Below are 72,089 nucleotides of genomic sequence, written 5' to 3' on the forward strand. Positions count from 1 at the left end.
ACCAAAGGCTTATTATTCACTAAAACATAAAGAGAGGCTACTAAATCGAAAAGAAGCTACTAATTCAAAAAAGAAGTTACTAAATAGAAAAGAAGCTACTAAATTAAACACTAACTAGTTAGAGGACCAAACATAAAGAGGCTATAAATAAGGACATCGAAAGCAATACGAATATACATAATGAGAGAAGAGAAGAGAGAATATATACAAAATAAGGTAAAGAAAAAAAATATTGTCAGTTATTACAAACCAATTGTCTTAGAATCATCAAATCAGATCAAATAAACTCCACCCCCGAAATAAAAATAAGCATTGTCCCCAATATTTAACAAAATAAGAGTAAAGGAAGGGTAAGAGTAAAGAGAACTCCCTATGGCTCCTTGGCCATCTCTGTGTCCACAACATCACCACCTCCCTCAGTCTCCTCCAACTGGATCTCATCGTCCTCAACTCTGGGAGTGATTGGGTTGGTGAACATCTGACGCACTGCCTCAGCAGTGTCAGCAGCAGAGTCTGGCTCCTCAGACTGGCCAACTGGTGCTATAGGTGCTGTGGGATCTGGGCCTGGATGGTGTGGGTCAATCAACATATCAAATGGAGTATTTACGGCTGCCGCAAGCTTGGTAACCTGTCTCCAGAGCTTGTCCACTGACTTCTTGGATGCCTCAGACTTTCTCATCTTTTTCACTTCCTTGCCCAGTTCTTCTATCACTGACCCATGATGTACTAGTGTAGCCATGATAGTGTTCTGGTTGTCCAGGAGCTTCTTCAAAATTTCTTCCACTATTGGGGGCATCTGAGGTACCGGAATAGAGGACTCTGCTGCAACAGTACTGGATATGTCAAACAGCTTTGCAGTGGCTGTCTGCATCCAGTTGTTGAGGCTCACCAATGTCTGGGAGACTTGCAGCGCAGAGAGTGAAGCACTAGGCATCGACACCAGCTTCAAAATCGAGGTGGTACATGTGACATGGACTTTTGTAGGCACTAAGGTTGGAGGTGGAGGCATAGCTGCTGCACTAGCTAAAGGCTCGGCTGAGGTAGATGGCATGTCAATTGCCTCTGCAGCTACCACTGATGGCTCATCAGACTGGCCTGTGGTGGTAGGCGATTGACCCTTTTTCTTAGGGTTTTGTGCATCTATCAGCGAGTACCACGAGAAGGGCTTCTTCGCCCGGACCTTCGTATCAAAATATCTCGGCTCCACCCTTGCATCCGTAAGATACTCAGTAATGGTGTTGGGATATGGATAGGATATGTCATCTTGCCTGGCGACCACAGAGATGTTGGCCGACATCACAGCACCCACATTGATTGGGTACCCGGCCATGATGGAGGCGACTAGAACTGCCCGCAACATCAGAAGATTTATCTCATTCTGACACGGGTCTCGTCGGCTGCATACAAAGGTCTGCCACCCCTTTGCCTCAAAATGCAAAGTGTTGCTGTGAATAGCCACCCCTACTATGATCCATGGTGGGGGTGGCCCAGGAGCTGCTAGAATTTCAGCTAGCCATGGGCAAGCTGCATCCCCAAGTGCCAACTTCTCCAAATACTCCGTGGACTCAACATCATCAAAACCTAAGTAGGTGTTCAATGTGCGCTGGTCAAAATGCACCTTGAGGTTCCTAACTTTAGTTACCTTTGTCCCTTTCTTAATATGCGCCACATTGGCGTAGAACTCCCGGATAAGGTATTCCTTTGCATCCATCATGCTCTGAGTGAACCACATCCATCCCTTATGCTCTCAAAACTACTTCAAGACTGTAGGGTTGTACTTTTCTAGATCTTTCAATTGGAACTGTCGCTCAAGAGTGAGCGACCTCACCGACCACCACCCACAGAAGCTAGAGAAGGAAGCCAAACTGACGAACCTGTCCTCCCATACCTCTTTCTTCTTCGATCGCTTAAGGCCGACAACTGTAGTATCTCCCCATCGGCCATCATCTGGGATGTCCTGAACTGAAACCTCTGGTGCCTGGGGGGCAGGTGTAGTGGAAGGCTTGGAAGCCTGACTGGCACTCTCCGAACCCTCGGAGGTGCTATGTGATGAAGACGGCTCATCCCTGAGCTAATATCTCCCTGGTGGCCTTGATTGGACAGCTGGCTTTTCATGTACAGAGGCTGAGTTGCCCTCTGATGCTTCCCGAGATGGGGCATAAGAACTGGTCTTGGAAAGATCTATACCTCTCCCTCTGCCAGTTGTTGTCTTCTTTCTAACTTCAAGCTGTTGGGCACTAGGCAAGGATCTCTTCCCTCATCCCCGGGAAGGGTCACCCTTCCTTTTGAAGTATAACCTCGTCCTCTAGATCAAACCATGTTATGTACCAAGCAAAGGCGAATGTTAGTTGCAATTCAATTTCAGACACAGAAAGAATGCAAGGACACCGGAGATTGCAGTGAAAAACATTGTAGAAACATGCTTTCAGGGTAGGGAAGTGTGGTCCGCAGAATTGTCAATTGGCTACAGACTGGGCATTGCGGACCGCATAATTTTCTAGTGCGGCCGCAGAACTGGATTGCGGTCCGCACAATTTGCTTTGCGGCCACACTTGAGATGTAACAAAAATGTCAGCTCTCTGATGACAGAGAATTGGTTGTTTTCTGACCGCACTCAGTTTGCTGCGGTCCGCACAATTTGCTTTTGCGGCCGCACTTGAGAGTCACCAAATTGACAACTCTTTGATCACATGGATTAAGCTGTTCTACGGCCGCAATGGAATTTTTGCGGTACACACATTTTTCATTTTGGCTACAGAACCATGCCTTACTATAGTGCCCTAATCTTTAACTTCTGCGGACCGCACAATTTCTTGTGCGGCTGCAGATTCCAACAATTATGAACAGAAGATCGTTTTTTACCCAGGGCTTCAAATGTTTGAACAATTTTGACATGGAAACAACATCTAAGCATGAAAATCAATTTACCCATTCCCCTCAGTCTACCCACTACATATTTGCCCCACATGGTTGTTCAAATAGATTCAATCAGACAAATGGTCCAAAATTTTACTAAAAATCTAAAAATTCAAAGAAATTAATCAAGATGATGATGCATACTAGATATAAATTTGTGCAAGAGATGAGTGATCATAGTTGTTAAGCTTTTGAGCAGCTAATTTAACATGAAATTTCAAATTGTGCACTTTGTGAGCTCAGAGAGGAAAAAAAAGAAATAGTGCCCTAGCTTATGCTATTTATAGTGAACGGGTTCTGCCAAAGTAAGAGGGTTTGAGTGCGGCCACACAATTCCCATTGCGGTCTGCACTCTGTTACCCGAGGGCCCAGTTGCCCTAGCATTTTGCGGTCCACAAAATTAGTTATGCGGCTGCAAGATTTGTTGCAGACCGCAGAATTCGTGTCACGACTGCGGATCGACCATTTCTCTGACGGACCAACTTCAGAGAGTTAACATTTTTCACCTTTAATTTGTGCGGTCCGCAATGTATTTGTGCTGCTGCAGAGACCCTTTTGCTGCAGCAACCAAATTGTACGGTCCGTAATTCTTTCCACACTTAGCCAATTTTCTGGGCACAATTCGTGTAAAGTACACTCATCCCTACAGACACTCCAAATCCAGTTAGCACAAAAATAACACCTATCTACAAAAGAAGAAAAGAAGAGAAAAAGAAATATGGGTTGCCTCCCGTGAAGTGCCTGATTTAACTTCACGGCACGACGCAAATTACCATCATTGGAAATGAATCGTCGCCACAACGTGGCCATCATCAACCTTGCCTAAATAGTACTTCACCCGGCGACCATTGACTCAGAATACTTCATTATTTTTGTTCTTTAAGTCCAATGCATCAAAAGGTGTCACACCCACAATTTCAAAAGGACCACTCCATTTAGATTTCAACTTTCCGGGAAACATCCTCAACCGTGAGTTGAATAACAACACAAGATTGCCCACCTTGAACTCCTTATTCCGAATGTATTTGTCATGAAGGTACTTCATCTTCTCTTTTTACAAGGACGAACTTGTGTAGGCATGGTACCAGAACTCATCCAATTCATTCAAATGTGCAACCCTCAAGTTAGCAGCTGCATCCCAATCAAGATTCAACTTCTTTAGAGTCCACATGGCTTTGTGCTCAAGTTCCACCGAAAGATGACAAACGTTGCTGAAAACCAATCGGTATGGAGACATTCCGATAGGAGTTTTAAAAGCAATCCAATAAGACCATAATGCATCATCAAGCTTCTTTGACCAATCCGTCCGGTTAGCATTCACTATTTTGGACAAGATACTCTTTATCTACCGGTTGGAGACTTCCACTTGACCGCTAGCTTGTGGATGATAGGGAGTCGTAACTTTATGAGTGACACCATACTTGCTAAGCAAAGTGTCAAAAGCCTTGTTGCAAAAATGCGACCCCCCCATCGCTTATGATAGCCCGTGGAGTGCCAAATCTTGTGAAAATATTCGTCCTCAAGAATGCCACCACACTTCTCGCTTCATTGTTGGGTAGAGTAATGGCCTCAACCCATTTAGACACATAATAAACCGTGACCAAGATGTAGGTGTTTCCACAAGAACTCACAAAAGGACCCATGAAGTCAATACCCCACACATCAAAGATATCAATCTCCAAAATGGTATTGAGAGTCGTTTCATTCTTCTTCGAGATTTCACCAGCCCGTTGACATTCATCACATCTTTTCACCACATCACTTGAATCTTTGTAAAGAGTGGGCCAATAGAAACCACAACTTAGCACTTTGGCCGTCGTTCTTGCTGCGCCATGGTGACCACCATAAGGCGAAGAATAGCAAGCCTCAAGAAAATCACTTTGCTTTTTTTTTTCCGGTACACATCTTCTAATTACCCCATCTGTGTAGATCCGGAAAAGGTATGGCTCATCCTAATAATAGTCTTGACAATCCTATTTGAGTTTCTTTCTTTGATTTGAAGAGAACTCATCCGGGATGATTCCACACAAAAGGAAGTTTGCTAGATCCGCGAACTATGGAATCTCCTTCATTGAGATAGCCAAGAGTTGCTCATCAGGGAAGGAGTCATTGATTTCAAGGTCATCATGCGGCCTCCTCTCCTCCACCAAATGAGACAAGTGGTCCGCCACTTGATTTTCACTCCCTTTTAGATCTTGGATGTCAATATCAAAATTTTGGAATAATAGCACCCATCTCATCAACCGAGCTTTTGAATCTTTCTTGCTCATAAGATAGCAAAGTGCCGCATGATCCTTATGAACAATAACCTTTGCACCCATCAAGTGGGCAGAACTTCTCGATTGCAAACACAATGGTAAAGAGCTCTTTCTCCATAACGATGTAGTTAACTTGGGCACTATTCATGGTCTTACTAGTATAGTAGACTTGATGAAAAATCTTGTTGATGCGTTGCCCCAAAATAGCCCCAACCGCTACGCCACTAGCATCGCACATGAGCTCAAAAGGGATACTCCAATTAAGAGCGGTGATAATGGGAGTGGTTGTCAACTTGAACTTTAGCAATTCAAAGGCTCTCATGCAATCATCATTGAAGTGAAACTTCACATCTTTCTCTAAGATCTTGCACAACGGGTTCACCACTTTAGAAAAATCCTTGATGAAGTGCTGGTAAAATCCCATGTGACCTAAGAAACTCTGCCAAAGTCGGAGGTGAAAGTTTAGAAATCACCTCAATCTTTGCCTTGTCGACTTCTATGCCATTCTTTGAGATCTTGTATCCAATGACAATGCCTTCCTCGACCATGAAATGGAACTTCTCCTAATTTAGCACCAAGTTCGTTTCTTCACACCTTGCCAATACTCTATCCAAATTTGCCAAGCAATCATCAAAGGAATCCCCAACCACCGAGAAGTTATCCATGAAAACTTTAAGGTAGTCCTCTACCATGTTCGTGAAGATCGCCATCATACACCTTTGAAAAGTCGGCGGTGCATTACATAGACCAAGTGGCATACGCTTGAAGGCGAAAGTACCATAGGGACATGTAAAAGTTATTTTCTCTTGATCCTCCGGGGCAATAAGGATTTGGTTGTAGCCCGAATATCCATCTAGAAAGCAATATAAAGCACGATCGGCCAACCTATCAAGCATTTGGTCAAGGAAAGGAAGTGGAAAATAATCCTTCCTTGTGACCTTATTTATCTTACGATAGTCTATACACACTCTTCACCCGGTCACCGTTCTTGTGGGAATCAACTCATCCTTGTCATTGGTGACCACTGTCATGCCCCCCTTCTTTGGAACACATTTCACCTGAGAAGTCCACGAACTATCTCATTTTTGACCATATCTTGCATAGCCTCATTGAGTCTTCTATGGTGTTCAATAGATGGTTTGGCATCTTTCTACAAGTTAATCTTGTGCATGCAAAATGCGGGGCTTATTCCCCGAATATCTGCCAAAGTCCACCCAATAGCCTTCTTCCTCTCATAGAGCACCACCAATGTAGAATCAACCTGCACGTTAGTCAAACAAGAGGAAAGAATAACCGGTAAAGTAAAACAAGGGCCAAAACATTCATACCGAAGATGTGGAGGCAATGACTTCAACTCCAAGATAGGAGGCTCTTCAATTGAAGGCTTTGTAGGAGGAGTTTTTCTATTTTCAAGATCCAAGGAAAGTTTCCAGGGTGCATAGTTGTATGACCCCATCCCTTGCAAAGAGTTCACACATTCCATGAAGCCATCCATCTCGTCATCATCAAAGTTGAGCAAGACAACCTCTAACATATCACCCACATTAATCATGGCACTTGTGTCATCAACAATCACATTGGTCACCAAGTCCACGAAAGAACATACTTCATTGCTATTTGGTTGCCGCATAGATTTGCACACGTGGAATACCACCTTTTCATCACCCATCGGAAAGTGAGCTCTTCGGCTTCCACATCAACAAGATCCTTCCCCATAGCAAGGAAAAGTCTTCCAAGAATAATCGATACCTCATAGTCCACTTCACAATCAGGAATGACAAAATTCGCCGGAAGAATGGATTTATCAACACGAACCAATACATCTTCAATCACTCCCAACGGTCTTTTCATGGTACGATCGACCATTTGTAATCTCATAGATGTGGGTCTTGGTTGACCAATTCCCAAAGTCTTGAAAACCGAATAGGGCATCAAATTGATACTTGCCCTAAGATTACCAAGAGCTTTAACAAATTCGGCACTTCCAATGGTACATGGGATTGTGAAAGCATCGAGATCTTCCAATTTGGGAGCCATTGAATGCACAATTGCACTCACTTGATGAGTGACTTTGATAGTTTCAAAATTCATTGACCGCTTCTTTGTCACCAAATCCTTCATAAACTTTGCATAACCGGGCATTTGTTCCAAGGCTTCAACTAATGGCACATTGATTGAGAGACTCTTCATCATGTCAATGAACTTTTTGAATTGATTCTCACCTTTTTTCTTGGAAAGCCTTTGAGGATATGGAGGAGGAGGCTTAGGCAATGGTGCCTTAGCCTTTTGCACTACCGGTTCCGGTATGTCAATAACATAATCCCAAGACGGGTTCACTTCCTCTTGAGTCTCCTCCACATTAGCATAAATATCAATCTAAACTTCATCATTTGATTGCATCACATTGCTCGGGATCTCTTCTTCTTGCACAACTTGCTCATCATCCATAAGTTTCCTTTGTATTGAGGTATGTACATTCCAACCTTTTCCACTTCTTGTAGTAATGGCCATGGCATGCCCCGTGTTGTTCCCACCCTTTGGGTTCACCACCGTGTCACTTGGTAGTGCCCCCTTAGGATGATATTTTAGAGCTTGAGAGATTTGTCCCATTTGCACTTCTAATTTGCGGATTGATGTGTTGTGTGAGGCAAGTTGGGCATCGGAATCGACATTCTTCTCCATTATTTGCTTGAACATGTTCTCAATATGTCCTATTTCATTGTTGGAAGAACTAGGACCATGGGAAGGATAAGGAGGTGGGTTGCTTGGTTGTTGATACATCGGGGGCCTTTGAGAACCCGACCCCTGATTTCCTTGATTGTTATTCCAACCACCTTGATTGTTGCCTCCCCAATTGCCTTGGTTATTGTTGTTATGCCAATTCCCTTGACTATTGCTACCACTCCAATTTTCTTGATTGTTGTTGCTATTCCAATTGCTTTGATTGTTTTCACCACTCCAATTACCTTGGTTGTGAGAATTCCAACTTCCTTGATTGTTTTGAGTTCGCCATTGTTGTTGACTTGGCCCTTGGAAATTGTTTCTTTGCCCTTGAAAGTTATTCACATATTGGACCTCTTCTTCTTGGTCATTATAAGAGTCATCTTGATCAAACCCACTATCTTCTTGCACAAAATTGTCCACTCTTTGTTCCACTTATGGACCCTTTATTTTCCGTTTGTTCACCATCATGTTTTTTCCCTCCATTGCATTGACTTGCCTTGGCTTTTGCACTTGTTGAAGTTGAGCCTTTGCCAGTTGGTTCATAGTGGTGGTCAATTCGGCTACGGCTTGACCATGGTCATGCAACTCTTTGTGTAGGTGACTTACATTGGGATCACCTTGTGAAACGTTAGCCCGGGATTGCCATACCGATGAAGTATCCGCCATTTCATCCAAAATATCACACGCCTCTGCATAAGGCGTAGTCATGAAGTTTCCACCGGCAAGTTGATTCACTACACATTGGTTGGTTGTGTTGATCCCCCGATAGAAAGTTTTTTGAATCATGTTCTCTTTCATATCGTTGTTGGGACACTCTTTAATTATTGTTCTATATCGTTCCCATATCTCGTGTAGTGGTTCATTGAGTTCTTGCTTTAATGCTAGAATTTCATCTTGAAGTATAGCCATGTGCCCGAGATAGAAGTACTTAGAAATAATTTTTTTCGCCAATTTATCCCAAGTATGAATGGAATGGTTTGACAAACTTTCCAACCAATATAAAGCTTTCCCCCGTAGAGAGAAGGGAAAAAGCCTTAGTCTCAAAGCATCCTCAGAGACATTTGTTTGTTTACTGCCCCAACACGTATTTACGAACACTTTCAAATGTTTGTATGCATTTTGACCCGGAGCATCGGTGAAGAACCCTTGTTACTCAAGCAAGGTAAGCATCACGTTGGTTATTTGAAAGTTGCCCGCCCTAATACGGGGATGGACTATTGCACTTGCATATCCTTCATTCAGAAACACTCGGTACAGAGCCGCTCGTGGTGGAGGTGGGGGCGGAGCGAGCACATTGTCCTGAGGCACTCGGCCTCGTCTAATGGCTTGAGGTTCAAGAGGAACCTCATCCATTTGATCATCCTCAACGTCCACATCTCCCAAAGTAATGTTTTCGAGCTCATTGTTTACCATGGTTGCCCCTATAATTTCTCAACACGTTAGTAACATGGAAGAAAAGAAGATATTCCAAAAACACACTCAAATATATAGCTAACACCATTTTTAAGTCCTCGGCAATGACGCCAAAAATTGACCTCGTCCCAATCATACCTCAAAACAAGGATATGAAACTGTCGATTGCAATAATAGTAACCCAACAAAGAGTCGGGATCGAATCCACATGGAGTTTATATAGGAGTTAGGAGTATATATTCTAGTACGTGAGTTTGAACTATCTTAATTTACACTTCCACAAATTGGTTTTGTTTTTATTTCTATTTTTAAAACTAAGATTGCAAAGTTAAGAAATAAAACTAAGATAATTGTTTTTGTTGTTTTTCAAGTTTGTAAAAAGCCTAGGGATATGACCATCACCTAGGTATTTGCCTAATAAGGTATAAACCTTAATACTTATTTTGTTGACCAGGGTGTATTATAGCTATCAACTCTCAATTACCCACTCAATACCTCTCGATCAGAGAGTGGTTTTGTCCAATTTGGCTTTATCAAGACCAAATGGGTATTGCACAAAACGGTTGATAAAAGGTCAAGTAGGGTTATTACTATCTCTAGGTTGAACCCTTTAATTGGGTTAATCAATCTCTCGATTGACCCAATTTCTTGTTAGCCAAGTTTTCCTAGACTAAGTCTCTCTTTCTTAAGTAGAGACCAAGTCAAATAGGCATGAACTAATATTTGTAACCATTAATTCCAAAAATTAAAGCATGAATAAGGATAAATAATAAACACCCAAACATAAACAAGCACTAAATTAGATACCCATAAGGTTTACACACTAGGGTTGGGTCACAACCCTAGTAAAAATCTAGCTACTCATGCTTGAAATTGAAGAAATAGAAGAAGAAATACTAATTAAACTCATATTGTAAAGTCAAAAATGATAAAATCTATGTTAAAGTATCCCAAAATATAGAAAACTACTAAAAGAAGCAAAGAAAAACAACTACAAGACTTGCTGATGTCAAAAATTAACCTAATTGTGTGAAACTCGTCTATTTATACAAGGCTAGAAATTTTGGAAAAATATGCCTCTCGGGAGGTTCTGCGGCCGCACAATTCCATGTGCGGTCCGTAGAAGTATTTATCTTGCAGGAGCTGGGATTCTACGGCTGCACAATTCTCCACTGTGGTCGCGAGGCATTGTTTCTGCGGTCCGCAGATTTCTCACTGCGGCCGCAACCTGGTCTTCTGCGGTCCGCTTTTTTACTTCTGCGACCACACAATTCTTGTGCGGTCCGCATTCTTGAGGGACTTGGACTTTGGAAATTTGCACACCCTCTGAAGTTCATCTCCAGTTCTTCATTTACGGCCGCACAATTTCTGTGCAGTCTACAGTTTGCTAGGAAATCCTGTTGGGATTCGCTTCATTGTTTGTGGCCGCAGATGGAATTCTGCGGTCCACACTTTGCAAGCTATTGTGCCTTTTGTTGCCTTGTGTTTTGATTACTTCTTTTTGAGTCGGATTTCATCTCGGGAGTCCAACTTCCAACATTCCTACAATTTTGCATATTTCATCAGTTTCGGGAATACAATTAAATGCTTTTAGATTAAAAACAAAAACTAAAAGGCGCTAACAAGTAGTCAAAATCCCCACTTATCAAGCGCCCCTGTTGTTTTCCTCTATTTGTTATGCTGTTACTTTTCTGTACTTTCTCGTTGATCATTTCTCAGTCACTTCATTCTATTATTATATTTTTCTGCCTCATTTCCTTTTATTCCAGTAGGGCCCTGACCTTACCTCGTCACTACTTTACCGAGGTTAGGCTTGGCACTTACTGGGTACCGTTGTGGTCTACTCATACTACACTTCTGCACATCTTTTTGGGAAGATCCAGGTCCTTCCTACTAGACTAGATACCAGTGAGCTGGACTGTACATGGAGACTTCAAGGTATATCTGCCAGCGTCCACAGACCTCGAAGTCCCCCTCTATCCTTATTAATTTCAACTCAAGCTTTAAATCTTGGAACTAAGTATTCCAATTCATTCTGAAACCTTTCCGACAAGTCACATAATTATAATTGAACACAGGATAAGCAGTAAATGGGGAGGGGGGACGGGGCTGTAATACTCAAAATAACCGGTCGGGTAGTTACATTCTCCCCCTCTTAAACAAACGTTTGTTCTCGAATGGGTTTATAATTATACCCGGAGTCTCAAATAGGTGGGGATATTTGCTCCGCATCTTCCGCTCAGTCTCCCAAGTATCTTCTCCGAATGGCTACCCTCTCCACTGTACTTTCACCGAAGCTATGTTCTTTGATCTTAACTTTCGAATCTGCCGGTCTAAAATGGCCATCGGCTCCACATCATAAGTCAAATTTCCATCCAACTGCACTGAACTGAAATCTAAAACATGAGACGGATCTCCGACTTACTTCCGGAGCATAGATACATGAAACACTGGATGAACACCCGATAGACTACGCGGAAATGCAAATTCATAAGCCACCTCTCCAATCCTTTTAAGCATTTCAAAAGGCCCAATATACCTATGACTACACTTGCCCTTTTTTCTCGAATCTCATAACACCCATCATAGGTGAAACTCAGAGTAGTACTTTCTCTCCTACCATGTAAGCAACATCGCGAACCCTCCGGTCGGCATAACTCTTCTGTCTAGACTGCGCCATGCGAAGTCATTCTTGAATCAATTTAACCTTCTCCAAAGCATCCTGAACTAAATCAGTACCCAATAACCTAGCCTCACCCAGCTCAAACCAACCCACCGGAGACCGACACCGTCTCCCATATAAAGCCTCATACGAAGCCATCTGAATGCTCGATTGGTAGCTATTATTTTAGGCAAACTCTGCAAGCGGCAGAAACAGATCCCAAGAACCCCCAAAATCTATAACACAAGCGCGTAGCATATATTCCAATATCTAAATAGTGCGCTCGAACTGTCCGTCCGTCTGAGGGTGAAATGTTGTACTTAACTGTACCTGTGTACCTAATCCTCGTTGCACTGCTCCAAAACTGTGATGTAAACTACGTGCCCCAATCTGAAATAATGGACACTGGCACACCGTGAAGGCGAACAATCTCGTGGATATAAATCTCAACCAACCGCTCCGAAGAGTAAGTAGTCCCAACTGGAATAAAATGCGCGAACTTGGTCAACCGATCCATAATTATCCAAACAACATCAAACTTATTCAATGTCCATGGGAGTCCAACTACGAAGTCCATGGTAATACGCTCCTATTTCCACTTTAGAATTTCAAGTCTCTGAAGTAATCCGGCTCTAATGCTCGTACTTCACCTGTTGATAATTTAAAAATCGGGCTACAAACCCAATTATATCTTTTTTCATCCTTCTCCACTAATAATGCTGCCACAAGTCCTGGTACATCTTAGCGGCACCCGGATGAATGGAATACCGCGAACTATGGGCTTCTTCAAGAATCAACTCACGCAGCCCATCGACTCTGCATCCTCAACATCCCATCATTTCCAATAGTAACATCTTTGGCATCGCCGTACTGAACTGTGTCCTTCAGGACAAGCAAATGGGGATCATCATACTGGCGTTCTCTGATGCAGTCGTATAAGGAATACCGAGAAACCACACAAGCTAGAACCCGACTGGGCTCCAAAATATCTAATCTTACAAACTGGTTAGCCAAGGCCTGAACATCAACTGCAAGAGGCCTCTCACTAACATGAATGAATACAAGGTTACCCATACTCACCACCTTTCTACTCAAGGCATCGGCCACCATATTGGCCTTCCGGGGTGAATAATAGTAATATCATTATTCTTTAGCAACTCCAACCATCTCCGCTTCCTCAAATTTAGATCCTTTTGTTTGAATAAGTGTTGAAGACTCCGATGATCCGTAAATACTTCACAGGACACACCGTAGAGATAGTGCCTCCAAATCATTAATGCATGAACGATGACTGCCAATTCTAAATTATGAACATGGTAGTTCTTCTCATGTGGCTTCAATTGGCGCGAAGCATAAGCAATCACTCTACCCTCCTGCATTAAAATACACCCAATACCGATCCGAGAAGCATCACAATACACTGTATAAAAGCCTGCAGCTAAAGGCAAAACTAGAACTGGAGCTATGGTCAAGGCAGTCTTGAGCTTCTGAAAGCTCTCTTCATACTCATCTGACCACCTGAATGGAGCACCTTTCTGGGTTAATTTAGTCATGGGCGATGCAATAGACGAGAAACCCTCCACAAAGCGACAATAATAACCGGCCAAGCCGAGAAAACTCCGAATCTCAGTAGCTGAAGATGGCATGGGCCAACTCTAAACTGCTTCTATCTTCTTCGGATCCACCTTAATTCCCTCACCGGACACTATGTGTCTCAAGAATGCCATCGAACTAAGCCAGAACTCACACTTAGAGAATTTGGCATAAAGTTTCTCCTCCCTCAGCCTCTGTAATACAATACTCAAGTGATGTGCATGTTCCTCATGGCTACGTGAGTATACGAGGATATCATCAATAAATACTACAACAAACAAATCAAGATACGGCTGAAATACACTATTCATCAAGTGCATAAATGCTGCTGGGGCGTTGGTCAACCCAAAAGGCATCACGAGAAATTCACAGTGACCATAACGGGTCCTGAATGCCATCTTTAGAATATCCGAATCTCGAATCTTCAACTGATGATACCCATACCTCAAATCGATCTTAGAGAACACCCTCGTTCCCTGAAGCTAGTCAAATAAATCGTCAAATCGTGGCAATGGATACTTGTTCTTGATTGTAACTTTGTTTAACTGCCTGTAGTCGATGCACATATGCATAGTACTATCTTTCTTTTTCACAAATAGAACTGGTACACCCCAAGGCGACACACTAGGCCTAATAAACCCCTTATCAAGAAGTTCCTAAAGTTGCTCTTTCAATTCTTTCAATTTAGCTGGTGCCATGCGATACGGAGGAATAAAAATAGGCTGAGTGCCCAACACCAAGTCAATACCAAAATCAATATCCCTGTCGGGTGGCATACCCGATAGGTCTGCAGGAAACACATCCGGAAAGTCTCGCACTACCGGTACAGAATCAATAGTTGGAGTGTATACATCAATATCTCTCACAAAGGACAAATATGACAAACACCCCTTCCCAACCATTCGTTGGGCCTTCAAATAAGAAATTACTCTGCTGGGAACATAATCAAGAGGACCTCTCCACTCGACCTTCGGCAATCCCGATAGCGCCAACATCACGGGTTTTGCGTGACAGTCTAGAATAGCATGACATGGAGACAACCAATTCATAGCCAAGGTTACATTGAAATCAACCATACTAAGAATTAAGAGATCAACTTTAGTCTCCAGTCCCCCAATAGTTACCACACACAACCGATACACACGGTCCACAAGAATAGTATCGCCCACTAGTATCGATACACGAACAGGTGAAACTAAGGACTCACAGGGCATATCCATATAATGAGCAAAATATGATGATACATACGAATATGTGGAACCAGGGTCTAATAATATAGAAGTTTCCTTGTGGCATACTGAGACAATACATGTGATTACTGCATCTAAAATAATGGCATCTGGCCTGGCAGGGATAACATAGAATCGGGCTTGACCACCACTTGATCGGCCTCCCCTTCTTGGGCGACCCCTAGCTGATTATGCCCCACCCCGAGCCGACTGGGCGGGTGGTGAAGCAACTGGTGCTGAAGTCGTAGTCTGACTCCTCTACTGAGCTGAACCTCCCCTAAGGTGGGGGCAATATCTCTTTATGTGACCTAAATCTCCACATTCAAAACAACCATTCTCTGAAAATGTTGGCAAGTACTGAGGTGGACCCCGAGAACCAGAATAACTATCAGAAGAACCTGGTACAGATGAACCCTGAACTGATGGTGCATGAGATGAGCTCTGAGCTAGAAGTGCACTGAGAGAAGACTGACTCGATCGAGCACTGCGTGAACCATGGCTAGCTGATGCGCCACGATGAGCTGGACAAGCCATCTGAGCGGGCCTATAAGGTCAACCCCTGCTGTGATAGGACTTTCCCCTAGAAGGAACACCACTGGAATTACCCGGACCACGAGACCTCTTGGCCTCTCTCTCCTCACGCTCCTGAGTACGGACCGTTTCTAGCCGTTGAGCACTATCAACTACCTTGTCGAATTTAGCAACTGCTATATTTCCTAGAGTTATAACAAAATGAAATTGATGGTTGAGGTCATTAATGAATCTCCTGATCTTCTCCCTCTCAGTAGGAAGCAACCAAACTGCATGACGAGCCAATTCTGAAAATCGCATCTCATACTGGGTCACAGACAGATCTCCATGACGTAAATACTCAAATTTCCTACACAGTTCCTCTCTGCGGGTCTGTGGCACAAACTTCTCCCAAAATAATACGAAGAACTCATGCCATGAAAGTGGTGCTGCACCAACTGGTTTGCTCATCCCATAAGTTTCCAACCATCTGAAGGCTGCTCCAGTCGGCTGGAAAGTAGTAAATGAGACTCCACTGGTCTCCAGAATACCCGCTGTACGTAAAATCTGTTGGCATCTGTCCAAGAAATCCTGAGCATCCTCTGACTCAGTTCCACTGAAAGTTTGAGGATGGAGTCTCCCAAACCTCTCTAATCTCTTCTGCTCCTCGTCATTCATAATAGGACCCACCTGGGCCTGAGCAACTGCAACCGGCTGGACTGGTAGTGCCTCCGGTATCTGAAGTCCCTGTACTTCCTACTCTGGAGTATGGGCGACAGGGGTATGAGTACCTCCCCTGGCCTGAGAAGTGGCTGGTGGATCACCTGAGCAAGTCCAGTGCAAACAGTCAATATCTGGGCTAAAGGCTCCTGAAGGCTTGGAATCACAATAGGCACAGCTGGTGCCTGAGTTAGTCTCACCGGCACGATTATATCTGGAACCTGCTTCTGAGCATGAGCAACTAGTGGTTCTACAGGTGCCGCTCCAACTGCTATGCGAGCTATACCTCGATCTCTACCACGGCCCCGGCTTCTTCCACGGTACCGACCTCTCGTGGTCCTAACTAGTGGCACTGGTGGTTGACCGTCCGATCCGATAGTACGTGTCCTCACCATCTGTGAGAGAATAGAATAACAGAAATTTAGTTTCCGGAATAAAAGAAATGGCACGACAGAATACAAGAAGGTGAAATTTTCCAAAGGGTTCGGCAAACTCTCGAAGATAAGTACAGACGTCTCCGTACCGATCCGCAAGACTCTACTAAACCTGCCCATGACTCGTGAGACCTATGTAACCTAGGCTCTAATACCAACTTGTCACGACCCAAAATCACACCTGTCATGATGGCGCCTATCTTAATACTAGGCAAGCCGATAACCTCAATAAACCACAAATTTCCTTAAGTTCGAAAAACCTATTATTTAAATTCAATAGAAAATATCGCAAATACTGATATAAATACACTCCCAAAACTCGGTGTCACTGAGTACATGGGCATCTAAATGATAACATAGTTGGATTGATACAAACATAGTCTAGAGATGTAGAACAATACAAATAACTGAAATGAAAGAGAGTCAAGGTCTGCGGACGCCAAGCAGCTACCTCAATAGTCTCCTATAGATGAAACTCCGAAATCTAGCAACCGCCGTATCCGGAAGTACCTGGTTCTGCACACGAAGTTCAGAGTGTAGTATGAGTACAACCGACCCCATGTACTAAATAAGTAACAAGACTAACCTTTGGGCTGAAAGTAGTGACGAGCTCAACAGGTACAGTCCGGTATAGAAATAACATTTCAGAAATGTAGGCATGCTTTCAAGTTCAACAGTTAAACTCAGTACAAGTAAAATAGATTGATTCCGAATGATATGCGGAATATGACATCTCTATATCTACATGCCAATGTACATGCTGTATCTGATGCACCTCAGTGGAAACCTCGTGTACGTAAAATCTCAAGTTACTCAATCACTCAGTACTCTATACGGCCAATACAACCCAGGGAATATCCATCCCATATATATATATATATATATATATATATATATATATATATATATATATATATATATATATATATATATATATATATATATATATATATATACACACACACACATCAACCGACAATCAGTCACTCAGTACTATATAAGGCCAATCCAGCCAGGGGAAGATCCATCCCCAAATATAAATGATTCGGACAAGATCCATGTACGTGGAAGATCCATCTCTCAATATAAATGCTTCGGGCACGATCCATGCCCAGGGAAGATCCATCCCTCAATATAAAATCAGCCACGCTCACTGTTGGGGGGTGCAGACTCCGGAGGGGCTCCTTTAGCCCAAGCGCTATAATGGCCAGATCCAGGCATAAATAAATCAAACATACTGCGGCGTGCAGCCCGAACCCATAAATATTACTCAAAATCTCCAGTCTCTCGGGTTCTCAATGACATGAAAATCAACCCGACATGATGATATGATGTATCAATGAATGACAACAGAGACTGCGATATGATATGCAAATGATAGATGTGAGTGAGTTCAAAATTTCTAAATTTAAACAAGTGATTCAATAGCAATAAGACCTTTGTGGGTCCCAAAAATATCGGTACGTAGCCTAAACCTGATCTTTAACATGAGTCTCAGCTCAATTTCCTGACACGTGGAGGATATGTGGATAATGACATGATTATTTGATTATGCAACTCCACGAAATCAATTAAGTCATAATTTCTATAGTGCACGCCCATCACCTAGCATGTGCGTTACCTCCAAACAATTCATATAACACGAAATTCAGGCATTTATACCCTAAAAAACCAAGTTTAGAAGTGTTACTTACCTCAAACCGTGCAAGTTCTTTGTTCCAATATGCCTTTGCCTTGCGAATCGGACTACGAACACCTCGTATCTAGTCACAATTAATTCGATACAGTCAACACGAATTATAGGAATCAATTCCATATGAAGATACTAAATTTCCGAACTAAAATCTGAAATTCAACTCAAAAACCATTAGTGGGGCCCACATCTCGGAACCCGACAAAAGTTACAAAATATGAACGCCCATTCAACCACGAGTTCAACCACAGTAATTTTACCAAATTCCGACATCAACTCAACCTTCAAACCCTCAAATCCTATTTTCAAATCACTAGGCCCAAATCCTCGAATTTCACCTCAAAAACACGTAATCAAGTCGAAATACTCAATGATAATTCAATATTATTAACTAACAATGATCATAAGTGACTTACCTCAAGATTTCCTGTGAATTCTCGCTCAAAAATCGCCTCAACCAGTGTTTGAAAGGTCCAAAATGAAAAAATCCCGCAACCCCTTTGATTATATTCAGTCCAGGGCTTTTTGCATCTGCGACTCACTTGGCCGCATCTGCGGTCACACAGATGCGAGGGCTTCAATGCTTCTGCGGCTCAGCGCACTTCTGCGGATAGCAGTCCGCTTCTGCGGACTCTCTTCTGCGAGGTTTCGTTCGCTTTTGTGGACCTCACGCTTCTGCGATGCCAAGCTCGCTCTGCGAGCTCGCACCTGCGAGAAAATGTCTACAGGTGTGATTGCACCAGAAGGCAAAATTTTCCGATTTCCTCTAAGTTCAAAATTTGATCCGTTAACCATCTGAAACTCACTCGAGGCCCCCGGGCCTCAACCAATTATACCGACAAGTCCTAAAACATCATACGAACTTAGTCGAGGCCTCAAATCACATCAAACAATGCTAAAAACACGAATCATACCCCAATTCAAGCTTAATGAAACTAAGAAATTCCAACTTCTATATTCGATGCCGAAACCTATTAAATCAAGTCCGATTCACCTCAAATATTGCACACAAGTCATTAATGACATAACGGGCCTATGAAATTTTTCAGAACTGGATTCCGACCCTAATATCAAAAGGTCAACTCCTCGGTCAAACTTCCAAACTTAAAATTTCCTATTTTTGCCATTTCAAGCTAATTTAACTACGGACTTTCAAATAATTTTCCGGACACACTCTTAAGTCCAAAATTATCATACAGAGCTATTGGAATCATCAAACTCTATTCCGAGGTCATTTACACATAAGCTAATATCCGGTAAACCATTTCAACTTAAGCTTTAAATCTTGGAACTAAGTGTTCCAATTCATTCTGAAAACTCCCCGACAAGTCACATAATTATAATTGAACACAGGATAAGCTGTAAATGGGGGGACGGGGCTATAATATTCAAAATGACTGGCCAGTTCGTTACAATTCTGTTTGATTACCAATTGTTTCTTCTCAACTAAAATTAAGTATAATCACATGTACGATTTTAATGGTTACTTTTGTACAATGCATTAACTGTGTATGGGGTTTTAATTTAGGATTACTTTTATGATTTAATTTCTGGATTTTTTTGTTGATAGTAATCTTAGTTGAATCATTTTTATTTTTTTATTTGAGCCAAAATGGTTTCCTAGGTTATACTTTCATCAGTGCACTAGTTTTGTAGGTTTTACTTTTACGATTAGTGTTTAAGGTTTTTTTTTTGTGTTTTTATGAAAATTCTATATATTCTTCAGTCATTGTTGGAGACGTTTGAAATTTTTAAGAATTTGGAGACTCGAAAAGATGATGTTATTAAAGTCTGAAGTTTATAATACTTCAAAGATAATTTAATTCTAGGAGCTGAAGTTTTGTTTTGTGTTTTGTAAAAGTAAAGTACGTTTTGTCTGCAGTTTTTGTTTTGTTTTTAATGAAATTCAGCATTATTGGAGTTGAAGTTGTGTTCTGTATTTGTAAAACTACAACATGTTTTGGCTGAAGTTTTTGTTCTATAATTGCTGAACTTCAGTATTCTTAGAGCTGAAATTTTATTCTGTATTTGCCGAACTTCAGCATTCTTAGAGCTGAAGTTTTGTTATGTATTTCTCTAAAGTTAGAGGACTTTAAAATATAACTTAAGCCAAATTGTGCTGAAGTTTTTAATGATTATTTTGATAATGTTCTGAAGTTATATTTTTTCACCTGTAATATTTTTGAACATATGGCATCTGGGAAATCCAAAGCACCTATAGCACCTAGAATACGATTTGAAGGGTTTAATTGTATCTTTCTTGACTCCTGCATAACAGCAGAAGCTGAATAATGGTACATTTTGGTATATCATGGCTATGGAGAAATTCCATTGCAACATGAAGTTGATTCATTGTTTGATTCTTTCTCGCGTATTCACCAATGATTGAGATTCCATTAGTTTCAAGATTTTTGGTCGTGATGTGTCGTTCAAGCCAGAAGACTTTCACATTATGTGAAGCTTGAGGATCACAATACATAATATTGAAAAACCAATTAAACGAGAGAGTAAGATTCTTAAATGCTATTTTGGGAAGTCTAAGGGTGTGACCTTGAAGGACATTCAAGAGTATATGATACGGAATCAAATTAAAAAGGATGATGTGAATTTCAAACATGTATACGAGAGTGATGAAGATGTTGTGAAGCTTATGGAAATTCTTATTGTGGTATCTATTTTGTTTGGAAAAAAGCATGAATCAACTGTGTTAGGGGAGTATGCAGCTATTGTTAAAGACGATGAGGCTTGTCTTAATTATCCTTGGGGTAATGCACTTTATGAAAAGCTTATTACCTCAATGAAACATGCTTTGGACAAACGGACAAAACCAATGCAACTGAGTATACAGATTTTCATATCCATTATGTGTTTGGTTATATGAGCGCTTCCCAGATGTATTTAAAAGATGACGACTACCTTGATGTCCCTCAGATTCCAAGGATGTTACGTTATCCATCTTTGGGAGAGCCTAAATATAACGATCCGGTCGGTCATTTCGAGAGTTGTAGCCCCGTTCCCCTACTTACTACTCCATTTGTGCTTTATAGCTATTATATAACTCATCGGGTTAGTTGGTTCGGGTCCGGAGAGATTTCGAAATGAATTGAGACACTTAGTCTCATAATGGAAAGCTTAAGTTGGAAAAGTTGACCGGATATTGACTTATGTGTAAGCGACCTTGAATTTGAATTTTGATGGTTCCGTTAGCTCCGTTAGGTGATTTTGGACTTAGGGGCACATCCGGATTGTGATTTGGAGGTCTGTAGTAGAATTAGGCTTGAAATGGCGAAAGTTGGAATTTTAGAAAGTTTGACCGGGAGTAGACTTTTTGATATCGTGGTCGGATTGGATTTCCGGAAGTGGGAGTATGTTCGTGGTATCATTTGTGACTTGTGTGCAAAGTTTAAGGTCAATCGAATGTGATTTGATAAGTTTCGGCGTCGTTTGTAGAATTTGGAAATTTCAAAGTTCATTAGGCTTGAATTGGGGTGCGATTCATGTTTTTGATGTTGTTTGAGGTGATTTAAAGGCTTGACTAAGTTCGTATGATGTTTTAAGACTTGTTGGTATGTTTGGTTGAGGTCCCGGGGGGGCCTCGGGTTGATTTCGGGTGGCTAACGGACCAAGGTTTGAAGTTGAAGAATTGCTGAAGATACGCAACTACTGGTGTAATCGCACCTACTGATTGGGAACCACATATGCGAGCTCGCAGAAGTGAGGAAGGGGACGCAGAAGCGGTCAAAAAGGAGGCTGGCAGAGGTCACAGGTGCGAGGTCCTTTCCGCACCTGCGTGTTCGCAGATGCGGGTGTTGGATCGCAGAAGCGCATGGGCTCTTGGTGAGGCAATTTCGCAGAAGCGGATGGCCCTTCGCAGGAGAGCGTGTCCGCAAAAGTGGACTGGGCATCACAAAAGCAAAGGCATACTGGGTAAGTGAATTCCATAAATGCGGAGATTTCACCACAAGAGCAGGACCGCAGAAGCGGATTTTGGGACCGCAGGTGCGGTTTGACTAGGCAGAACATATAAACATAAGGGTCCACGATTTTCTTCATTTTCTAACATTTTGAGCTCGGATTGTGGAGGTTTTTGTGAGGATTTTTAAGGGAATTCTTGAGGTAAGTTCCTTGTGTTCATTTTTTTTCAATAATTATGTTTCCCCATTGATTTTCCACCTAGATGGTGTATTTTTGAGGTGTAATTTGGGGGTTTGAGGCTAGGGATTTGGAGAGTTGATTTTGGGGATTTGAATGACCAATTGGTGTCGGATTTTGATGAATTTGGTATGACTAGACTCGTGAGTGAATGAGCTTTCAGGTTTTGTGACTTTTGTTGGATTTTGAGATGTGGGCCCAGGGGAGGGGGGAGGGTTTGAGCCGATTTCGGATTTTTGAGTTATAACTTCGTAATTTCTTGTAGAATTGATTCCTTTAGTCCGTATTTATTATATTGTATACTTGTGGCTAGATTTGGGTCATTTGGAGGCCGACTTGCGAGGCAAAGACGTATTGGAGTAGGGATTTGTTCGGATTGAGGTAAGTAACACTTCTAAACTTGGTTCTCAGGGTTCAAAACCCCGAACTTATGTGTTATGTGATTGGTATTAAGGTGACACACATGCCAAGTGACGGGTGCGGGCGTGCACCGTGAGAATTGTGACCTAGTCGATTCCATGGCACTGTCTAGTGGTTCTATCTTGTTGATATTCGTGTTTTCATAATGTGATAAAGTAATTGAGCTATCACTCATGCTAGATATCATGTTTAGGCTTTATGTCGGTACTGTTGGGACCCATAATGGTCGTTTTTTGTTGTTGTCTTATTGATTTCATTGATATTTCGTACTCAGTCATATTCATTCATTTCATATCATATCTCAGTCTCTGTTGTTATTTATTAATACATAATATCATTATTTTCGGGCTAGTATCATGACACTGTGAGCCCGTGAGAGAGAGACTGCAGAGATTGATGACTGAGTGAGGCCGAGGGACTGATTATGAGTGGCATTTATGGGATCGGGCTGCACGCCGCAACAGTTATACTGATTTATGATAGCGCTTGGGCTGAAGGAGCCCCTCCGGAGTCTGCACACACCCCTAGTGAGCGCCGTTGATTATATTAAGGGATGGATCTTCCCTAGACATGGATCTTGTCTGAAGCATAATATACTTGGAGATGGATCTTTTCCACGGGCTGGATTGGCCTTACTCGGTACTGGGTGACGGATGGTCAGTGATGTATATATTCCGGGATGGATCTTCCCTGGGCCGTATGGGCCATATACAGTATTGAGTGATTGAGCATTTGAGAGTGGGAGCACATGAGGTTGTCAGCATGGTGCATCATATACAACCTGTGCATTGAGCAGAGAAGTTATATTCTTCATATCATTTAGATTTTATCCATTTTTACTGTTTTGAGATATCTATCGAATTCGAAAGCATGTCTACCTTTCTGCACTGTTATTTTTTGTATTGAACTGTGCCGGTTGAGTTCGTCACTACTTTCAGTCCACCGTTTGGATTTGTTACTTATTGAGTTGGTTGTACTCACCCTGCACCTCGTGTGCATATCCAGGTGCTTCCGATTATGGCAGCTGCCGAGCGAGGAGTCGAGATCTCGGAGACTATCAAGGTTGATGCATAGAGTTCGCAGGCCTTGACCCCCCTTCATTATCTTTATTTTTATTTCAGTTCTTATTCCTCATACATTGGAGTAGGCTGTATCCTGGTATAAATGCTCATGTACTTCATGACACCCCAATTTTTGGGAGAGATTTGTATTGTGTTGTGGTTTTATTTCATTTTTTAATTGGTCTTTCTTAAATATTAACTACTTCTGTTTAATTTTCAAAGTTTTTATTTGGTTGAACTAGTTGAGTAGTTGGCTTGCCTAGTTCCACGATAGGCGCCGTCACAACAATTGGTTTTGTGTCGTGACAAGTTGGTATCAGAGCCTAGGTTACATAGGTCTCACGAGTCATGAGCAGGTTTAGTAGAGTCTTGCGGATCAGTACGGAGATGTCTGCACTTATCGTCGAGAGGCTGCCGAACCCTTAGGAAATTTCATATTCTTGTATTCTTGTCGTGTAGATTTGTTGATTCCGGTAACTAAGATTCTATTATTCTATTCTCTCAATGATGGTGAGGACACGCACTACTGGCCAGGATGGACAGCAACCAGTACCACCAGCTAGGGCCGCGAGAGGCCAAGGTCACGGTTGAGGCCGCGGTAAGTGATAAGTGGGGATTTTGACTACTTATTTGCGCCTTTTGACTTTCGTTTTAGTTCAAAAATACTTAAAGGTATTCTCGAAAACTGATGAAATATGCTTACTTGTAGAAGTATTGGAAAATGAGCCAAAGTGATGAAATTCAACTCCAGAAGGAGTGATTTGGAACAAGCACAAAAATCAAGCAAAAAGGCTAAAGTGCGGACCGCAAAATTTTGTCTGTGGCTGCAGAACAAGAAGATAATTTGACAGTGCTGCAATGCAAAGTGCGGACCGTACAATAATTGTGCGGCCGCAGAAGTCAAGGTTCAGAGAGTTGGGAATTCAAGACAATCAAGATCTACGGACCATACTATAATTGTGAGACCGCACCCAGAATTGTGCGGGCCGCAGAACTCACGATGTGCGGCCGCTCCCAGAATTGTGCGGTCTGCAGAACTTAAGAAGTGCGGACGGCACACAGAATTGTGCGGTCGCAGAACCTCCTAAAGGGCAATTTTGTCCAAAAATTCCAGCTTTGTATAAATAGACTACTTTCACGAAATTAGGTTAAGTTTGGAACATCTGATAGTTGGTAGCCATTTTTCTTTACTGTTTTAGGAAACTTTATCATAGCTTGCCAATTTTACATTGGATTTTCATCTATTTATCATTAAATATGAGCTTAAGCATCTTTTCTTCTTTATTTTCTTCATCACCCACTATGAGTAGCTAAATTTCTAGCTAGGGTTATAACCCAACCCTAGTGTGGGTACTTAATGGGTGTTTGATTTAGGGCTTGTTTATAGTTGGGTGTGTAATATTTAGCCTAGTTCTTGTTATAATTGTAGAATTAATGGTTGCAAATATTGATTCAAGCCTATTTGACTTAGTCTCTACTTGAGAAAGAGAGACTTAATCTAGGAAAACTTAGCCAACAAGAAATTGGGATGAATTTAAGAAATTGATAGTCCCAATTAAAGGGTTGAATCTAGAAATAGTAAAACTCGACTTGAGCATCTATCAATTGTTTTGTGCATTACCCATTTGGACTTGAGAAAGCCAAATTGGGAAAAACCACTCTATTATCGAGAGGTACTGAGTGGGTAATTGTGTGTTGATTGCTATAATACATCCCGACCAACAAAACCCGCTCTAAAGCCCACACCACGTTAGGCAAACACCTAGGTGGTAGTCACAACCCTATATCTTTAACATACTTGAAAAAAAAAGACAACACCAAAAATATTATTCTTTAGTTTTACATTTGCAAACTGTAGCATAACTTAGAAGTAGAATCAAAACACAGTTTTTGGAAGTGCATCTTAGACAATTTACGTGTTTAGTCCAAATATATACCTAATCTTATCTATGCTCCCTATGGATTCGATCCTGAATCCTAGTTGGGTATTATTCTTGCAATCAACCGCTTCACAACCCCAAACTGAGGTGTGATTTGGGCGAGATCAATTTTTGGCGCCGTTGCCGGGGAGCATAAAAAATGGATTTAGCTATATATTTGGTTTTGTGTGTGAATTGTCTTCTTTACCTTCTGTGTTACTAATCTTTTTAGTGAAACCATTATAGGTGAAACAATGGCTCTCAACGACAATGATTCTCTCGGAAACATGCCTTTGGGGGATGTGGACGTGGAAGATGACCAAGTTGAAGAGGTTCCTCCTAAACCTCAAGCATATAGACGAGGCCGACCGCCTCAAGACAATGTTCCCGTTCCACCCTACCTCCACCAAGCGGCTCCACACCGGGTGTTGCCGAATTAAGGGTATGCAAGTACCATAGTCCCGCCCCGCATTAGGGCGGGCAACTTTCAAATCACAAATGTTATGCTCACATTGCTAGAGCAACCGGGATTCTTCACCGGGGCTCCAAATCAAAATATGTACAAACACTTGGAAAGAATTTGTGGACACTTGCTGGGGGTGTAAACATACAAATGTCTCCGATGTTGCTTTAAGGTTGAGGCTATTTCCTTTTTCACTACGGGGGAAATCCTTGGATTGGTTAGAAAGGTTTCCAAACCATTCCATCCATACATGGGATGAATTGGCAGAGAAATTAATTGCCAAGTTCTTTTCTCCCGGGCATATGGCTACTCTTAGAGACGAGATTCTAGCATTCAAACAAGAGCCCAATGAGCCTTTGCATGAGATATGGGAGAGGTACTGAACTATGGTGAAAGAGTGCCAGAACAATGACATGACTGAGGCTATGATTCAATAAAATTTCTATAGGGGGATCAATACTACCAATCAATGCGTGGTCAACCAACTTGATGGTGGAAATTTCATGACAACACCATATGTCGAAGCTTGTGAGATCTTAGATGAAATGGAGGATACTTCATCGGCATGGAAAAGTAGAGCAAATGTTCCTTAAGGTGATCCAAATATGATTCACCTACATAAAGAATTACATGATCATGTAAAAGCAATTTTTGAGTTGACCACCATAATGAATAAATTAGTCAAAGATCAACTTCAACAAGTTCAAGGCCCTAAGCAAGTATATGCAATGGAAGGAGTAAATATGATGGTGAACAAGCAAAGGCAAAAAGGGTCAACAAGTGCAAAACCGTGCGGAACAATATGTGCAAGAAGATAGTGGGTTTGACCAAGATGAATCTTACAATGAACAAGAGGAGGAAGTACAATATGTGAACAACTTCCAAAGGCAAAAAAACAACTCTCAAAGCCCGAATCAACAACAATGGCGATCTCAAGGTAATCAAGAAAATTGGAACAATCAAAATAACCAAGGTAATTGGAATGGTCAAAATAATCAAGGGAATTGGAACAATAAAAAAACCAAAGCAAATGGGGTGGCAAAAGTCAAGGATATTGGGGAGGAAACAACCAAGGGGGATGGAACAATAATCAAGGGAATCGGGGATTGGGTTTTCAAAGGCCCCCGATGTATCAATAACCAAGCAACCCGCCTCCTTACCCTTTCCATGGTCCTAGCTCTTCTAATAATGAGATGTGGCAAATTGAGAACATGTTTAAACAAATGATGAAGAATAATGCCGACTCCGATGCTCAACTAGCCTCTCAGAACACTTAAATTTGCAATTTGGAAGTTCAATTGGGGCAAATCTCGCAAGCTTTAAACACTCGTCCTAAGGGGGAACTACCAAGTGACACAGTGGTGAACCCGAAGGGTGAGAACAATACGGGACATGCCATGGCCGTGACTACAAGGAGTGGAAAAGGTGGGGATGTAACCACCTCAAGTCAAAGAAAAATTATGGATGATGAACAAGTGATTCAAGAAGATGAGATTCCAAACAGTGTGGTGCAAGCAAATGACGAAGGGGGAATTGATATTAATGAAAATATGGAGGAGACTTAAGAATAAGCGAACCCGTCTAGGGAACATATTGTTGACATACCAGAACCGGTAGTGCCAAAGGCTAAGGCACCAATGCCAAGGCCTCCTCCTCCATACTCTCAAAGGCTCGTCAAGCAAAATAGCGAGAACCAATTCAAAAAGTTCATTGACATGATGAAGAGCTTATCTATTAATATGCCATTGGTTGAGGCTTTGGAGCAAATGCCCGGATATAAAAAGTTCATGAAGGATTTGGTGACAAAGAAGAGGTCGATGAATTGTGAGACTATAAAGATGACACATTAAGTGAGCACAATTGTGCGCTCAATGGCTCCTAAATTGGAAGATCCCGGCGCTTTCACAATCCCTTGCACCATTGGAAGCACCGACTTTGCCAAAGCTCTTTGTGATCTAGGGGCGAGTATCAACTTGATGCCCTACTCGGTTTTCAAAACGTTGGGGATTGGGAAACCAAAACCCACTTCTATGAAGCTACAAATGGTGGATCGTACTATGAAGAGACTATTGGGTATTATTGATGATGTGTCAGTTCGAGTTGATAAGTTCATCCTCCCGGCGGACTTTGTGATTCTTGATTGTGAAGTGGACTATGAGGTGCCTATTATTTTGGGTAGACCTTTCCTTGCTACGGGGAAGGCACTTATTGATGTGGAATCCAGCGAGCTCACCTTCCGGGTAGGTGATGAAAAGGTAGTTTTCCATGTGTGCAAATCTATGAGGCAACCGAATAGCAATGAAATAGTTTCATTTGTGGACTTGGTGACCGAGGTGATTATTGATGATGCTAGTGCCATGATGAATGTTGATGATACTTTGGAGGCCGTATTGCTTAATCATGATGATGATGAGAAGGATGGCTATGTGGAATGTATGAATGCATTGCAAGCAATGGGGTCATACACTTATGAACCCCGCAAATTGTCCTTAGATCTTGAAAATCGGAAGACTCCTCCAACAAAGCCCTCAATCGAGGAGCTTCCCACTTTGGAGTTAAATCCATTGCCTCCACATATCAAGTATAAATTCCTTGGCACGTGTTCTACTTTACCGGTTATTCTTTCCTCTTGTTTAACTAACGTACAAGTAGACTCTACTTTGGCGGTGCTACAAAAGAGAAAGAAAGCTATCGGATGGACATTGGCAGATATTCGGGGTATAAGCCCTGCCTTTTGCATGCACAAGATTATTTTGGAGGAGGATTCCAAACCCTCCGTTAAACATCAAAGAAGACTAAATGAAGCAATGCAAGAGGTGGTGAAGAAGGAGATCATTAAGTGGTTGGATGTCGGGGTTATTTACCCTATTTCCGATAGCTCATGGACCTCTCCGGTGCAATGTATCCCAAAGAAAGGGGGCATGACTGTGGTCACCAATGACAAGAACGAGTTCATTCCTATAAGAACGGTGACCGGGTGGAGAGTGTGTATGGGCTATCGCAAGCTCAACAAAGTCACAAGGAAAGATCATTTCCCACTTCTCTTCCTTGATCAGATGCTTGATAGATTGGCCGACCGTGATTTCTATTGTTTCCTTGATGGATATTCCGGCTATATCAAATTCTTATTGCTCTGGAGGACTAAGAGAAAACTACTTTCACATGTCCCTGTGGTACTTTTGCATTCTCGCGGATGCCATTTGGGTTGTGCAATGCACCGATGACTTTTCAACGGTATATCTTCACCGACATGGTGGAGGATTTTCTTGAGGTCTTCATGGATGATTTTTCTGTGGTTGGGAATTCCTTTAATGATTGCTTGACAAACTTGGATAAGGTCTTGGCAAGATGTGAGAAGACAAACTTGGTGCTAAATTGGGAGAAGTGTCACTTCATGGCCGAGGAGCTTCTTGGGTCATGCGGGGTTCTATCGCCGTTTCATCAAGGATTTTTCTAAAGTGGTGAACCCCTTGTGTAAGCTTTTGGAGAAGGATGCAAAATTCCATTTCAATGAGGATTGCATGAAGGCATTCAAATTGCTCAAGTTCAAATTGACTACTACTCCTATTATCCCCGCACCAGATTGGAGCTTGCCTTTTGAGCTCATGTGAGACACAAGTGATGTGGCGGTCGGAGCAGTTTTGGTGCAACATATCAAAAAAAATCTTCCACCCGATCTACTATGCTAGTAAGACCATGAATGATGCCCAAGTTAATTACACAGTGACCGAAAAAGAGCTCCTTGCTATTGTCTTTGCTATGGAGAAGTTTCGCCCATTCTCGATGGGTACAAAGGTGATTGTCCACACCGATCATGCGGCACTTCAGTACCTAATGAGCAAAAAGGATTCAAAGGTGAGGCTAATGTGGTGGGTGCTTTTATTGCAAGAATTCGATCTCGAAATTCAAGACTGTAAAGGCAGTGAAAACCAAGTGGCGCACCACTTGTCTCGATTGGAGGAGGAGGGGAGGCCACAAGACGGCCTTGAGATTAATGACTCTTTCCCCGACTAGAAACTTCTAGCCATTTCAATGACCGAGATGCCATGGTTTGATGACTTAGCAAATTATCTTGTGAGTGGTATTGTACCGAATGAGTTCTCTTCAAACCAAAGGAACAAGCTCAAACAGGATTTCCTTGACTATTATTGGGATGAACCGTATCTCTTCCAAATTTGCACCGATGGTGTGATTCGATGATGTGTGCCGGAGGAAGAACAAGTGAAAATTCTTGAGGCTTTTCACTCTTTACCATATGGTGGTCAACATGGTGGAGCGAGAACGACAGCAAAAGTGTTGAGTTGTGGATTCTATTGGCCTACCCTCTACAAGGACGCTAGTGATCTAGTCAAGCGTTGTGATGAATGTCAAAGGGCTGGTGGGATTTCTAAGAAAAATGAGATGCCCCTCACCACCATCTTGGAAATTTACATTTTTGATGTGTAGGGGATTGGTTTCATGGGACCGTTCATAAGCTCCTGTGGGAACACATACATTTTGGTAGCTGTGGACTATATGTCAAAGTGGGTTGAGGCCGTTGCTCTTCCCAACAATGAAGCTCGAAGTGTTGTGGCATTTTTGAAAAAGAATATCTTTACAAGATTTGGCAATACAAGGGCCCTTATAAGTGATGTGGGATCGCACTTTTGCAATAAAGCTTTTGATACCTTACTCACCAAGTATGGTGTCACTCACAAAGTCTCGACCCCTTATCATCCTCAAGCAAGCGGACAAGTGGAAGTCTCCAATCGGGAGATCAATAGTGTTTTGTCAAATAGCATGAATGCCAACCGGACGAATTGGTCGAAGAAACTTGATGATGCTCTATGGGCTTATAGGACGGCTTACAAAACACCGATTGGGATGTCTCCATACCGATTGGTGTTCGGGAAAGCTTTTCACCTTCCGATGGAACTTGAGCACAAGGCTATGTGGTCATTGAAGAAGCTTAATCTTGAGTGGGATGTCGCAGCTAACCTGAGGGTGGCACAATTGAATGAGCTTAATGAATTCCGGTACCATGCATATACAAGTTCTTACTTATACAAGGAGAAGATGAAGTACCTCCATGACAAGTACATCCGGAATAAGGAGTTCAAAGAAGGTGATCTTGTGTTATTATTCAATTCTCGGTTACGGATGTTTCCGGGAAAGTTGAAGTCTAAGTTGAGCGGTCCGTTTGAGGTTGTAAAGGTGACACCCTTTGGTGCATTAGACTTGAAGAATAAAAATGATGAAGTGTTTAGAGTCAATGGTTATCGGGTGAAGCATTATCTTGGAAAGGTTGATGATGATCACATCGTGGCATTAATTCATTTCAAGTGATTGATGGTAATCTACGTCGTGCCGCGGTGTTAAATCAGGCACTTCTTGGGAGGCAACCCATGTTTCTTTTTATTTCTCTTTTTCTTCTTTTTAGATAGGTTCTGTTTTGTGCTAACTGGTTTTGAAGTGAATTGCAGGAATGGGTGTGCTTTGCAGGAACTGTGCTCTAAATAATGGCTTAGTGTTGAAAAAGTGCGGACCGCATATTTATTATGCGGACTGCACAACCTTGCATGCCACAACAGAAAGGAGTCTGCGGCCGCACAACTGGAGACCCAAAAATACAACTCTCTGAAGTTTGAAATTGCAGAGAATTGGCCAATCTGCGGCCGCACTTGAAATTGTGAGGTCCGCACAAATATCTGCGGCCGCACCCAATTTTGTGCGGACCACAAATCTTCAGAAGGACCAGGTAAAGAGTGCAGACCGGACACAAAATTGTGCGCCCACACTCAGCTGCACCTATAAATAGGCCCTCATTTCACTGTTCCAAACTTTACGCACTTAGAACTCGTAACACCAAAGCAAGAATAGTGCACAAAAATTGTTTCAAATATCCTAGTCCATCCTTTATCACTGGTATGTTCAATTCCTGTTTAAATTTTTCCAAATTTTCTTAGTTTTTGTTCTTAATTAGTATAGTTATTTTTAGTCCTAAATGATAGATGATTCATCATGTGTGCTTAGAATTATGTGGGTAATTTCATTTGTACTCATTGGGGGGGGGGAGGGGGTTGGGTAAATCATATATCATGTCTACTTTGCCAATACCATGTCTAAATTGTGAAAAAATTGAAAAACCTAAGTTCAGTGCCGTTTAATTTTGTAGTCTGCGGTCGCACATGAAATTGTGCAGTCCACAGATCCTTAGTTTTAGGGCAAGTCTGTGCATTTAATGTGCGGACCACATTCAAAATTGTGCGGTCCGTAGAAAATGATCTGCGGCCGCATAAAAGTTTGTGCAACCGCAGATCCAAACTTCAGAGAAGTGGTTTTACTGAACATGGAATTGTGCGGCCGTATTCAAAATTTTGCGGTCCGCACTTCAATTGTGAGGCCGCACTTCAAAATTGTGCGGTCCGCACAAGGCAATCTACGACCACACTCAAAATTGTACGGGCCACACTTCCCCCTCTTGCCCACTGTTTTATCTGCAACTGTTTTATAGTCTGTGTTTGAACTTTGACTGACTCATGTTGCTATGTATTGTAGAAAATGGTTAGATCAAGAGGACGTGGTGACACTTCCAAAGGGAGGGGTGAACCCTCCCTAGGCCAAGGCAGGGGTATCCTACCACTCTCCGTGCAAAGAGTGATTAGTAAGAAGGCAACAATAGGCCGAGGTAGACAGCCATAGCCCTCCGAATCAAATTCATATGCCTCGTCTAGGGAAGCATCAGAGTGCAACTTAGTGCAAAGGCAGCCTATTGTGCAAACACAGCCACAGATGCCCCAGGGCAGATACCGACTGAGAGACGAGCCTGCCTCTTCTGAGAGTAATTCTGAGGGATCGGAAGGGAACAGTCAGGCTACAGAGCCCTCATCTACTCATGCCCCCGCCGCACCCGTCATAGTTGATGATGATGTTGATATTCCAGATGACGGTCGGGGAGTGATACCAGAGTTGCAGGCCTGGAGAGGTCAAAGAAGAAGAAAGTTTGGGAAGATAGGTTTTTGAACATGACTGCATTCAATAGGTTCTGTGAGTGGTGGCCGCAGAGATCGCTCACTCTTGAGCGGCAGTTTGTATTGAAAGATCTGGATAGATACAACCCGAATATGTTTAGACAATTTCGGGAAAGAAAAAGGTGGAAATGGTTCACGAAAAGCATATTGGATACCAAGGAACACTTAGTCCAGGAGTTCTACGCCAATGTGGTGCACATCAAGAAGGGGACTAAGGTGACTAAGGTGCGGAACTTGAAAGTACGATTTGATCAGAGCACCCTGAACACTTATTTAGGGTTCGAGGATATGGAGCCGGTGCAGTATTTATAGTAGTTCGCACTTGGTAACGCAGCTCGCCCTTGGCTAGCTGAGATACTTGCAGCTCCAGGACCACCACCACCATGGAGCACAACAGGGGTTACTATTTTGCGGAACACCCTCAACTTTGAAGCAAAAGGGTGGAAAACATTTGGATGCAGTCGCATAGACCCAAGCCGGAATGAAAACAACCTTCCAATCCCCCGGGCAGTCTTAGTTGCATCTATCATGGCCGGGTTCCTAATTAATGTGGGTGCCATCATGTCGGCCAACATGTCTCTGGTTGTCAGGCAGGGTGAAAGCTCCTATCCGTATCCCAACACAATCACAGAGTATCTCACGGATACAAGGGTGGAGCCCAAGAGATTTGATACGAAGGTAAGGGCTAAGCAGCCCTTTTCCTGGTACTCTTTGAAGGACTCAAGTAGCCCGAAAAACAAGGGTAAGTCGACTACTACCGTAGGCCAGTCTGGTGAGCCATCGGTGGTAGTTATAGATTCTACTTCTATGCCTTATACAACTTCCATGCCTTCCACAACTGCCGGGCCTTCCACCGAGACAGCTGCCATGCCACCATGTCCATCTTTAGGGCCATCAGCATTGGTATCAGTGCCTTCCTCCTCAACTTATCCACTATTTGTGCTGCGAGTCTCCCATATTCTGGCGAGTCTCAACAACTGGATACAGACAGCTTCTGCAAAGCTGTCTGATCTATCCAGTGCTGTTGCAGATCAGACCTCTACCTTAGCACCCCAGATTCCTTCATCAGTGGAGGAAACATTGAAGAAGATTTTGGACAATCAGAAGACCATCATAGATACATTGGTGGCACATGGGGGAGCTATTGAGCAGTTGGGTAAACAGGTGAAGAAGATGAGAAAATCACAGGCCTCAAGAAAATCATTGGACAAATTGAGACAAGAAGTGACCAAGATAGTAGCCACTGGGGATTTTCCATTTGACTTACTGATAGAGACGCATCCATCAGTACCAGTAGACCCAACAACAGCAGTGGCACCACCTGGCCAGTCTGAGGAGCTAGACCGTGCAACCCACACTACTGAGGCGGTGCTACAGATGTTCACCAACCCAGTTTCTCCCCGAGCAGAGGATGATGAGATCCAGTTGGAGGTGCCTGAGGAAGGTGATGCTGCTATGGATACCGAGACCACATAGGGAGTCCTCTATACTCTTTCCCCTCTTATTTTGATTTTTATTAAGCATTGAGGACAACACTTATTCTTATTCAGGGGGTGATCTATTTTTGATTTGATATGACATTTGACATTGGCCTGTAATAACGATAATACTCTCATTTTATCTATATTTTCTTTTTCATTATGTATATATATTCCTCCCTCTCTATTGATGTATATATTCGTTTTCCCATTCTCGGCTTGTGTATTCATTTTTACTTTTAGTAGTTACTTCATAGCTTCTTTATTTTGTTTCTTAGTAGTTTAGCTTCTTATTTACTTTAATAGCTTCTTGTTGATTTGGTAGCTTCTTTTTATGTTTAAGTGATCAATAAGCCTTTGGTTTTCTTAATGTCACGGCTTTTTCCAAAGGTGGTTTTTGTGTGAACCGGGTGGCTCTTCCCAACGATGGATGGCGTGACAACCTTCTTAAGGAATTGAGTTCGTTTTTTATGATTAGATAAAAACAGTAGTAATAATGAATAAGAGGGTCAAGCACTTAACTACACGTTTATGGTTAAAAACAAGTTCTTGGAAAGAAATGGCTCTAGTTAGTGACCTTGTGACTCTTGTGTTGACTTAGGCAATCATCGAGTGGTTTAGTTGAACCATTAGAGATTTTCAATCTTGAATACGGTTGTTGTGGGCCCTTGCCTCTATCCTCTTGAACAATCCAGCCACGTGAGAGGTGAGATGTTTTGTTACAAGTCCAAGTACCCGTGCGAATGGTCAAGAACTTGCCCCGAATGTATTTCTAGGCGAAATTCTAAGTTTTGTTTGGCTTAAAAAGTGATTGTAGGCTATCCTTGGCCCGTTTTGAAATTTTTCATGGCCCACCAATGATATTATCCTTGGCCCGTTTTGAAATTTTTCATGGCCCACCAATGATATTATCCCTAGTCAACCCTTTTGAGCTTAAAGCCTTTCTTATTTGATAACCATGTTACAAGCCTTTACCCGTTTTGTATTGACCCTCTCTTGGCACCCGAGCTTTTCTTAACACTCATGAGAAGAAAATTGGCAAAGACGGGGAGTTTGAAAGTGGTATCAAGATACAAAAAGAGAAAATAAATGAAGAAAAGAAAGAACAAAAGAAAAACACAAAAAGAAAGTGAATAACTTGAAGAGTTGAAGGGATTCAAAGAAAAGCAAAAGTGCAAAGCATGGAGAAAACAAATAAGGAGAAAATGAATACATGACCAAGAAAGAGTGATGTCAAGTCTCTCTAGTTCCCCTAAGGAAAAAGAAAATGAATCAAAGAGCCGGCAAAGCATGAGCCATAAAGAGAAAATGGAGTGCTTAAGGAAAGATGAACCCGTTCTATTCCAACATTTCCTACCTTAGTCCAAAAGCCTTCATTACATGCCAAAAAAGCCCTATGTGATTTCAAGCCAAGTGAGCTTACATTAGTGGTGATTTACATGAGGGGCAAGCATATGGTACTTAGAGCCTACTTGTGACATTCTTTTGAGAGTGATGAGCAAACGTTTCACAAATTATTGAATTGAGTACTACATTCTTAAGTGAGATGAGCTAATGGAGAGTATAGGAGGAGGAGTTTGGGATCCATAGTGACCTACATAAAAGTGCGAACTTCCTTGATGAGTAAAGTCAAACCTTGATGCTCAAGTGTCATATTTGAGCTATTTATGCTTTAACCTTCAAAACATTGCCTGGTTTATGATTCATGAGTGTGTGGGTAATTGTTGGTCCCAATTGATGTGTGTTTGATTCACCTTAGCTTAGCTGAAATAGCTCTTTTCCTTTGGAGGTGGGAATTACCTTATTTTCTTGAGGACAAGCAAAAGCTTAAGTTTGGGGAAGTTGATAAGTGGGGATTTTGACTACTTATTTGCGCCTTTTGACTTTCGTTTTAGTTCAAAAATACTTAAAGGTATTCCCGAAAACTGATGAAATATGCTTACTTGCAGGAGTATTGGAAAATGAGTCAAAGTGATGAAATTCAAATCCAGAAGGAGTGATTTGGAACAAGGGCAAAAGGCTAAAGTACGGACCGCAGAATTTTATCTGCGATCGCAGAACAAGAAGAAAACTTGACAGTGCTGCAATGCAAAGTGTGGACCGCACAATAATTGTGTGGCCGCATAAGTCAAGATTTAGAGAGTTGGGAATTCAAGACAATCAAGATCTGCGGACCGCACTATAATTGTGAGGCCGCAAAAATCAAATGTGCGGCCGCACCCAGAATTGTGCGGGCCGCATAACTCAAGATGTGCGGCCGCTCCCAGAATTGTGCGGTCCACAGAACTCAAGAAGTGCGGCCGCAGAAACCACTCCTGTCAAGAGCTGCAGCAAAGTGTGGACCGCACACAGAATTGTGCGGCCGCAGAACCTCCTAAAAGGTTATTTTGTCCGAAAATTCCAGCTTTGTATAAATAGACCACTTTCACGAAATTAGGTTAAGTTTGGAACATTTGAAAGTTGGTAGCCGTTTTTCTTTACTGTTTTAGGAAACTTTATTATAGCTTGTCAATTTTACATTGGATTTTCATCTATTTATCATTAAATATGAGTTTAATCATCTTTTCTTCTTTATTTTCTTCATCACCCATTATGAGTGGCTAAATTTCTAGCTAGGGTTGTGACCCAACCCTAGTGTGGGTACCTAATGGGTATTTGATTTAGGGCTTGTTTATGGTTGGGTGTGTAATATTTAGCCTAGTTCTTGTTATAATTGTAGAATTAATGGTTGCAAACATTGATTCAAGCCTATTTGACTTAGTCTCTACTTGATAAAGAGAGACTTAGTCTAGGAAAACTTGGCCAACAAGAAATTGGGATGAATTCAAGAAATTGATAGTCTCAATTAAAGGGTTGAATCTAGAAATAGTAAAACATGACTTGAGCATCTATCAACTGTTTTGTGCATTACCCATTTGTCATTGAGAACGCCAAATTGGGCAAAACCACTCTATTACCGAGAGGTATTGAGTGGGTAATTGTGTGTTGATTGCTATAATACACCCCGACCAACAAAACCCGCTCTAAAGCCCACACCCCATTAGGCAAACACCTAGGTGGAAGTCACAGCCCTAGATCTTTTACTTACTTGAAAAAAAAGACAACACCAAAAATATTATTCTTTAGCTTTACATTTGCAAACTATAACATAACTTAGAAGTGGAATCAAAACACAGTTTGTGGAAGTGCATCTTAGACAATTTACGTGTTTAGTCCAAATATATACCTAATCCCATCTACGCTCCCTGTGGATTCGATCCCGACTCCTAGTTGGGTATTATTATTGTAATCGACCGCTTCATAACCCCAAACTGAGGTGTGATTTGGGCGAGATCAGTAAGGGCAGGGGTGTAGCTCGTAAAACAGCTAGGGCATCACCTGTAGACCTACCAGTTGCTCTAGCTCAGGAGTAGGTACCCGATACAGTTGAGCCAGTGGGGCAGCTCAGGCACCAGCTGTGCCCATTGTGATTCCAGGCCTTCAGGAGGCTTTGGCCCAGATATTGATAGTTTGCACTGCCCTTGCTCAGGTGGTTTCGGCTCAGGCCGCACATGCCACTTCTCAGGCCGGGGGAGGTACTCATACCCCTATTTCCCATACTCCAGAGCAGGTAGTGTCGGGACTTCAGATATCGGGGTCACTACTAGCCTAGCCGGTTGTAGCTGCTCATATCCTGGTAGTCCCCGTTATGGGTTATGATGAGCAGAGGAGACTTGAGAGATTTGGGAGGCTTCGACCTCCATCATTTAGCGGTGCTGAGTCGGAGGATGCTCAGGGCTTCTTGGATAGGTGCGAGCGGATGCTTCAGATAGCAGGTATTCTGGAGACCAGTGGGGTCTCGTTTACTACTTTTTAATTTCTGGGATTGCCTTCAGATGGTGGGAGGCTTGTGAGAGGCACAGGCCAGTCGGTGCAGCACCACTTACATGGCAGGAGTTTTCTGTTCTCTTCTTAGAGAAGTTTGTGCCGCAGTCTCATAGAAAAGAGTTGCGCAGACAGTTTGAGTAGCTTTGTCAGGATGGCATGTCTGTGATGCAGTACGAGATGAGGTTTTCGGAGCTGGATCATCATGTAGTTTGGCTGGTTCCCACTGATAGGGAGAGGATTCAGAGGTTCATCGATGGCCTCACATATCAGTTGTGATTGCTTGTGACTAGAGAGATGGTATATGGTGCTACTTTTGATGAGGTTGTCGACATTGCTCAGCTGATAAAGGTGGTCCGCAGTCAGGAGCGGGTTGAGAGGGAGGCCAAGAGGCCTCATGGGTCAGGAGGTTATAGTGGTGTTCCTTCTGGAGGTCAGTTCTACCACGGCAGGGGTCGTCCTTATATGTATGATCAGACGGCTTGTCCAGTTCACCGTGATGCATCATCCGGCCATGGTTCATACAGTACACATCAGGGCCAGTCATCTCTCAGTGCCCTTCCAGCTCAGAGTTCGTCCCATGCACCTTCAGTTCAGGGCTCATCAGTACCAGGTTCTTCTAGCGGGTATTCTGGTGCTCGGGGCTCCCTCCAGTCCCCACCACCATTCGCAGGGAGGGGTTGTTTTGAGTGTGGAGATATGGGTAATATTAAGAGGTATTGTCCCTGCCTTACGGGAGGTCCAGCTCAACAGAGGAGTCATACTACGGCTTCAGTACCCGTTACTTCACCACCCGCTCAGCCAACTCGGGGTGGAGCTCAGTCAGCTAGGGGTCGCCCTAGAGGGGGAGGCCGATCAGGTGGTGGTCTGGCCTGATTCTATGCTATTCCTGCCAGACCAGATGTTGTTGCTTTAAACGCAGTGATCACAGGTATTGTCTCAGTTTGCCACAATGAGGCTTCTGTACTATTTGACCCTGGTTCAACTTATTCTTATGTCTCATCTTACTTTGCTCATTATCTGGATATGCTCTGTGAGTCCTTAGTTTCATCTGTTCATGTCTCTTTGCCGGTGGGCGATACTATTATTTTGGATCGTGTATATCGGTCGTGTGTAGTGACCAATTGGAGTCTAGAGACTAGAGTTGATCTCTTGTTGCTTAGTATGGTTGATTTTGACGTGATCTTGGGTATGGATTGGTTGTCTCCATGTCATGCTGTTCTAGATTGTCACGCTAAGACTGTGACATTGGCGATGCCGGGGTTGCCGAGGATTGAGTGGAGAAGTTCTCCAGACTATGTTCCCAGTAGTGTGATTTCATATTTGAAGGCCCAACGGATGGTTGGGAAGAGTTGTTTATCTTATTTGGCCTTTGTGAGGGATGTTAGTGCTGATGCTCCCACTATTGATTCTGTTCTGGTGGTGCGGGAGTTTCCGGATGTGTTTCTTGCAGACTTGCCGGGCATGCCACCTGACAGGGAGATTGACTTTAGTATTGACTTGGTGCCGGGTGCTCAGCCCATTTCTATTCCACCATATCGCATGGAACCATCTGAGTTGAAGGAATTGAAGGAGCAACTTTAGGAACTCCTTGATAAGGGGTTCATTAAGCCTAGTGTGTCACCTTGGGGTGCACCGGTGTTGTTTGTAAAGAAGAAAGATGGTACTATGAGAATGTGTATTAATTATAGGCAGTTGAACAAAGTCACAATCAAGAGCAAGTATCCTTTGTCGCATATTGATGATCTATTTGACCAGCTTCAGGGAGCGGGGGTGTTCTCCAAGATTGATTTGATGTCTGGGTATCACCAATTGAAGATTCGGGACTCGGATATTCTAAAGACAGCCTTCAGGAGCCGTTATGGTCATTATGAGTTTTTTGTGATGTCTTTTGGGCTGACCAACACCCCAACAACATTCATGCATTTGATGAATAGTGTGTTTTAGCCTTATCTCGACTCATTTGTTATATTGTTCATTGATGATATCCTGGTGTACTCTCGTAGCTAGGAGGAGCATGCCCAGCATTTGAGGATTGTGTTGCAGCGGTTGATAGAGGAGAAGCTTTATGCCAAGTTCTCCAAGTGTGAATTTTGGCTCAGCTTAGTAGCATTCTTGGGAGACGTGGTGTCCAGTGAGGGTCTTCAGGTGGATCCAAAGAAGATAGAGGCAGTTCAGAGTTGTCCCAGATCGTTCTCAGCTACGGAGATTTGTTGCTTTCTCGGCTTGGCCAGTAATTATCGTCGCTTTGTGGAGGGTTTCTCGTCTATTGCATCGCCCTTGACCAAATTGACCCAAAAGGGTGCTCCTTTCAGGTGGTCGGATGAGTGTGAGGAGGGCTTTCAGAAGCTCAAGATTGCCTTGACCACAGCTCTAGTTCTAGTTTTGCCATCAGCTTCAGGCTCTTATACAGTGTATTGTGATGCTTCTCGGATCGGCATTGGGTGTGTGTTGATGTAGGATGGTAGAGTGATCGCTTATACTTTGCGTCAGTTGAAGCCTCACGAGAGGAACTACCCTGTTCATGATTTGGAGTTAGATGCCATCGTTCATGCATTAAAGATTTGGAGGCATTATCTCTACGGTGTGTCTTATGAGGTGTTTATGAATCATCAGAGTCTCCAGCACTTGTTCAAACAAAAGGATCTAAATTTGAGGCAGCGGAGATGGTTGGAGCTGCTAAAGGACTATGATATCACCATTATGTATCATTCCGGGAAGGCTAATGTGGTGGCCAATGACTTGAGTAGAAAGGCGGTGAGTATGGGTAGTCTTGCATTCATTATCTTTGGGGAGAGACCTCTTGCAGTTGATGTTCGGGCTTTGGCTAACCAGTTATTGAGATTGGATATTTTGGAGCCTAGTCGGGTTCTAGCTTGTGTGGTTTCTTGGTCTTTCTTATATGATCGCATCAGAGAGCGCCAGTATGATGATCCCCATTTGCTTGTCCTTAAGGACATGGTTTGGCACGGTGATGCCAGAGATGTGACTATTGGGGATGATGGGGTATTGAGGATGCAGGATCGGATTTGTGTGCCCAATGTGGATGGGCTACGTGAGTTGATTCTTGAACAGGACCACCGTTCGCAGTATTCCATTCATCCGGGTGCCGCGAAGATGTATGAGGACTTGAGGCAGCACTATTAGTGAAGGAGAATGAATAAAGATGTAGTGGGGCTTGTACCTCGGTGCCTTAACTGCCAGCACGTGAAGTATGAGCATCAGAGACCGGGTGGATTGCTTCAGAGGTTAGAGATTCCAAAGTGGAAGTAGGAGCGGATCACCATGGATTTCGTAGTTGGGATCCCACGGACTTCGAGGAAGTTGGATGCTATTTGGGTGATTGTGGATAGGCTGACCAAGTCCGCACACTTCATTCCAGTTGGTACTACTTATTCTTCAAAGCGATTGGATGAGATTTACATCCGAGAGATCGTCCGCCTTCACGGTGTGCCAGAGTCTATCATTTCAGATCGAGGCACGCAATTTACATCACAGTTCTGGAGAGCAGAACATCGAGATTTGGGCACCCAGGTTGAGTTGAGCACATCATTTCACCCTCAGACGGACGAACAATCCGAGCGCACTATTCAAATATTGGAGGACATACTACGCGCTTGCGTCATTGATTTTGGGGGGTTCTTGGGATCAGTTTCTGCCACTCGTGGAGTTTGCCTACAACAACAACTACCAGTCGAGCATTCAGATGGCTCCGTATGAGGCTTTGTATAGGAGACAGTGTAGATCTTTGGTGGGTTGGTTCGAGCCGGGGGAGGCTAGGCTATTGGGTACTAACTTGGTTCAGGATGCATTGGACAAGGTTAAATTGATTTAGGAGCGGCTTCGCACGGCGCAGTCCAGACAGAAGAGTTATGCCGACAGGAAGGTCCGTGATGTTGCTTCCATGGTTGGGGAGAAGGTTCTGCTGAAGGTTTCACCCATGAAGGGTGTTATGAGATTCAGGAAGAAGGGCAAGTTGAGCCCTCGGTTCATTGGGCCTTTTGAGGTACATCAAAGGATTGGAGAGGTGGCTTATAAGCTTGTCTTGCCACCTAGCTTGTCGAGTGTGCATCCAATATTTCATATTTCTATGCTCTGGAAGTATGTTGGTGATCCGTCTCATATTTTGGATTTCAGCACAACTCAGTTGGATGGTGATTTGACTTATGATGTGGAGCCGGTGGCCATGTTGGATCGGTAGGTTCGAAAGTTGAGGTCAAAGGATATAGCTTCAGTGAAGGTACAATGGAAAGGTCAGCCCGTTGAGGAGGCTACTTTGGAGACCAAGCGAGAGATGCGGAGCAGATATCCATGCCTATTTGAGAATCCAGGTATGTTTCTATACTCGTTCGAGGACGAACGTTTGTTTAAAAGGGGGAGGATGTAACGACCCGGCCGGTCATTTCGAGAGTTGTAGCCCCGTTCCCCCATTTACTGCTCCATTTGTGATTTATAGCTGTTATATGACTTATCGGGTTAGTTGGTTCGGGTTCGGAGAGATTTCGGAATGAATTGAGACACTTAGTCTCATAATGGAAAGCTTAAGTGGGAAAAGTTGACCGGATGTTGGTTTATGTGTAAACGACCTCGAATTTGAATTTTGATGGTTCCGTTAGCTCCGTTAGGTATTTTGGACCTAGGAGCGCGTCCGAATTGTGATTTTGAGGTCCATAGTAGAATTAGGCTTGAAATGGCGAAAGTTAGAATTTTGAAAAGTTTGACTGGGAGTGGACTTTTAGATATCGGGGTCGGATTGGATTTTTAGAAGTGGGAGTAGGTTCGTGGTGTCATTTGTGACTTGTGTGCAAAGTTTGAGGTCAATCAGACGTGATTTGATAAGTTTCGGCGTCGTTTGTAGAACTTGGAAATTTCAAAGTTCATTAGGCTTGAATTGGGGTGTGATTCATGTTTTTGATGTTGTTTGAGGTGATTTAAAGGCTCGACTAAGTTCTTATGATATTTTAAGACTTGTTAGTATGTTTGGTTGAGGTCCCGGGGGGCCTCGGGTTGATTTCGAGTGGTTAACGGACCAAGGTTTGAAGTTGAAGAATTCTTGAAGATTTGCGATTGTTGGTGTAATCACACTTGCGGATTGGGAACCGCAGATGCGAGCTCGCAGAAGCGAGGAAGGGGCCGCAGAAGCGGTCAAGAAGGAGGCTGGCAAAGGTCGCAGGTGCGAGGTCCTTTCCGCACCTGCGTGTCCGCATATGCGGGTGTTGGATCGCAGAAGCGCATGGGAGCTTGGTGAGGCATCTTCGCAGAAGCGGATGGCCCTTCACAGGAGCATGTTCGCAGAAGCAGACTGGGCGTCGCAGAAGCGAAGGCACGCTGGGTAAGTGAATTCTGCAAATGCGGAGATTTCACCGCAAGAGCGGGACTGCAGAAGCGGATTTTGGGACCGCAAGTGCGGTTTGACTGGGCAGAACATATAAACATAAGGGTCCTCGATTTTCTCTATTTTCTAACATTTTGAGCTCAGATTTTGGAGGTTTTTGAGAGGAATTTCAAGGGGATTCTTGAGGTAAGTTCCTTGTGTTCATTTATCTTCAATAATTATGTTTCCCCACTGATTTTCCACCTAGATGGTGTGTTTTTGAGGTGTAATTTGGGGGTTTGAGGTTAGGAATTTGGAGAGTTGATTTTGGGGATTTGAATGACCAGTTGGTGTCGGATTTTGATGAATTTGGTATGACTAGACTCGTTAGTGAATGGGCTTTCGGGTTTTGTGACTTTTGTTGGATTTTGAGACGTGGGCCGGGGGGGTTGAGCCGATTTCGGATTTTTGAGTTATAACTTCATAATTTCTTGTAGAATTGATTCCTTTAGCCCGTATTGATTTTATTGTACTGCTTGTGGCTAGATTCAGATCATTTGGAGGCTGACTTATGAGGCAAAGGCATATTGGAGTAGGGATTTGCTCGGATTGAGGTAAGTAACACTTCTAAACTTGGTTCTGAGCGTTCGAAACCCCGAATTTATGTGTTATGTGATTGGTATTAAGGTGATGCACATGCCAAGTGACGGGCGTGCGGGCGTGCACCGTGAGAATTGTGACCTGGTCGATTCCATGGCACTGTCTAGTGGTTCTATCTTGTTGATATCCGTATTTTCATCATGTGATAAAGTAATTGAGCTGTCACTCATGCTAGATATCATGTTTAGGCTTTATGCCAGTACTGTTGGGACCCATAGTAGCCGTTTCTTGCTGTTGTCTTACTGATTTCATTGATGTTTCGTACTCAGTCATATTCATTCATTTCATATCATATCTCAGTCTCTGTTGTTATTTATTGATACATCATATCATTGTTTTCGGGCTAGTATCATGACACTGTGAGCCCGTGAGAGAGAGACTAGAGATATTGATGACTGAGTGAGGCTGAGGGCCTGATTATGAGTGGCATTTATGGGATCGGACTGTACGCCGCAGCGGTTATACTGATTTATGATAGCGCTTGGGCTGAAGGAGCCCCTCCGGAGTTTGCACACACCCTCAGTGAGTGCAGTTGATTATATTGAGGGATGGATCTTCCCTGGACATGGAACTTGTCCGAAGCATTATATACCTATAGATGGATCTTCTCTACGGGCTGGATAGGCCCTACTTGGTACTGGGTGATGGATGTTCAGTGTTGTATATATTTTGGGATGGATCTTCCCTGGGCCGTATAGGCCATATACAATACCGAGTGATTGAGCATTTGAGAGTGTGAGCACATGAGGCTGTCAGCATGGTGCATCACATACAACATGTGTATTGGCATGTAGAAGTAGAGGAGTTATATTCTTCATATCATTCAGATTTGATTCATTTTTACTGTTTTGAGATATCTATCGAACTTGAAAGCATGTCTATGTTTCTGCACTATTATTTTCTATATTGAACTGTGCCAGTTGAGTTTGTCACTACTTTCAGTCCACAGTTTGGATTTGTTACTTATTGAGTTGGTTGTACTCACGCTACACCCTGCACCTCATGTACAGATCCAAATGCTTCCGGTTACGGCGGCTGCTGAGTGAGGAGTCGAGATCTCGGAGACTATCGAGGTAGCTGCATGGAGTTCGCAGGCTTTGACCCTCCTTCATTATCTTTATTTGTATTTCAGTTCTTCTTCCTCAGACATTGTAGTAGGTTGTATCCTGGTATAGATGCTCATGTACTCAGTGACACCCTGATTTTTGGCAGAGATTTGTATTGCATTGTGGTTTTAGTATAGTTTTTAAAGAGTTTTTCTTAAATATTAACTGCTTTCATTTAATTTTCAAAGTTTTTATTTGGTTGAACTGGTTGAGTAGTTGGCTTTCCTAGTTCCACGATAGGCACCGTCACGATGGTTGGTTTTGGGTCGTGACACTAAATTTAAAGAACTTCATGCAGATTACTTCAGTAATCATGATATAAGTTGATGCTCTTTATTTTTCCTTTTTTCTGTAGTTTTGTTAACATGTTGACGTATCAGTTTTATTTTATTTTTTCTAATATACTTTTTTGTATTAAATAAAAATATCGGACATTTAGGGTATTGGAGATAATTTCTATCGAAGAGGAATTGAATTCTATATTGGAAAATTACCATGCAGCCGCAATCATTCGAAGGTACTGAATCCGGTTCTTTCAACTAGTGAATCACCACGTAGTCGGAGTCGATAAAAAAAATCAACCGAACTCCTGTAATTGGAGTATCACCTCGTACCCAAAGTCATTCTAAACGTTCTATAACGGCGTTTGATGATGAATTAGTTAACACAATATGTCGTGTAAGTTTTTTTTATGTGTGTTTGATCTTAAGTTTTTCATACTATTTTTTGCTTAATTATAGGATGTTTTATGTGATGTTTTTGTTCTGTATTTTGCTGTCTGAAGTTTTTGTTCTGTGTTTGTAAAACTACAACATGTTTTATCTGCAATTTTTGTTCTATTTGTGATGAACTTTAGCATTCTAGGAGTTGAAGTTTTATTTTATGTTTTGTAAAAGTAAAGTATATTTTATCTGTAGTTTTTGTTTTGTTTTTGATGAACTTCAACATTCTTGGAGTTGAAGTTGTGTTCTGTATTTGTAAAACTACAGCATGTTTTGGATAAAGTTTTTGTTATGTATTTACTGAACTTCAATATTCTTTGAGCTGAAGTTTTGTTCTGTATTTGCTGAACTTCAGCATTCTTAGAGCTGAAGTTTTGTTCTGTGTTTCTATTTTCTAAAATTGTTGTGCTGTTTTTATTTCTATACTAGAGGGTAACGAGGGAGGTTAAAAACCATGCAACAAAAGAAAGGCGCATGATCGCAAAAGAAGTTGTTCAAGAGTTTCGACGGGATGAGCTATCTGTTACTGTGGACGAGGTTATGAAAAGGTCAAGGTATGCTTAATTACAGAGAAGTCTTTTTTCCTGCTAATGTTATTCTTTTATTTAGAATAATCATTGTTAGTAATTTTGTATAGGAATATTTTGATATAAAGTTTGAAAAGTTGTTTGAGATTGTCGACAAGTCAAAATGAAGAGATGATCGTGATGCAAATTTTGAATTTATGAATTATCGACAATATGATAGGATGAATGACTCATTCGAATCTCAATCTGAAATTAATGCTGCTCATGATGGACTGCATAAAGTCAAAGATGAAAATGTAAGAGGTGAGCAAACAACTGTTGAAGGCCAAGTTCTAGTGTTGATAGATTGAGCAAAGTTGTTGGATATGATGAACATTTATCAACCGAGAATGTCGGAAGCAAGAAAGATGCGGATGATGAAGTTATCGGTACCGAAGAACATGTACCGAGTTGTGAATTGGGTACTTATATTGCAAAACGCAATGTATTTGCCGATGCAGATAATGAACCTGTTGGTATTGAAGAACATGCACCGAGTGATGTGAGTACTCCTATTGGGAAAGGCAATGCGTTTGCGGAAGCATTAGCTATTTTCCAAGAAATTTTAGGAGCAAAGACACAGGAAGTTGTCACTAAAGGTATAAATATTTTCTATGTTATTATATATATACGTGTGTGTGTATATACATACATGTGTATATATATACACACACACACACATATATATATACATACATATATTTTAGATCATTGATTTCCCCCCCCCCCCCACATGAATATGCAGTGGAAGTTGAAAACAATGGTGGTTCAATTGATACGACTCAAAAACTCTCTGATGATGCTGCATTGCATGAAGATAGAGTCGAGAAAATCCTTTCGCAGAATACTCCAAGGCTCGCCGACGATGCCGCACCATTGAATGAAGCTGGAGCTGCTGCGATCGACAAAGGTATGCAGTCTGGCGATAGCGCAGTGGAAGGTAAACGTCAAGGTATTCTATACATCATGAACTTGTTACATTTCATCCAAGTTTTTATTTTCAATTTAAAATTTTACATACTTTCTTTTCTTTTTTGTGCTTTTTGATGATTATTTAGAAAGAGTTGATGCAGCCGAAAAAGAAATTGGTGAGCTCATTCGGCTATATGAAAAAGGAGAAATATATCTCTTCACACCTGTTGGCTCATAGACAGGTGTGAGTCTTTATAGTATTTTCAAAATTTAGTCAGTATTATTTAATACTTTTGCATTTTTTTTTGCATGAAGATATAGTCATATCTGAGGGTAATGCAAACGGATCCGTTGGTATGCAAACATCATCTGTGTCATAACACTTAGACCAGGTAGTTATTTGTTGCAATTCGATTACAAGGCATTTGTTTGCCTAATGTGTGTTTGTATCAGTTGTATTTATGTATATATTTTCCTTTTTTTCTGCAGATCTCATCTGGTGCATCACAACGTCTTCCAAATCCTAAGAGAAGGAAGGTATCCAGTTCTCCTAATGTTTTGTGTGACACCAGTGATATCCCCAACTTTAATTTATGTTCATTTTCGCTGGGTAGTACATAAGAGACTGGTTTAGAAGCTAATTCTGTTGCTGTTGTTGTTGGTGAAGAGAGACAAGAAGATCATGAACAACAGGGAGTTGGAGAAGTATCTGCCCCTATGCCTGTGGATTTTTCCCATGCTGTTGAACCGCAACAGTTAGTTACGACTGAGCAGCAGGAACAACAAGCAAAAAGAAAACCAGGTAAAGTAGGAAAAATGATTTGTATGGAGAGTATTTGTTTGAAATCTCCTTACGCCATTCCTAAACAAAAGGCAAGGGGGTAAGATTGAAAAGCATAAAAGACTACACGAAGATGTCTCTTCCATTATATCAATCAAGACAACGTATTGATGCAGAGATTTACAAACTGGTTGAAGACGGATGCCGGGGAATATGATTCCAAGCCATTCAAATTAGCTAGAATTGATATTCCCAAGTCATTCTTTATCGAGCTTGTGGACCCTAACTCTGATCTTGCGGAAGAAGTAAGTTATTAAGTTTGTTTTTTGAATTGGTTTTGAACTGTATTTCCTAAAACTTCAGTCTTATGTTATGTTTTAAAGTTTTTGTACTGTAATTTGGTGTACTTCAGATTTATGCATGCTCAAATTTTTTAGTTGATTTGCTAAAATTTCATACTAAAAGATGCTGAAGTTTTATCCTGCAGTCTGTAGTTTTGTTATAAGTTTTTTTCTAAACTTCAGACTTATACATGCTGAAGTTTTTTAGTTCATTCCCTAACACTTCATACTAAACATGCTGAAATTTTTGTCCGGCAATCTCTAGTTTTGTAATGAGTTTTTTTCTAAACTTTAAATTAAACATGCTGAAGTTTTTATCATGCAGTTTATAGTTTTGTAATGAGTTTTTTCTAAACTTCATACTTATGCATGCTGAAGTTTTTTCATTTATTCCTTAAACTTATTTTTACTCTGGATTATATTATGGTTAAGTTAACATATTTTCTTTTGTTGTTGTTTATTTACAGCATATTGAAGTGGCGTATATTTCTTGCGCAAAAAATATTACTATCACCTTTCAAGTTACCTTTTGATCAGTATATGGCTAAGTTGGCTAGTGTTCATCCTTTAAATGAACAGAAGGAGAAAATTAGAATAAGGAAGGAAAAGAGAATGGAGGAGAAAAGAAAAATAAAAGAGAAAAAGAACAAATCAAAGAAAAAACGGGGTGTCAAAAAATAGGTGATTGAGGAAGCTGTGGAGATTGAGAAACTCACCGAGTTTACCTAGTTTATTGAAGAATTAACTGGTGAAAAGGTGGTCAACTACATAAGAGGCATTGACCTTTCATATGGTATCTCATGGGCATCTGTCGAAAAACTATTCTTTCCATTTTGACTTAAGCCAAGACCTGGCTAGTTATCTATGCACTACTTTTTTAGAATTCTGCACTTTCAAACCAAAACTATATATGTGTATGAATTCTTGAGTGATTTACCATATGACAGTGCATTGGAACATGTCCAAAACTTGGAACATGTCCAAAACTATGCTCGGTTGATCCCACACTTGCTCGAATGCTTGAAGTTTGGTGCACAAAATACTCCGAAAAGTTTTACGATTAAGTGGATGAACACACCCCTACAGTAGAACAAGTACGTGTTTGACATATGTTTACCATGCATCTTATCTTTATGGTTTTAATTTTATTTTTAGAGTTGTGTTATTGTGTTAATTAATCTTCAATTGTTTTTTATATTTTTTTGTAGTGTTGATTGTGGTATATTTACTCTTAAGCAACATGATATCTTAAAATTCAAACAAAGTGATGTGTTGATATTCGGGAGAGAATTGGTTGCGAATCTTTGGGCTCATGGAAAGTGGAAAAAAGAAAGTGGTTATGAAACTCCAGAGGAGCAACTAGGACATGACTATGGAGAATATGAAGATACTCTATGTGAATTTTTTCAATAGAGAATAAATTGTAAATAAAACAAAATTGTTATTTTTTCAATGATGTAAGTGAAAACAAAATTGGATTTGAGAATATATATTATTTTTTGTGAATTATGTGATGTCTATCTTTTAAATTTTTGTTCTCCTCGCATTAATTAGTCTGAAATTGTCTTTGGATTGTATCAAATACCTTTGTCTCTTTTATCATGAATTTAAGCATGTTTTGTGAAACTTCAACATGTTTAGTGTGAAGCTTTAGCAAATGAACTAAATAACTTCAGCATGCATTAGCAAAAACTCATTAGAAAGTTACATACTGCAGGACAAAGCTTAAGCATGTTTAGTCTGAAGTTTTAGCAAATGCACTAAAAAACATCAGCTTGTTTAGATTGAAGTCTCGGATAAAACTCATGACAAAACTGTAGACCGCAGGACAAAACTTCAATATGTTTTGATATGAAGATTTAGCAAATGAACTAAATAACTTCAACATGCATTAGCGTGAAGTTTTAGCTTCAATGTGAAACAACTTTATGCTACATTAGCATGAAGTTTTAGCTTCAACGTGAAACAACTTCATGTTACATTAGCATGAAGCTTTAACTTTAGCATGTTTAGTATGACGTGTTAGGAAATGAACAAAAAAACTTTAGCATGGATAAGTTTAAAGTAAAGCAAAAACTCATTAGAAAACTACATACTGTAGGAGAAAACTTCAGCATGTTTAGTCTTAAGTTTTAGCAAATGAACTAAAAACTTTCAGCATATTTAGTCTGAAGTTTAGGAAAAAACTCATTACAAAAATAGATACTACAGGACAAAACTTCAGCATGTTTTGTCTGAAGCACAACTTCAGCATGTTTAGTCTGAAGTTTTTAAGGAAAAACTCATTGCTAAACTGTAGACTGTAGGACGAAATTTCAGCATGTTTTGGCATTTTGAAACTTCAAACTTATCTTTTTCGTATTTACTAGCTACTTTTTGTCTTTTACCACCTACTTTATCTAACATTTAATTTGACTGACCATATAGTAAATGACCTGAAAAGTTACTTTTGCATTTAGAAATAGTAAATGAAATCTTTCAATTTGATTATGTGCAAACTTTGTCTTTTCAGCCTGAAGTTAGTTTTTTACTATAGAAAAATTGTGGACTTATTAGACCGAAGTTACATTTCTTTTTGTATTTACCACCTACTTATTGTCTCTTACCACCTACTTATCTTGTTACCTTCAATTTCTCTGACTGTAAAATAGTAAACAGACCTGAAAAGTTACCTTTGCATTTATAGATATTAAATTGATTAGTACTTTGGCTATATTAACAATCTCTTCACTTGAAAATTTCATAGTCATCTATAGACTTCTATCATATTTATTTAAATTTATATTCATCCATAGCCTTTTAACTTTTTTAAAGAAATAATGTATGATGCTAGTAGGAGCAGGAAGCTTACAATGAATGAACTTATGCAGAAGTGAGAGAGTTTAAAGTCTGATTGGAATGGTAATGTACCAATGGCTAATCTTATGAAGAAGTGAGAGAAAATAAAGGTTGATTGACAAAGAATCAGACCACATTTTTTTGCTGATGAATCATTCCAGAATAGGCTGAACCTTGAACGCAGTTGGGAAGGTTATTCAATCTTGTTCGACAAGGTTGTGCAGCAATATGATTCTTTTAAATTCCCCATCAGGGATGACTATGCCAAGATCCAAGATGGAAAATAGCTTGAAGAGTCTTCCTTATCTTATGGACAGAGTAATAATGGAACAAAATCAGTTGCGTGATCAATTTAACAAGTTGAAGTGCAATATCATGAGACTTTGTGGTATTTTGCCCGAATATCTTATAATTATCTTTGATTCGAATGATGATGAGATATATAGAGAAATTGAGAGGTTTGTACTTCAAACAATATATAAACGAGTATTTTTCAATCCAAGAGCTATTTTTTTATTTCTATGAAAACAATCACATTTCACATATATCAATAAGTAATGAAAGTCTAAATTCAGAATTTCTATCATCATTTAGAATGATTTTTTTTCCCAAGGATTATTGAACGTTTGAGCATTTTTCAGCGTGTTTCTTGGAATATGGATGGGGCGGTGGAGAAGACAAGCAAGTTATTCTGTTATGCCCAATTTGTTTACAACGACTACATTTGGTAGACTTCAGTCGTACTGATTCGGTTATAGGGATATACCTCTTCTTATTTCTTCTTCCTTGTAGAATCTCTAGATCGGGAGATTTTGTGATTTGAGATTCTATATTTTTGTGGTATATCCCATGAATTTTGATTTCCCATGGTATTGACACGCCCTTCATATTTTTTGAACAATGTTTCCCTTGAATACCATTTTGAGCAGTAATTAGATTTCTGCAAATATCTCTTATTGATAGCAGCAATTGCATGTGAATAGGGCAATTTATCAAGTTTGATTTCCAAGCAGTCACAAGATCTCTTCTTTAAGTCAACAATGAATTCCATTCCTTCATTATTTATTCTAAATAACATTAAATCAAGGTTGAATACCTAAGAAGGAATAAAAAAGTAAAAAACTATATTAGTGTATTATTCCTTCAAAAAGAAAAAGTATGAAGTTTTTTATATATAAGCAGTAAATCACTTCATACATAAAAAGCTGAAGTGATTATGCATTAGTTAATTACTTCAGACAAAATAAACTGAAGTAAATTCTGAAATTAATAAATATACTTACAAATATTTTGAAAGCCAAGTCTATCTTCTTATTCATCTTTTTTTCTACCCATATTGATACTTTATGAAAAGTTTCATGTGTTATTTTTCTCCGTTCATAAAATTACTATCCCAACTTTTCTTGGATGAAATCTAACATTCTATAAAAAGGCATCTCTCTCGCTTTTAGTCACATGAAATTCATTGATGCTACGATGTTTGTTGTCAGCATATCATAACGTCGCCGTGGGAACCACGATTGAGCTCATCTCTTTGGTGGCTCTTCCATTATGTAATTGTATATTTTCTTATCAACACTTTTGATCTGGGATATTAACTGATTAAAATCTTCACGTCTGTATGACATTGCAATGCTTTGAAAAAGATTTATTACCATAATTTTTGCATGTCTTTGCTTTAAATTCTTCTCAAAGTGATAGAGGTAGATACCATGGTGAGCTTCAGAATAAATTTATTTAATCCCATTTGCGATCGATTGGTTTCTATCTGATATGAAAACCAGTTCACGGCGGATTTCAATTGCTTTTCTCATTTCCCCGAAGAACCAAATGTATGCATCATTATTTTCTGAATCTGCTGCACTAGAAGATAGAGGAAAGATTTGATTGTCTGCATCCTTTGATACAGTAACAAATAGAACACCATGATATTCTGACTTTAAAAACGTTGCATCTACTGCAATCATGGGTCTATAGTAACGCCAACCAGCTATTGATGCCGCATGAGCAAAGAACATGTAAGCAAACATGTACAGGTGAAACACAAAAAAAATAAATCATAAGGTGTGAAGTTTTCAAATAGGAGCAGTTAAAACTTCAGACTGATGGTTATTATATTTTTGCTTACCGATTCTGCTGATCTCTTTTTATGCTAGTGTACGTTCTTGGGTTTTTATGCACCATCATGTGTAGGTATGAAGGAAGAATGTGGTAGTTCTCTTCTGGTGTTCCTCTTATACAAGCAATAGCTTTTTGAATAGCACGCCATACCTTGTGATATCCAATGTCAATTCCAATTTTTGTTTTTCATTTCACTTTCTACAATGGCTGGTGTGACCTCAATCTTTTTATCTCAAACATGTTCTAAAATTTGCTCACTTATAAAATTTGATGTAGCATACTTCTGATTTGATTTTCTTGCATCAACTGAGCATTCATGGTTGTTATAAAATTTTATCATCCTGAAAAGTGTGGAATATTTTATTCTGGTAGCTCGTACATTCCAACCATATTTCTCCACGATACATTTCAGCTTGTATCTCTTTGAACATGATCTAACAACAATGAATTCAACTTTTTGGTTTATCTCCAAGCTGCAGAAAAATTTAGTCATGCTCTTCTTGTTCTCAAAAATTGATCCTACTTTTATTTCCTCAGGCAATGCATCATGCCTAAGTATTTTACATGGTGGAGATTCTTTCAGCTTTCTCCTCACTTTTTTTCTTGATTTCTTAGAAGCAATAAAAGTTTCAGCAATTTCTTCAATTGTATCTAATGTTAGCAGTATAATTTCTGTATTTTCTTGATCTTGGTTGTTGCTTATCATTGCAGGAGATAACAAAAAAATTGTTGGATTGTGTGTTGGTTGTCTATTTGCATTATTAGCTATCCTTCTTCTTGTTGGACCTCACCAAACTGGTCTGAATTTATTGTAGCGGCATGTAATTCTTGCAGCGTTCTATATTCTGAATCAGATGTAATGTTATAAGGTTGTCGCTCGTTGTCTACTTCCATTATTGGATGTTCTACTTCATGTTGATAATCAACAAGTTGTTCTGAATCTATTGTATGTGCAAGAGATGATTTGAATGTTGTAGATTCTATAGCAGCTATACTGTCGAAAGTAATTGTATTTTTTCGATGACAAAATGGCAATTCTTGAAGGATGAATCAATTGTTAGCAAATGTATACAGGTTCTGAGTTCTTCATCTGAAGTTACAAACATCCCTTTGCTTGTATTTAGTTTGATATCAAACCATATTTTTAGTGCATATTTGGTTGAATTAAAATCTGTGACTTCACTAATTTTCTTCAGAAAAGTGTTGAATGATACTTGTTTATTAACCCGAACAAGTTTTGTATCATGATCCAAGTAATTGTAATAAAAAGTCTATCTCCCATTGAAAGTAATAACAAGGTAAATCGAACTCATCCTGCAGTATGGAAACTTCAGCATGTTTAGTGTGAAGTGTTAGGAAATGAACAAAAAAACTTTAGCATGTATAAGTATGAAGTTTAGCAAAAACTCATTAGAAAATTACATACTGCAGGACAAAAACTTAAGCATGTTTAGTTTGAAGTTTTAGCAAATAAACTAAAAAACTTTAGCATGTTTAGACTGAAGTTTTGGATAGAAATCATGACAAAATTGTAGACTGCATGACAAAACTTCAGCATGTTTTGGTATGAAATTTTAGCAAATGAACTAAATAACTTCAGCATGCATTAGCAAAAACTTATTAGAAAATTTCATGCTGCAAAACAAAAATTTAAGCAAGTTTAGTCTGAAATTTTAGCAAATGTACTAAAAACTTTAGCATGTTTAGACTGAAATTTCGGATAAAACTCATGACAAAACTGTAGACTGCAGGACAAAATTTCAGCATGTTTTGGTATGAAGTTTTATCAAATGAACTAAACAACTTCAGCATGAGCATGAAGTTTTAGCTTCAATATGAAATAACTTCATGCTATATTAGCATGAAGTTTTAGCTTCAACGTGAAACAACTTCATGCTACATTAGCATGCAGTTTTAGTTTTAGCGTGAAACAACTTCATGCTACATTAGCATGAAGTTTTAGCTTGTATTTGATTAAAACTTCAGACTTCAACGTGAAACAACTTTATTTTATATCCTTCACGCATTAAATTTGAAGTTTTGAAATATTTTTGAAGATCTATAAGTCAAAACTTCATGCTATATCTGTCAAACAACTTCATGCAAGTGTGATTTGTAAATGAGCATAAGTGAAAATATCTATAGGTGTTAATTGAATTCAGATTTTATTTTTTAAGTTCAAAACTTAAAAAATATGACGAATTACCAAAATAATTGCAGAAGTATATGATGAAGTTCAATCAGTTTGACAAACTAAGGCGAATTGTGAAGATGAATTGCAATACTTACAATGTATTTTGTAATATTAAATTCTGGAGATGAATCTAGTTCAAGTTTTTGGTTTTTTGATAAAGCTGCTGAGAGGCAGGGGTGGATCTAGATCAAATATTACGGGTTCCCGTGAACCCAATAACTTTTGTATAAACTCTGTATTCGTACTAAAAAAATATATTAAAAGTACAAGAATATTTGGCTTGGTACCCAGTTCGTTGTTCAAGTTATCATGTAAATTAACTTGAGATTGTTGTATGAACCCATAAGCTTAAAATTCTGGATCCGCCTCTGCTGAGAGGAGAGGAGATCTTCAACCAGGGTTGAAAGAGATCTTTTGAGGAGGGACGGAGTGATGGAGGGGATCTTTTTTTACGAATGAGGTTGCAGATCACGCGATTAATGCATGATACAAGTTTTATATCTTTTGCCGGGGGTATAATTGTCATATTATTATGGAATTTTTGCTATCAAATCTATAATTTTTAAAAATAGGGTACAGGTTAAAATGTTGCACAAATATAGAGTACAGTTGCAAACCCCGCCACAGAGAAGAGAGTATTGTGCAGGTGGCCGCGTGCTGGTGGAGGTTCTGATCGTGGTTGGTTCTAGGTCAAAAAAAAAAGAAAAAGATAGAGAAATAGAGGGAAAAATAAGAAAAGAAAAAGTAAAAGAAAAGAGGCCCAATTGAAAATAAGAGTAATTAGAAAAGAGGATCTAATTCAAGAAGAAGGAAAAAGAAGAAAAGAGGATCTAATTGAAAAATGACACATATACGGTTTAGTTTGTCTTTATTTTCTTGGCTTCTCAAGCGTGATTAGAAGGTGAAAACACCTTCTTCTTTTTTTTTTGTCAAACTGACTTTAAAGGTGTAATAGAAACACTTTGAACAGTTATAGCGGGTAGGGGGCGCCGAAAAGTTGAAGTGTTCATATGACTTTTCGAAAAAAAGTAATCTTATATCTCCATTTTTCATTTCCTACGTAAATTTTCTAATTGATACTGGGATCAATAAAATATTGAAATATATTCAAATCCAAAGACAAAAGACACCTATAAATATAGCCACCCTATCCAAAACATTGCATATATCTAGAAGAGTTGGGGAAGTAGCTAGATATGAGTTCTCCTTGTACGGTTCAGGGTAAGCTTCTCTTCATTTTTCGCCTTGTTTTGCTTCATATTCTTCTTTCTGTTGTTTCCTCCTTTAGTTAGAAATTGCAATTGTTAATGTGAATAGGTAAATCTGCATGGCCAGAGCTTTTGGGACAAAATGTGGACAAAGCAGTGAGTATAATACAGAAAGAGAACCCAAATCTTCACGCAGTCGTGTTAAACATTTCCCAGAATGTTCCAGAGACAGTGGACTGTACTCGTGTTCTGGTTTTCATTAATGACAACAGCCAGGTTTCTCTCGTACCTATTGTTCGCTGACATTAATTAATGCAATCTGATCTCTGCTATGAAGTTTCGACGGAGAGCAGGAAGTACTTTTTTTGCTGCTTAATTAAATTCAGACTAGATTGTTCGAAACTTTCCCTATTGTATGTCTCTTTCAAGCATATGCACAAATCTGCTCATTTGTCCTTTGGTAATGAACTTATACCCATTGTCTTTATTCGACTGGAATTTCTTTGAATTAAGTGCTTGTCAATTTTAATCTTTAGTACGTGTCAATAGTTGGATAAGTCAGTCTCCTACATCATGTTGCCAACCGTTGCATTGCTATTCCACTATTTTTATCAGACGTGACAAAATCAACCCATCTTTTTTTCCAATCCGTTCAAGTTCAAATGGGGTTAGGACATGTCCCATTTTTTAACTTGATTTAACATGTTACATTTTAAATTTAGAATGACTCATCAATCTATTTAATGAAACATAAAAAATCAATTTTAAGATGGCAATTATATAAATTTGAAAACACTTAACTAATTATTTGAGATAATATACTAGTTTTCCTTCTTCCTTTTCAGAAAAAAAAGAAGGAAATTTTGAGTCATCTTGGGTGAGTTGGTTATAACATGTTATTTGACACACGTAGCCACTTTTTTGCACACCAAATTGAAACATATTCATTTTTAAAAAATTATTTAAACTTTAGCCAGTTTAGGCAAACTTTACTGTATCCAGACTTTTGTGCTCAAAGTTTGTTCTGCGCAAAGCTTAACGTTATACCTGAAAGTTTGACGTTTAAAGAAATAAAGTTCACATTCAAATCTTCGGGTATGACTTCGATTCTGCTAAAGGAATTTGAATTGCACTCAAACGTCAGGCCTTAATAGAACCCAACTTCGACAATTGAAACTTCAGACCTGCACGTAGAAGTTTGATTATGAGGTGACTAATCTTTAAGAACTTTTTAAATTTCGATTATTTTTTAAAATACGGCTCTCCGAATCGAAAAAATAGTGTACATTTGTGTGATGCACCCTGACCCAGCTTATTTTGACTAGAGTGAATTTTGGACGGGTTGAATTATTAACCCATTTTTTACCTGTTCAAACTTGGCTTAACCTACTCATTTGCAACCTCTAATTTTTTTAAACACTCGAGGGAAATATTTAACAAAATTATTAGGAAAAACATTTAATAATAAAAAAAAAAAAGCAAAAGGAGATTAAACTAAAAAGTGTTTTATTTTATTATGTAATCATTATTATGAATATTAAACGACATCCAACACTACAGCAAATATTCAGAAGACCAAAGCGTAATTAAGTGCAAATAATAGAGTATTTTCATCCCTCTAGTTTTGCCAAGCGACTGGCCACTATTTGACTCGTGTTTCAAAAAGGCCAGCGTATGAGTGGCATTACGGCGAATTTCATGTTCCCATTCTTGCAAATTGCAATGAATGCCGTCGTGCTCGGCACGAGCTCAAACCCTTCTCCAGGGTATTGGGTAAATTTATCCTTTTTTCACCTTATCCAAACTTAGAATCCAAGTGTAATTGTAAATTTAGTGTCGTAAAATGGGAATGTTCTTCTCCCAAACAAGAAAGTATTGTTCAAGATTAAAAAGAAAAGAACAAAAAAAAAAAATAATCAAACGTCTGCAGTTCCATTGTCGTTTTAGGACCGGAGTTTCTATCTTTTAGTTTCGAATAACAATCTTTCTAAATATATATATGACGTTTACAGTAGAAAATGATATTTTTGTAAACAACGATTAACATTTTCAACAATAATGTTAGGTTTGTCCGGTGTAGTGCCACATGCGATACACCGCGTCAAATTTATTTTATGAACGGTGTATAACAGAGCCTGATCCAAGATTTAGGTTTAAATCTTGGACAATGTACAATAATAAATAGGTTTAAATCAAATATTTATAGGCGTATATATATATATATATATATATATATATATATATATATATATATATATATATATATATATATATATATAAAGTTTGGACAAAAATGTCAGAACTCATGTGAAATCTAGATGTTCCACTGCATATATGTAACAATAATAAGTCTATCAAACGCTTCTACCCACATTACCAATCCTAGAAAAAAAGAAGAAATATCCGTGATTTAATTGTGGGAAGTAGTATTTGTTGGGTTTTTATATAATAAGAGATGTGAATGGAAAATGGAGGGAAACGAAAAGTTTGAAATTGTTTCCTTTGCTAATGCACTTTGTCCCTCAAAGGAAAAATGAAAGAAAACATTTGTGCTTATATAGAGAAGCACATCTTCTAGCTCTTAAAGAGTTGAAAAGAAGTGGTGCCCCGCGTCGTCGTCGTCGCTCGGCTCGGCTCGGCTCGGCTTCGTCTTTGGCTTCGGCTTCGGTCAATTGTATATATATATATATAACGGAAAATTTCGTCACATAGGACGAAGACATAATACTGTTAGACAACTACTCCCTCCAATCCACAATAAGTGACCAATTTGTCTTGGGCACGCCCATTAAGGAATTACAAAATTTTAGACAAAAATAGTTAGTGTGACTAAACTATCCATAATTAAATATTGCAGCATAGTTAATGTGAGGAGTAAAGGACTTTTTAGGGATACGTATATAAGGGTAATTTTGAAAAAATAAATTGAATTTTTTCTTGATTATATAAATGGACACTTATTTTGAACCAAAATAAAAAGATAAATTGGTCACTTATTGTGGACCGGAGGGAGGACTCTCTAGTGGAATTATCATAATTGACTATGTAAAGTCAAAAGATAATGTGTCGGATCCACTTACAAAAGCCCTAAATAGAGAGGCGGTTGATAAATCATCAAAGGGAATGGGACTATGGTCGAGGACAAGTCACTGTGGCGGTAACTCTACCTAGAAGACTGGAGATCCTAAGATCTAGGTTCAAGGACAAACAAAGTCATTAGTGACGGTTCAATATTGTCAAATAAAATTTTGGTCTATTCTCGTGATGAGACAATGTTCAATACCAAGGATATAGCGTTAAGGCTTTTTAATAGTTTCTAAGTTTGATACAGAGTATATCAAATAGTGTATCTATGGGATAACACGTTTAGGAATCACCTATATAAGTGTGAAGTGTAAGCTGCTTCAAAGAGAATTATGTAAGGCCAGTTCTCTACGCACTTATGAACCAGGCGTTGTTCATGGCTAAAACGAACACAACAATGAGAACCAAAGGCGGTTAAAGGGTTGATTGTATGACTTATGGCTGTCTAGGTATACACCAAAGTTCGACTGTTCAAAGATATCAAATCTACTGATTGACCGAGTATATCCGACATAAGTTCACTATGGAAAGTTCAAAGAGAAATCTACTTATCCAGATGCAATTAATATTTGCTTTTAAATCATATAGTTTTTCATGTATGCATATTTTAGATAGTCATTCCCCATTCATGTGGGGGATTATTGGATTTTTATATAATAAGAGGTGTGAATGGAAAATGGAGGGAAAAGATTTGGAGGGAAACAAAAAGTTTGAAGTTGTTTCCTTTGTTAATGCACATTGTCCCTCATCGGAAAAAAGAAAGAAAATCTTTGTGCTTATATCGAGAAGCACATCTTCTAGCTCTTAAAGAGTTGAGAAGAAGTAGTGCCTCGCGCTGTCGCCGTCATCGCTCGCTCGGCTCGGTTTCGGCTTCGGCTTCAGATTCGACTTCAGATTCGGTCAATTGATTGATTGATAATTTTTTAGACCAAATTTATTTCTTGTTTTCCGTTATTTTTTCCTGATATTTTTGTGGATAATTTCTTAACGCCTAACGGTCGTTTTTGAAATTTAAATTCGCGACCAAATATAAACGTTTTCTGCCAAAACTGTCACGACCCAAACCAATGGGCCGCGCCAGACACCCGGTGCCTTACTCAATCGAGTACCAATGTAACGTATCTTCCATATCATATTATCATAGGTAAATGAACCAGAAAGGCTGTCTTGAGATGACTAGAATAAAGCATGATGGAATACTCAATATAGGGTGACCCAATTTGATATACCGACTCATACATATGACATATGGGCCTATAAGGCCGACATGATCCTTTATATACTCAAAACATAGGCCGGCAAGGCCATTCAAGTATCTGTATATATGACATCTGTCTACAAGCCTCTAAGAGTACATAAATATCATAAAGGTCGGGACAGAGTCCCGCCATCCCAATCAATACATGTCCTAATCATATTGACCAAATAAGCAACTCCGGAGCAAATGGAGCGTATCAACACCTTCCGCTGAGCTGATAGCCTACTCGAGGACTCTCAACCTGTCTATCGGGACCTGCGGGCATGAAACGCAACGTCCCCAGGCAAAAGGGACGTTAATACAAATAATGTACCGAGTATGTAAGGGATGAAAATAAGTAAACAATAGACATGAGAGAAACATGGAGTAAAAGACTCAACATGTAAGTCTGAATAACTCTATGAATCATTAATATTTACAATGCCATGCATATGTGTATAAATATCATACCATGCATAGGTACATGCGTACATACCATCATCAACCCTCTAAGGGCATCCCATCATATCATCTCGGCCACTGTGGGCAAAATTATCAACGTATACCAGCTGATAAGGTGGTGGTGCGTATATAATGCCGTAACCTTTTTCCATATCCCATATACATATAATATACACGTATATAACGCCATCTGGTCATGGGTCAAAGTATATGTATAAATGAATGAAATGCATAAGAAGTACGTTCGTAAGATCTTTCGGTATGTCATAAAATAAATATGTCTTCGATTAATATCATGAAATAAACTTTATCAACTTACGTATTTTGTGAGACCCATGAACAGATGATAGATTAATAGGACACATGAGGAATCAAGAACATAGGCACTTCTAGTACTTCTATGAATAGAGTCATTTATGAAAGTTGTGCATTTTCTCGTTTCGTTTGTATCGTATGGATCATGCCAAAAGGAAAGAAGGGATAGCCTTAACATACCTGAGCCGATTCTCCTGACAATCCATCTAACATACGTCAATTGCGAAAAAGACACATAACGACGGATCGAAATAGGAAAAAATCTGTATGATATTCTTAAGAAAGATTGTGCCGTACTTCCTTATAATCGCAAGTACCAACGGTGCTATAGTATTAAGTTTCCTCGTTGGAATTTTGTTGAAGCAATTTACGTTTCCATAGCAGATCCGTATGATATCACATCTCTCTTTGAATTTAAGAAGTCTTTTACCTTAATAAGGTAAAGACATCTCCGGAGCAAATGGAGCGAATGGAGTGCACTAACACCTTCCGCTGAGTTGATAGCCTACTTGGAGGACTCTCAACCTATCTATCGGGACCTGCGGGCATGACACGCAGCGTCCCCATGCAAAAGGGATGTCAGTACAAATAATGTACCGAGTATGTAAGGGATGAAAATCAGTCAACAATAGACATGAGAGAAACATGGAATAAAAGACTCAACATGTAAGTCTGAATAACTTTATGAATCATTAATATTTACAATTCCATGCATATGCGTAGAAATGTCGAACTATCCATAGGTACATGCGTACATAACATCATCAAGCCTCTGAGGGCATCCCATCATATCATCTCGGCCACTGTGGGCAAAATCATCAATGTGTACCAGCTGATCAGGTGGTGGTGTGCATATAACGCTGTAACCTTTTCCCATATCCCATATACATATAATATGCGTGTATATAACGTCATATGGTCATGGGTCAATGTACATGTATAAATGAATGAAATGCATAAGAAGTATGTTCGTAAGATCTTTCGGTATGTCATAAAATAAATATGCCTTCGATTACTATCATGAAATAAACTTTATCAACTTACGTATTTTCTGAGACCCATGAATAGATGATAGAATAATAGGACACATGGGGAATCAAGAACATAGGCACTTCTAGTACTTCTATGAATAAAGTCATTTATGAAAGTTGTGCATTTGCTCGTTTTGTTTGTATCGTATGGATCATGCCAAAAGGAAAGAGGGGATAGCCTTAACATACCTGAGCCGATTCTCTTGACAATCCATCTAACACACGTCAATTACGAAAAAGACACGTAACGGCGAATCGAAATAGGAAAAAATCCGTATGATATTCTTAAGAAAGATTGTACCATACTTCTTTATAATCGCAAGTCCCACGGTGCTATAGTATTAAGTTGCCTCGTAGGAATTTTATTGAAGCAATTTACGTTGCCATAGCAGATCCGTATGATATCACATCTCTCTTTGAATTTAAGAAGTCTTTTACCTTAATGAGGTAAAGACATCTCTTTAAAATTATTGGTTGGTGGGCCCCACTTTGTGACTTAGTTGGCCAAAGAATTCCCTCTAAATATGCCACCTTGCATACAAACTAAAGAGTCATTATTTCCAAGCCTTTTGCTGCCACGTTTGAGGCCCATTAGGTTTATCCAAAAATGCTAATTAATTAGTTAATCTCCCACTAAAAAATAATAATTAATCAATTACCCATATAATTAGGAATTATCTCAAATTACTTAAAATACTACTCACTTTTAACATACTTTATACATCATACTATCATGGTCATGTGGTACCTTGTATGGTACTAGTCCATAAATACGGGGTATTATAAATTGGACCGTATTTTATCTCAAAAATGCCAAACTTCGACGAAACTCATTTTCTTCGATTCGCTTACTCTCTCATCTTCATGAATTTACTTATCACTTGCTTGAAATAGCATAATACTTATAATCTCAAAATAATTTCATTCCCGAGCTTACGTCGATTAACTTACGACGAAACTTTAACGTACGAAAATACGAAATGTAGCATCTCATTTTCGAGCTTTTATAAATTTACTTATGGCGTACTTTCACATACGAAAACATGGGGTATAACATCATTCCCCCCTTTGGAACATTTGTCCTCGAATGTTGACTGATGCACTTATTATTTTCATAACCTATGCCTTCCGAATACTTTAGTACTCTTCTTGCCATCTAAGCAATTGTTCTGTGAGTAAATCCAAAGGTCAGGGTATTCTCCCCTTTAGGCCTCTTTCTCACACCACAACTTGTGGTCGGAATCTTCCCAATCTCGTAACTGTTGCTATCTCCTATCATGTAGCTTGTACGGCTTTGACTTTGTATGTGCGCCTATGCGACTCTTCTCTCCTCTTTCCTCCAATTTTTAGCCAATCTCTAGGCCTCACTTTGTGAACATATATAGAATTATGACAAGTTGTCCCTCTGGGCGTCATTAGCTTTACTACATCTAAGTAGGTCATACTTTACCATAACTCTTACTTCATTTTATTGTTATTGAGGTCTGCTACCAAACTTCAGGTTACTCTAGTTGCTTATCCTATATGTATAAATCTAAGTCCTTTAATCCCTTATTCTACTACCAGGGCAGCATTCCATCTCTTCTAAATGCTATTAGTCTTAGACTCCTTTGAGTTCTTTCAGGCTATACTGAGCTTTCTATAGCTTAGAGAAACCATTAGCTCTCTTGTTTTCCTAGGCTTAACCCCGAGGACTTATCCATTCTCGTCACATTCTGTAACGACCCGACTTGTTGTTTTAAGAATTAATGCCTCGTTCAGTGACTTAAGGTCTCGAGCAGCTTTGTAATATGTATTATGACCCGTGGGTGTGGTCGAGTTTGATTTTCGAAAGATTTAGAATTATATTAAAAGAACAATTCCTATTTAGAAGCTTACATGGAAATAGTTGACCGGAGAGTTGACTTTTGAGAAAACGACCCCTGAATAGAATTTTTATGATGTCAATAGCTTTGTATGATGATTTCGGACTTAAGCGTATGTTCGAATTTGGATTTGGAAGTCCGCAGGACAATTCGATGCATTTTGGCGAAAATTGAAAAATGGAAGATTTTTGGAAAGTCCGACCGAAGGTTGAATTTTTGATAACGAGGTCGGATTTCGATTCTAGAAATTTGAATAGCTCCATTTCGTCATTTATAACTTGTGTGCAAAATTTGAAGTCATTCCGGATTGATTTGATATGTTTCGGCGCAAAATATAGTAGTTGGAAGATTTAAAAACTCATAATTCGATTCGATGCGCGATTCATAATTTCGGCATTGTTTTATATGGTTTGAAGCCTCGACTAAGTTCGTATTGTATTTTGGGATATGTTGGTATATTTGGTTAAAGTCCCGAGGGCCTCGGGTGGATTTCGGAAGGTTAACAGATTGATTTCGGACAAGGGAAGCTGCTGGAATTTGTTTTCTGTTGTTGAAGTTGTGCTGGGCAGCAGCTGTTTGTTTCGCTTCTGCGAAAGTTTGATCGCAGAAGCGACTGGAAAGGGAGCTGGACAGAAGCTGGCAGCTTGCTGGGTTTTTTTCACATAAGCATGAACAGTGATTTGCAGAAGCATGAACAGTGATGGCAGAAGCGCGAACAATGCCTGTAGAAGAGTGAACAGTACTCACAGAAGCGTGAATAGTGCCCGCAGAAGCGTGAACAGTGCTCGCAGAAGCAGAATTGGGCAGAAACATAAGGACCAAAAATCAGTTGAAGGCTTAGGACCAAAAATTAAAGCGGAACTTGGATTAATGAAGGCGTTGCCCTATGCTGAGTAATTTCTATCTCTGTTGATTGTTTTTGAGGTCATATACACATTGTGTGGAGCCTTCGGCTATTTTTTGTGAAATTAGTTGAATTGTTATATCTTTGGAATTGGTTGTGGCCATTGGAAAAATTGTGATATGAATTGATTTTGTTATGTTGCCGTGGTAATATTTCGTGTAAATTGTTATGTTGTGTGAGTTATTATTTTGAGGATATAAGGGTGGCATTCCAATGTTGATATTATATAGGCATAAGGGAGACATTTCACTGTTGTTATGTGTGTTGGGATATTGTTTGGGCGGAGCGGTAGGGGTGGCTATAGGAGAGATAAGGGTGGCTATAGGAGCAATAAGGGTGGCTATTGATATTGTCAGGGCGGAGGGATAATGTCACGACCCAATTTCCCCTCCGTTTGGATATCGTGATGGCACCTAGTCTTAAGGACTAGGTAAGCCTAACAATAATTAAAATAACATTATTTAAATAGAATCTCTTACAATTCCCAAAACCGGTAGTACAAGTCATAAGCTCTACAGAGTGTTTGCTAGAAAACTTCTAAATACAACAGTCCAAAAATAAGAATAAACAGTCCAAAACAAAAACTGGAAGGTGACTCCGAAGCATGCGAGCGCAGCAGCAGGTTTACCTTGAGTCTCCACAGCAACAGTCCACACAGCTAGCTAACGAACAAGTACCTGGATCTGCACAAAAATGTGCAGAAGAGTAGCATGAGCACACCACAGCGGTGCCCAGTAAGTATCAAGACTAACCTCTGTGGAGTAGTGACGAGGAACAGTCAAGACACCCACTAGTCTAATAAACTAAACGGATATAAGTACACGAACAACAGAAGTATGATGTCTACATAAAGACTAAGCAATATGGCTCACAGTACAATAATGGCAATCAGGAAGAAAACAACAAGTATCAGTGAAATATCATGAAAATGACACAGAAAGGTGAATGGAAAACAACCTAAGTCCGGAATCACAAATACAGCAAGGACAAATAATAACTCAGCAACTACAACCGCTTTTACATCAGGTTTTAGTCAGCAACTCCACGAGGTACCGAACCTCGGGCAAATCACAACTTACGGGTCTCAATACCTAAACTCTAACACTTGGCATCATGTGCCCTCATAACATCTCATAACCGCACTGACGACTCACGTGCCAATAGAGCAGTTCTCACATAGAAGGCAAGTAAACAAGGGTGAGCATCTATGTTCAACAATATCAAGAACACCTTTTATCCGATAAGAGTACTTAACTACGTGTATGCTTGTGCAAGTGTCCTACCATAGCCCATATAAGCAAATAAGCATAAGAACGGACAGCACGTAGAATAGTTTCTCACAGCTTTTACAAGATAAAGCTCACACAGGTATATATACCACTTCACAAATATCAACAACAAGAATGCCCCCAGGCCACAAGTTATCACAAATCAATCCCTAACACAGCCCACCTTGTCTCGCCACACGTGCATAATAGTAACATAAATGCCCGCCTTGTCTCGCCACATGTGCATAATAATGTCCCACCTTGTCTCGCCACACGTGCATAATAATGTTCCCACCTTGTCTCGCCACATGTGCAAATATCAATGGTAACAATAGCACGGCAGAAACCTCGTGCAACCCCATAATAACAACCGCACGGCAGAAACCTCGTGCATGACAATAATAACAACCGCACGGTAGAAACCTCGTGCATTACCACAACAAGCACAACAGCAAAAATAAAAATAATACAACGTACGACAAGTAAATTAACTTAAGAACTTAAATTCACAAAGAAACAGTAGAACCAATTCACAAGGAATAACCACAGTAAAAAATGCTAGACGTAAAGAGAACAGCTCAACAAAAGGGAAAACTAATGTGTAGCAACGATCCCACAATATACACTTCAACAACAGGGAAGCTAACACGAATCAAATAATGCCAAATAAAATAAGTCGACTAAGATATAGGATATCTAATCTTCTTTTAAGGTTGAGGAAATTTCGAAGGATATTCAACAATTCAATTAAGGATAAGCAGCGGAAAAATAATCATAACCTCAATTAAGACTGAACAATTATAGGATGAAATAAGACAAATTCCAAATAAAGATAAGCAGTTATGAAAAGATAGCATGGCTATAAAAGAGAAAACAGTTTCAATTAAGGCACAAATGAATCAAATAACAATAATAGTGGACATGAAGCAATTGATTCTAATTAAGCAGGTAGAGTTGAAGCTAGTAAATAGGAAATTAATCATATCAAGAACAACTCCATACTCAGTATATATAAGGACCTAAGAATCCTAAAAGGCCAACTTTTCACAAATAAGTCCGAGCACGCACTCGTCACCTCGCGTACATGGACTACAATCAACATAGAAGACTCAAATCATAAGGGAAAAATCCCCCACACAATGTTAGGCAAGATACTTACCTCAAAGAAGACAGACCGAAACTCAAAAATGAACTTCTCGAGTGAAATAACCTCCGGGCGGCTCAAATCTAATCAAAATAACTTCAAAGCACAAATAAAACTCATAAGAGACTATTTCGGATTATAAAGTCTCAATCTTTATCAAAATCTAAAAATCGGTCCAAAAGTGGACCCCGGGCCCGAACCTCGGAACTCAAAAAATTTTACAAAGCCCGAACACTCATTCCGATATGAGTCCAATCATACAAAAATTATCAAATTCCGATACCATTTCTTCCCTCAAATCAAGAATTTTTATTTTGAAAATTTTATTCAAAAACCAACATTTTCCTCAACTCAAAAAACAAATTAAATGATAAAAACAAAGATAAAATCACGGAATATAATAAATTCTAGGTGAAGAATACTCACCCAATCGATTTGCTTGAAAAAACACACAAAGAATCGCTCAAAACCGAGCTCTAGAACTCCAAAAATGGTGAAAATAGCAAACCCTTGGAATAGAGGACTTTATATTCTGCCCATGTGTTTTGTGCATCGCGAACGCAAAGAAAGGGACGCATTCGCGAAGAAGAAAAACAAAAGCTGCCCAGTTGTTCGTCGCGAACGCGACAACACGTTCGCGAATGCGGAGAGGAAAAATATGATGGCCCAAGGACTGCTCTTCGCGAACGCGTGAAGTAGTACGCGAACGTGAAGAGTGTAATGGAATTTTTATGCGAACGCGTAAGAGACACGTGAATGCGAAGAGGAAAATGATCACCAGTGCCCAGGGCCTGGTTTGCACTTCGCGAACGCGAGATAGGGAATGTGAACACGAAGAAGGGGGTGGCAGAACATCGCGAACACGAGAGGGTGACTACGAACGCGAAGAGGAAATATTTCACCCTCCAAAATAACACTACACGAACGTGAAGGCAAGGACACGAACGCGATGAAGGAAACCAGATGATAGATAACAGCAGGTCAAAATAGGGGAAATGACCCGTAGCCCATTCGAAACTCACTCGAGGCCCCCGAGACCCCGTCTAAACATACCAACAAGTCTTATAACCTAACGCGGACTCGCTCGAGGTCTCAAATCACATCAGACAACGCCGAAAAATACAAATCGCACCACAAATCGAACTTATGAACTTCTAAAACTTCCAACTTTGAAAACTCATGCCGAAACCAATCTAACCAACCCGGAATGACGTCAAATTTTGCAGGCAAGTACCAAATAACATAACAGAGTTGTTCCAACTCTCGGAATCGTATTCCGACCCCGATATCAAAAAGTACACTTCCGGTCAAAATCTCCAAAAATTTAACTTTTGCCATTTCAAGCCTAAATCAGCTACAGACCTCAAATTCACAGTCCGGACACGCTCCTAAACCCAAAATCACCCAACGGAGCTAACGGAACCGACGAAACTCCATTCCGGAGTCATCTTCACATAGTTCTGACTACGATCAAAATCCTAAGACTTAAGCTTTCGTTTTAGGGACTAAGTGTCCCAAATCACTCAGGATCATTCGGTAACTGAATTCAACCACGTACGCAAGTCAATACACATAATATGAAGCTGTTCAAGACCTTATGCCGCCAAACGGAGCTTAAATTCTCAAAAGACCGGCTGGATCGTTACATCCTTCCCCTCTTAAACAAACATTCATCCTCGAACGTGCTAAGAATTGCCTCGAAGTCTTCAAATAATCGAAAGTACATATCCAACATACACCCGCGGGCGAATCCACATCACCTGAATCCACATAAGCCTGACGACACCATCCCAACTGTAATTCATCCTTTCTGCCAACACCAATAAGCCTTAGAGTCAAAATTTCTCACCTTCCATTTATCTTCAAAAGACCCGAGTCTAAATCCATAACCGGTATCAGTCTCAACCAGTTGTAACAACTCATGCCTACACCCACAAGGTACAACCACACAACAAGACACACCACACATAGGCCCATAATAACATTTCTGATCACAATAGCTGCCCGTAATCAAAACCATCACCGGCAATTAGCCTCATATCCATTAGAACCCTATTCAAACCTCCACAACACTGAAAACGATGCAAGAAACATGAAGACCTCTTAACTATACACCCAAATTAACAAGTCACAACTAACACCACCGGGCACACACCCCGCAAGCCAAAACTCAAAAAGCACATAACGAAATTGACTAAATATGTAAAGAGAAACACATAAGATAAATATCAAACAAGCCCAACAGGCACAACTTTCTAACAATACCCTGCTACGAATCAATTCAAAAGGAAAAATCAAAGTACATGAACAAATCATAAGGATCTCATCCTGGTATCACCCTCCACCGCGGCACGCAGCCCGGCTCAAACATATCAAATCACATGGGGTCACGAGGGTCTCGCCCTCTACTCTGAATCATAAGTCGAATACATATCATACCAGTGGAAATCTTCCACTAACTCAATTCTGCCAATAAAACCTCAACACTTGCTAAATTCTCACCCAATAGAGTATCGAATCACAAATTATAACCAAATTTACTAAGGAATCACATCAAACCTATCATAATGGACAACGTGAACTCACTTATAGTCTTGTAACTTTCAATAATGAATAGAAACAAATGATAGACACGGCTATCACTCATAGAATCTCCCAACGGGGTAAATATCTCAACATAATACTAAGTCATAAACTCACCCATAGGTGGGACAACAAGTAGGGGAACTCGCCCCGGTAAGTAGGACCGAATCAAAATACGAATGGTGCCCCTCTGTAACAAATCAAAAGCATACCTGTATGACATCATCTGGCGCAGTAGCCTCAAGCCTACTATATGAAACACATCAACGGGTCGGGCCTTCCCCTCTTGGGCGCCCTCTACTCTCCTGAATACTCCGCTGTGACAAACCTATTCGGAGTCTAGGACAATCTCTCACCCTGTGGTTGGTATCTTCACACTCGAAGCAACCTCTCTACTGACGTGGTTGTGGGACCTGTGCGGTATGGGTACTCTGAGACCCATGAGCACCTAAAACACTGTGCGAAGCCTGAAGTACAAACTGGACTGGCTGACCCACAAAACCTCTACCATGTCGTACCCTGCCTCCAAAATAAGGACCAGTAGATCTCTCTGGTCTACGAGGCCTCCTCACCTCCATGTCCTCTCTCTCTTGATATCGCATGTACTCTCTCTCATGGCCTCGCCTATCTTCTCTCTCTTGGTCCCATATGCCCTTTACTCGACGAGCGATCCCTACCACCTGCTGAAACGAAATATCTGACTCTAACTCCCGAGCCGTGCTGAACCGAATATCATGCTTGAGTCCCTCCATGAATCTATGGACACTCTCTCTAACTGTGGCGACCAAAGCAGGTGTATGCCTGGCCAAATCACTGAATCTCACGGCATACTATGATACTGACATAATGCCCTGGCGCAGCTGCTCAAACTCTGTGTGCCATGCATCTCGAAGGGACTGAGGTACAAACTCTCT

The 72,089-nt window shown here is 40.3% G+C and overlaps 1 protein-coding gene across 1 annotated transcript; it reads left to right on the forward strand.

Annotated features, from left to right (window-relative positions):
- Nucleotides 1-28,038: 28,038 nt before the first annotated feature.
- On the forward strand, nt 28,039-32,765 carry LOC138906841 (uncharacterized). The gene is made up of 5 exons (XM_070196546.1): nt 28,039-28,219; nt 28,316-29,016; nt 30,614-31,199; nt 31,630-31,684; nt 32,705-32,765. The coding sequence occupies exons 1-5, from the start codon at nt 28,039-28,041 to the stop codon at nt 32,763-32,765; spliced, it is 1,584 nt and encodes a 527-aa protein (XP_070052647.1).
- The last annotated feature ends 39,324 nt before the right edge of the window (nt 32,766-72,089 follow it).

The sequence above is a fragment of the Nicotiana tomentosiformis genome, chromosome 1 (genome assembly GCF_000390325.3).
Source record: "Nicotiana tomentosiformis chromosome 1, ASM39032v3, whole genome shotgun sequence".
Lineage (NCBI taxonomy): Eukaryota > Viridiplantae > Streptophyta > Magnoliopsida > Solanales > Solanaceae > Nicotiana > Nicotiana tomentosiformis.

What these genes read in the sequence shown, in the direction of transcription:
- LOC138906841 (XM_070196546.1), top strand. Translation starts at nt 28,039, where the DNA reads ATGGCTCCTAAATTGGAAGATCCCGGCGCTTTCACAATCCCTTGCACC. An exon ending in GAAGCTACAAATGGTGGATC is followed by an intron (nt 28,220 to 28,315) that starts GTACTATGAAGA and finishes TTGATTGTGAAG; the next exon opens with TGGACTATGAGGTGCCTATT. An exon ending in AATGGCTTAGTGTTGAAAAA is followed by an intron (nt 31,685 to 32,704) that starts GTGCGGACCGCA and finishes TATGTATTGTAG; the next exon opens with AAAATGGTTAGATCAAGAGG.